Source organism: Pecten maximus, chromosome 10, assembly GCF_902652985.1.
Source record: "Pecten maximus chromosome 10, xPecMax1.1, whole genome shotgun sequence".
Taxonomy (NCBI): Eukaryota; Metazoa; Mollusca; class Bivalvia; order Pectinida; family Pectinidae; genus Pecten; species Pecten maximus.
In genome coordinates this window covers 28,876,475-28,948,563 of record NC_047024.1, presented here as the reverse complement: position 1 = coordinate 28,948,563, position 72,089 = coordinate 28,876,475, and the positions used below count along the sequence as shown (strand labels likewise).

Here is a 72,089-nt window from a genome sequence, read left to right as displayed (position 1 = left end):
CCCCCCCCCCCCATAATTTTTGACTTCCTAATATACTGCAAATATTGATAATCAAAGAAATGTCTACAAAAGCAATAAACATTAAATTTTGATCCCTATTTGCAGTGTCTCAAATTATAATATAATAAGTACCTAACCAAACATGTTGCTCTGTGTTGTAATAAGTTTAATTTTAGGAATGATTAAATCAAAGAAACAGTGAAGCCATTAATGATATATTTCTTTCCAGGAGAATACAATATCAATGAAAAACCTACCAAACACCTGTGTAACAGCTTATTGTTTATGTAACAGCTCAAGTAGTTGTTGTTGGAACCGGTTGTTTACATTGCAGAAGCCACTGGTGACTGAAGTCACTTATACATATATGTAGCACTTGATTGAACTTAATGTAATATTGCTAAAAAATATATATCATTTAGTGAAATTTTTTGTTTAGATCAATATAAAAAAAAAAAAAAAAAAAATTATGAAGGGTGTTTTGTCCACTTTTTGATTAGTGTGAAGGGGCTAATGTCCGGGGGGGGGGGGGGGGGGGGGGGCTTTTGTCCGTACCTCATAATAAACAATAGTGAGCTATAATTATGTCAGTGTTTGGACTGCTGATGAGAAAGGAACTTACAGCCATCTGAAGTGTTCAAACTCCACACAGCAACTGCAGCCATGACAGCATCGTCGCCACGCAAATTGTAATACCGACGCAATTTGTAATAAAGATTTCAAAGTTATTTTTTTCCGGAAAAATTGTCATCAGATGGAAAGATAATCTGTACGTTGTACATGTTTAACCTAATTCTATTTAAGAAATACTTATTCATTGCTTAAAATGACATTTGAAAAGTTATTACAAATTGCGTCGTTGACACAGCATGCCATATCGCCGATATATATACTTATGTCTTCAGCAACAACGCCATCTTGGCGGGATTTTCGACATCTTTATCAAACAAATAATCAAATGAGTAAATCGCTGGATGATGATTGATAAAAGCAACCCAACCCAAACTGTTTTGTATTCCGACTTTTAAAATTAGGATTGTAAAAAATGTCGTTTCCCAAAAATATACCATACACAAAATTATCGATAAGAAGATGTAATTTTACAATTACACTCAGCAATGTAAATGCAAAGTTACCTACATCAGATTCCTCATCATTGTTGGACATATCTCAGTATGTACTATAGAGCGATTTTGAAGCCATATTTTCAAGCAAGAGATGTTTGGAAACAGTGTGGTTTGTATGTTGGGGACATATTTATCAAGTTCTAATAGAATTGAATATAAAGAAACTTTAGGTTGTTAAATATATGTACATGCATATACAGACCGTTCTAGTCTGATGTTTCTCACAGAACGATGGATTATTATATCCATAAAAATTATTGACATATATGTATACAGACCGTTCAAGTCTGATGTTCCTCACAGAACGATGGATTATTATATTCATAAAAGTTATTGACAGGTATCTATATACAGACCGTTCAAGTCTGATGTTCCTCACAGAACGATGGACCATTTTAACCGTAATCGTTATTGACAGGAACATTTTTATATTATTATTCAAGTGCACTTTGTAGACAATAATCGCTACCTTCACACCCACGTGTATGTACTTATAAGCGCTGACAAATAATATCGGTATAAATGATATGTACTTGATGGTGGTTGTCAGTATAAATGAAGTGTAGCTGTTAATAGTTGTCAGTATAACTGAAGTGTACCTGTTGGTGGTTGTCAGAATAAAATAAGTATACATGTTGGTGGTTTTTCAGTGTAAATGATATGTTTCTGGTGGTTGTTGTCAGTGTAAATAAAGTGTAGCTGTTAATAGCTGTCAGTATAAATGAAGTGTACCTGTTGGTAGTTGTCAGTATAAATGAAGTGTACCTGTTGGTTGTTGTCAGTATAAATAAAGTGTTCCTGTTGGTGGTTGTCAGTGTAAATGAAGTGTACCTGTTGGTTGTTGTCAGTATAAATAAAGTGTTCCTGTTGGTGGTTGTCAGTGTAAATAAAGTGTACCTGTTGGTTGTTGTCAGTGTAAATAAAGTGTACCCGTCGTAAATGAAGTATGCCTGTTTGTGGTTGTTGGTGTGAACGAAGTGGGCGTGTTGGTGGTTGACAGTATACAGTAAATGAAGTGCTGTCAACCCCCTTACCGATATCCCTTTGGCTGAAAGGCAACAGAATCTTCCGAGGAAAATCATTCACACGAAACAGGTTCAGGTTCTGACAGGCTTTCATAGCAACATTTTAAGCTAATTATTATTAATTTTGTGCTTATGAATTTCAAACAAGCAACGCCATCACTATTTTGTTACATTTGAATGATTTATTATGCATGAAAATTACATATTTCAACAAACCTAAAGCGTAAATACTTTTTTATTGGTTTTGAAAATACCTGTGGAATTATTCCTTCTTTTGAGAATACATGATGTACGTACAATACAAATTGGTACCTTGTAGCTTCTATTGGTAAAAACCAGCCTCGTCATAGATAGATACATGTTATTCTTTGTCTATATATCTATATGCATTATATCTTTAAACAATACCTTAACAGGAAAATAAAAATAATGTAACACATTTTGCATTTTTGACTTTTTATTAGTAATAAATTAGTAATCTTTCCTTTATATTTCATCACGATGTTATGTCGTTCTGGTGGCAAAGACTAGCACAAGATAGCCGCCCGGTGGCCATTTATTTTTCTGGGTCAGACTCAAAATCAAAATGGCACAACTGGTGACGACGAGAAACCCACAGTACGTCGCAAGAAATAGCGATAAAAGAGGTTATTTAGGGACGGACGGACAAACCACGTCAACAAAAAATATATTTGTTTGATAACCGCTAATTTTTCATCTGGGGTCGCGATATGTCCCTAACAAAGTAAGGGGATGACTGGGGTCGTGATATGTCCCTAACAAAGTAGGGGGATGACTGGGGTCGTGATATGTCCCTAACAAAGTAGGGGGATGACTGGGGTCGTGATATGTCTCTAACAAAGTAGGGGGATGACTGGGGTCATGATATGTCCCTAACAAAGTAGGGGATGACTGGGGTCGTGATATGTCCCTAACAAAGTAGGGGGATGACTGGGGTCGTGATATGTCCCTAACAAAGTAGGGGGATGACTGGGGTAGTGATATGTCCCTAACAAAGTAGGGGGATGACTGGGGTCGTGATATGTCCCTAACAAAGTAGGGGGATGACTGGGGTCGTGATATGTCTCTAACACAGTAGGGGGATGACTGGGGTCGTGATATGTCCCTAACAAAGTAGGGGGATGACTGGGGTCGTGATATGTCCCTAACAAAGAAGGAGGATGACTGGGGTCGTGATATGTCCCTAACACAGTAGGAGGATGACTGGGGTCGTGATATGTCCCTAACAAAGTAGGAGGATGACTGGGGTCGTGATATGTCCCTAACAAAGTAGGGGGATGACTGGGGTCGTGATATGTCCCTAACAAAGTAGGGGGATGACTGGGGTAGTGATATGTCCCTAACACAGAAGGAGGATGACTGGGGTCGTGATATGTCCCTAACAAAGTATGAGGATGACTGGGGTCGTGATATGTCCCTAACACAGAAGGAGGATGACTGGGGTCGTGATATGTCTCTAACACAGTAGGAGGATGACTGGGGTCGTGATATGTCCCTAACACAGAAGGAGGATGACTGGGGTCGTGATATGTCCCTAACAAAGTATGAGGATGACTGGGGTCGTGATATGTCCCTAACACAGAAGGAGGATGACTGGGGTCGTGATATGTCTCTAACACAGTAGGGGGATGACTGGGGTCGTGATATGTCCCTAACACAGTAGGAGGATGACTGGGGTCGTGATATGTCCCTAACACAGTAGGAGGATGACTGGGGTCGTGATATGTCTCTAACAAAGTAGGAGGATGACTGGGGTAGTGATATGTCCCTAACAAAGTAGGAGGATGACTGGGGTCGTGATATGTCCCTAACAAAGTAGGGGGATGACTGGGGTCATGATATGTCCCTAACAAAGTAGGGGGATGACTGGGGTCGTGATATGTCCCTAACAAAGTAGGGGGATGACTGGGGTCGTGATATGTCCCTAACAAAGTAGGGGGATGACTGGGGTAGTGATATGTCCCTAACAAAGTAGGGGGATGACTGGGGTCGTGATATGTCCCTAACAAAGTAGGGGGATGACTGGGGTCGTGATATGTCCCTAACAAAGAAGGAGGATGACTGGGGTCGTGATATGTCCCTAACACAGTAGGAGGATGACTGGGGTCGTGATATGTCTCTAACAAAGTAGGGGGATGACTGGGGTCATGATATGTCCCTAACAAAGTAGGGGGATGACTGGGGTCGTGATATGTCCCTAACAAAGTAGGGGGATGACTGGGGTCGTGATATGTCTCTAACAAAGTAGGGGGATGACTGGGGTAGTGATATGTCCCTAACAAAGTAGGGGGATGACTGGGGTCGTGATATGTCCCTAACAAAGTAGGGGGATGACTGGGGTCGTGATATGTCTCTAACACAGTAGGGGGATGACTGGGGTCGTGATATGTCCCTAACAAAGTAGGGGGATGACTGGGGTCGTGATATGTCCCTAACAAAGAAGGAGGATGACTGGGGTCGTGATATGTCCCTAACACAGTAGGAGGATGACTGGGGTCGTGATATGTCCCTAACAAAGAAGGAGGATGACTGGGGTCGTGATATGTCCCTAACAAAGTAGGGGGATGACTGGGGTCGTGATATGTCCCTAACAAAGTAGGGGGATGACTGGGGTAGTGATATGTCCCTAACACAGAAGGAGGATGACTGGGGTCGTGATATGTCCCTAACAAAGTATGAGGATGACTGGGGTCGTGATATGTCCCTAACACAGAAGGAGGATGACTGGGGTCGTGATATGTCTCTAACACAGTAGGAGGATGACTGGGGTCGTGATATGTCCCTAACACAGAAGGAGGATGACTGGGGTCGTGATATGTCTCTAACACAGTAGGGGGATGACTGGGGTCGTGATATGTCCCTAACACAGTAGGAGGATGACTGGGGTCGTGATATGTCCCTAACACAGTAGGAGGATGACTGGGGTCGTGATATGTCTCTAACAAAGTATGAGGACGAGTAGGGTCGTGATAAGTCTCTAACAAAGTAGGGGGATGACTGGGGTCGTGATATGTCCCTAACAAAGTAGGGGGATGACTGGGGTAGTGATATGTCCCTAACACAGTAGGAGGATGACTGGGGTCGTGATATGTCCCTAACAAAGTAGGGGGATGACTGGGGTCATGATATGTCCCTAACAAAGTAGGGGGATGACTGGGGTCGTGATATGTCCCTAACAAAGTAGGGGGATGACTGGGGTCGTGATATGTCTCTAACAAAGTAGGGGGATGACTGGGGTAGTGATATGTCCCTAACAAAGTAGGGGGATGACTGGGGTCGTGATATGTCCCTAACAAAGTAGGGGGATGACTGGGGTCGTGATATGTCTCTAACACAGTAGGGGGATGACTGGGGTCGTGATATGTCCCTAACAAAGTAGGGGGATGACTGGGGTCGTGATATGTCCCTAACAAAGAAGGAGGATGACTGGGGTCGTGATATGTCCCTAACACAGAAGGAGGATGACTGGGGTCGTGATATGTCCCTAACACAGTAGGGGGATGACTGGGGTCGTGATATGTCCCTAACACAGTAGGAGGATGACTGGGGTCGTGATATGTCCCTAACACAGTAGGAGGATGACTGGGGTCGTGATATGTCTCTAACAAAGTATGAGGACGAGTAGGGTCGTGATAAGTCTCTAACAAAGTAGGGGGATGACTGGGGTCGTGATATGTCCCTAACAAAGTAGGGGGATGACTGGGGTAGTGATATGTCCCTAACACAGTAGGAGGATGACTGGGGTCGTGATATGTCCCTAACAAAGTAGGGGGATGACTGGGGTCATGATATGTCCCTAACAAAGTAGGGGGATGACTGGGGTCGTGATATGTCCCTAACAAAGTAGGGGGATGACTGGGGTCGTGATATGTCTCTAACAAAGTAGGAGGATGACTGGGGTAGTGATATGTCCCTAACAAAGTAGGGGGATGACTGGGGTCGTGATATGTCCCTAACAAAGTAGGGGGATGACTGGGGTCGTGATATGTCTCTAACACAGTAGGGGGATGACTGGGGTCGTGATATGTCCCTAACAAAGTAGGGGGATGACTGGGGTCGTGATATGTCCCTAACAAAGAAGGAGGATGACTGGGGTCGTGATATGTCCCTAACACAGTAGGAGGATGACTGGGGTCGTGATATGTCCCTAACAAAGAAGGAGGATGACTGGGGTCGTGATATGTCCCTAACAAAGTAGGGGGATGACTGGGGTCGTGATATGTCCCTAACAAAGTAGGGGGATGACTGGGGTAGTGATATGTCCCTAACACAGAAGGAGGATGACTGGGGTCGTGATATGTCCCTAACAAAGTATGAGGATGACTGGGGTCGTGATATGTCCCTAACACAGAAGGAGGATGACTGGGGTCGTGATATGTCCCTAACACAGTAGGAGGATGACTGGGGTCGTGATATGTCCCTAACACAGAAGGAGGATGACTGGGGTCGTGATATGTCCCTAACAAAGTATGAGGATGACTGGGGTCGTGATATGTCCCTAACACAGTAGGAGGATGACTGGGGTCGTGATATGTCTCTAACACAGTAGGAGGATGACTGGGGTCGTGATATGTCCCTAACACAGTAGGAGGATGACTGGGGTCGTGATATGTCCCTAACACAGTAGGAGGATGACTGGGGTCGTGATATGTCTCTAACAAAGTATGAGGACGAGTAGGGGTCGTGATAGTCTCTAACAAAGTAGGAGGATGACTGGGGTCGTGATATGTCCCTAACAAAGTAGGGGATGACTGGGGTCGTGATATGTCCCTAACACAGTAGGAGGATGACTGGGGTCGTGATATGTCCCTAACACAGTAGGAGGATGACTGGGGTCGTGATATGTCCCTAACAAAGAAGGAGGATGACTGGGGTCGTGATATGTCCCTAACACAGTAGGAGGATGACTGGGGTCGTGATATGTCCCTAACAAGGAAGGAGGATGACTGGGGGTCCGTGATATGTCCCTAACAAAGTATGAGGATGACTGGGGTCGTGATATGTCCCTAAACACAGTAGGAGGATGACTGGGGTCGTGATATGTCCCTAACACAGTAGGAGGATGACTGGGGTCGTGATATGTCCCTAACAAAGAAGGAGGATGACTGGGGTCGTGATATGTCTCTAACAAAGTATGAGGACGAGTAGGGTCGTGATATGTCTCTAACAAAGTATGAGGATGACTGGGGTCGTGATATGTCCCTAACACAGTAGGAGGATGACTGGGGTCGTGATATGTCCCTAACACAGAAGGAGGATGACTGGGGTCGTGATATGTCCCTAACAAAGAAGGAGGATGACTGGGGTCGTGATATGTCTCTAACAAAGTATGAGGACGAGTAGGGTCGTGATATGTCCTCTACAAAGTATGAGGATGACTGGGGTCGTGATATGTCCCTAACACAGTAGGAGGATGACTGGGGTCGTGATATGTCCCTAACACAGAAGGAGGATGACTGGGGTCGTGATATGTCCCTAACAAAGTAGGGGGATGACTGGGGTCGTGATATGTCCCTAACAAAGTATGAGGACGCGTAGGGTCGTGATATGACCCTAACAAAGTATGAGGACGAGTAGGGTCGTGATATGACCCTAACAAAGTATGAGGACGAGTAGGGTCGTGATATGTCCCTAACACAGTAGGAGGATGACTGGGGTCGTGATATGTCTCTAACAAAGTATGAGGATGACTGGGGTCGTGATATGTCCCTAACACAGTAGGAGGATGACTGGGGTCGTGATATGTCCCTAACACAGTAGGAGTATGACTGGGGTCGTGATATGTCCCTAACAAAGTAGGAGGATGACTGGGGTCGTGATATGTCTCTAACACAGTAGGGGGATGACTGGGGTCGTGATATGTCTCTAACACAGTAGGGGGATGACTGGGGTCATGATATGTCCCTAACAAAGTAGGGGGATGACTGGGGTCGTGATATGTCCCTAACAAAGAAGGAGGATGACTGGGGTCGTGGTATGTCCCTAACAAAGTAGGGGGATGACTGGGGTCGTGATATGTCCCTAACAAAGTAGGGGGATGACTGGGGTCATGATATGTCCCTAACAAAGTAGGGGGATGACTGGGGTCGTGATATGTCCCTAACAAAGTAGGGGGATGACTGGGGTCGTGATATGTCTCTAACAAAGTAGGGGGATGACTGGGGTCGTGATATGTCCCTAACAAAGAAGGAGGATGACTGGGGTCGTGATATGTCCCTAACAAAGTAGGGGGATGACTGGGGTCGTGATATGTCTCTAACAAAGTAGGGGGATGACTGGGGTCGTGATATGTCCCTAACAAAGAAGGAGGATGACTGGGGTCGTGATATGTCCCTAACAAAGTAGGAGGATGACTGGGGTCGTGATATATCCCTAACAAAGAAGGAGGATGACTGGGGTCGTGATATGTCCCTAACAAAGTATGAGGATGACTGGGGTCGTGATATGTCCCTAACAAAGTAGGGGGATGACTGGGGTCGTGATATGTCCCTAACAAAGAAGGAGGATGACTGGGGTCGTGATATGTCTCTAACAAAGTATGAGGACGAGTAGGGTCGTGATATGTCTCTAACAAAGTATGAGGATGACTGGGGTCGTGATATGACCCTAACAAAGAAGTCAACGTAGTGACACACAACGCTGATACCAACTGGTTACATATATGTTACCTTCGTATCTAATCATGATTCAAAATATCTTAACATCACGCAAAGTAGACGTAATTTATCACACAAATATTTGCCTAGGCATTAAAACTCTTCATGACTATAGCCTTATTAACCACTAGGGGATTTCAGACATAATACAACATATTGGTACGTGAGGAATAACAAGTGTGTTTGACACGATCCTGAATAATGTAGTATCGCAGCACTGAATAGTCGATCTAGTTCCATCTATAATGACATTCACCAGGGAAATGAGTTGGTATAAATTTTCCACATTCTAGTTTCTCTATTTGTTTGATATTTTCACAATAAAGCGGCCTGATAATATAACTACGAATATGGTCCATATAGATAACACATTGATTATGACGCTGCAGTTGAGAAGCTATATATCATATTAATTAAAATATCACAACATCGTAATTGTAACTTAAACTCGACACAAAAACGATCACAATAGAGGGCACACGGAAACAGAAGCATGATTATCAACGAAATATCAAACAAATAGAGAAACTAGAATGTGGAAAGTAATCGGGCCAAATCACTGGACTGTGCATTCCTGACATACTTGCATTCAAGAAGACATAAAAACAATTTCAGAACACCCCCTAAAACCCCCACCAAATATATATATATTTTTTTCTTTTAAAGTTAACGTTTTAAGTATTTTCAAAAATGAAACATCAATGTAAACACAACTTTAAATGCACTTTGCCCATAGAATTGACCTAACTGGCGAAGTCTATTGCTGTTTGCCCCTAGCTATTCAAATGCAGGGGAATGACAAAGACAACACAACACGAACGTCGCGTGGTTGAAACAAATAATGACAGAAAAATAAACATAGATGTTCACAAGCATTGTTCTGCTCAAAGGAAATAAATTGTTGCATAAAGAGTGCACCTAAAAGTATACCTGATTAATCACGAAACAACAAACTATTGTGATATTGAGATGCTAATTAAATGAGGCTGTAGTGAGAATGTATAGGTGATTTAAAGACTAATTCATCATTAGCAGAGAAAGGATAGTTCAGTTGTGTGAATCAAAGATGTATATTTACATTTGCTCCGCATTTCCCCATTGACACAATGCTAAGAGGCAGTTGCCACCATACGCCTATAACACCCAGTGCCTCAGGCTATAACACCCAGTTGGTCATGTGACATTAAAAAAGGCGGGATTTTATTTTTTTTTTTTTTCAGTTTTTTTCAAAGTTGACGTAAATTGTGAGACAATGTAAATATAAGTATTGAACAGTGGTTTTAATGTTGTTATAGTCGATATGGCAGCAAGATGTATGGTGTGCAAATGTAGCATTGGAACCCTAACAACATTAAAACCACTGTTCATTGCTTAAATATCACACAGAAATAATTTCATACAAAACGAAATCTCAGCGGGGTAGAATCAATAAGTCACAGAGCAATAATTTCATACAAAACGAAATCTCAACTGGGTACAATCAATAACAGATATAAACATCGGCCATTTTAGCGCACGAAGTTAAGTTCATCACGTTTTGACTGCAGAGAGGTTCTAATGTAGAATTGATAAATTAATGCAAAATGAAGACATTATGTACATAGTATAACTGATGTCAAGGCTTGGTTTTGTAAGTAGACGAATCAAGGGGTATTGAAATGCTGACATTAGCAACATAAATCTATAGAATATAAATCTTAAATAATTTTTGGTAGCGGCAAACAAACGGATAATATTAGAACTTTTAAAACCCGACAGTAGGACACAAAAGGAATGTAAATTATATATAGAACGCAACATTGACAAAGTTTCTTCAGGAAAGTTTACAAAGGCCAACAACTACCAGTATGTGTAAACCCCATTTCAGTACACGACACTCTACTCCGCTAAACCGTTTACAAAACCATATCAACTTTAGAAGATTAAAAAGCTTCCGTAATTCATTTCAATTTATAGTACTCTACACAATGTACAGTATTCAATTCTACACAACTAAGCTATTAAAATACATTTCCCGTGTTATAAACGCAGACTAGTTCAAAAGTGGCTGTGTGATGTCTTTCCATTTTTAACCACGCTTGGGAAGACACTAACCTTTCTTGCGGGTATAAACAACCAAGTCTTTATCCAATTTTGCAACCATTCTATTTTCCTACCACTGTCTGCACTACAAATCGGCATTACAGTCGTTCTGTGACATTGCATATAAAAAATAAAAATAAAAAATAAATGAACAATAGACACGTTATATATGGGTAGGGTGTAATTTTAGTTCTTATTTTAAGAATGCGACTTATTTATAACCCGGATTGGACATAGATTTGAAGGCGCTTCCTTTCTCGGCGCTAACAATACAAAATATACAATATAGACCACACAAAATGGATGGGAAATATATCATACTTAGATGTATAATCACCTAAGATTACAGTAATATATATTTCGATTTGAAAAACACTTTGTATGACGTCAGCATTTCCTTTTTTGTGAACCAAAAAGATCAATCGTGTGTTTTAAAACTATGTTATATCTTCTAACAAGATATCTGGAAAAATGGAAATTGGTCCAAAATCAAGTAACATCTTTTGGTTATCAGACTGTATCCTAGTCACGTTAACTAACACAAAATTATTGAAATTAATGGTGTGAAGCTTGAACATAGATCTGTACCTCTATCTGCTAATTATGTTTTTATAGGTGTATTCATTAAAGTGAGTTAAAAACAGTTATCTTACTGAGCTTAAAGGTTTTCTTTAAATAACATCAGCCAAATTCGTCGTAAATTAACAAAACCGGAGTTGAATATAAGAAAATTCACGTTTTTCTCATTTTTTCCACTTTAACGCTATTATTCAGATCCACAAAGTCTGGATTCACATATATCAAATATGACATGTTACAATAGTTTCCGTTTACATTCCAAAGGGCTCAGACTAAATTTTCAGTTAAATGCCAAACGCACAATGTGAATTATTTAACTTGGCTATCGATTCCAAATACATGGTTTCCATTTGAATATATCAGAAAAAATAGCATCTGCCGAGAGTGTTAGGGTTGCAATATGTGATAAAACGAAGGTTTTCATGATAGTCCGTCATTGCTGAAGAAGTGCACTCCAGAATGAGGACTTCGGGACTATTAGGTTGTTGGGTGATCGAGAGGCGCAGTGGTATCGCAGAATTACACAAGATATTGATCATCAAGTTATTTGAGCATTACCAAAATATCATTTCCAAACGAATCCTTGAAATAAATTGTAAACAAAAGAAAAACGATTACAGGTCCCCGTGGAAAACCTACAGACACACTTTTTTTTAAAAGAGCAAGAGACATTTCCATAAGACAATAGAGGCGAGAGAGAAAGCCATGGTAGTATATCTAGCAACAATCAAGTGTGTCTTGTAAATGTACACGACATATTAACAATACAGTACATACAGTACACTGTACATATATTGTGAAAGTTTAACAAATGATCTGGACGCAATGCAGATCGATAATTGTAAACACAAGTCTCTCTTCAAAAAATGTAGACATATTTGAAAGTGCATCTTAAAACGTTAAATAGGTTGGTATCTAGAGAGATGGCTTATCTAGCCATTATTCTGTTGCCCAATACCCATTGAATTCATTTATTAAAATCTTTGTGAAATGAAATGAAATTCTCGTTTCTCTGTATCTATGCTAAGAGCAACATTGATGGATAGAAAGACCAATAGAGGAAATGCTAGTGTTGTAGCTGTTTTGGGTATCCGATGATTTGACCTTTGATTTATCTAGAATACATCACATTTTATGATACCTTTGCTGCATTCTAAAAACTGAAAATCAATTGTGTATGCACATGTTCAATTTTTGAACAGACTTAAAAACAAAGCAACAATATACCCATTAAAATTGATTTATTTCAAGATAAATGTGAGCAAGAAAATGTGAAGAAAATGTCCAACATGGACACAGGTTTCTACACTACTGAGTAAAAATACAACCAGTATGTGTTCTGTTCTCCAACAGCTATCTACCCTCCGTTCAACCTCTACCCCTCCACTCTTTCCCTCAAACTGAGGAATATATATTAGATGCTATTTCTATATTAAGTTGACGATTGATGAACAATTTATATGCTGCAACATAGTATATATATATATATATATTGTATCCTAAACATTCCAGCTACCTTGATTCTCAGCACATGTAGCTGGATAATAAAATGTCTGGTTCTTATTACAAAATGACTGTCTCTATAAGTGTGGGTAGTAAGAATGGTACAAGGGTTATCAGAGTTCAACTAAATATCATTGGTAATGTACTTAATAAACTATATAATGTATATAAAGCCATTGTTTAATATACATTGTTTTGAACTAAACATCTGTCAATAATATTTATTTCTTAAAAGGATTGAAAAATATTCTTGAACTGCATACATCATCTTATTGGAACAAGTCCTTGTGTTGTAATTTGACAAAATAAAGATTTCAATATTTTGAACCCTTTTGTATCCAAAGTGCACTGCAGTGGTATCTGTCACTCTTTCTTTTATCATTCCAAACCTCACTGCAAGATAAATCAAGAACCAACAATTTTTCATCAATTACTACATGTAAATCAGATTTAGTTTCTAACATCATTATGAAGACTATGTTTTCTATTATAAGTTTTTCATTACATAGTTTGTTAATAATTACTTTTAAGGAAATACTCTTATTACTGACTTCAATTTAGAATAACACTTAAAACGAGGACATAATGGCATACAAATGTATATCATGCTGATCAAATAGCCCAACTATTATAATCTCATGCTGATTGACAACATACATGGACTCCATATAATGTTACAATTTTTTATGATATTTTACTACGAATATTATAATTGACAACATACATGGACTCCATAATGTAACAATTTTTTATATTTTATTACGAAATATTATAATCATCTTATTACTGTTTAATAAAACTATCATAGTAGTACATGAAGCATACCAACACAATGTAGTAAATCCACATTTTCTATCGGCACAACTGTGGGGACATTTTGGTTGGGAGAGGGGGAGGAGGGGTTAGGTAGTGAGCATGTCATCATTTTAAACCTACAAACTGAGTAGTATTTTCATCAGATGTTTAAAATATCTTGGGACAGTATACTTAATATTAACTACGTACATTAATAATCTTTAAAAAATTCAGCGTTCCATTTTATTATGATATCTATATCATATTGCACAATGATTTTCACAATGTTTAGTTTATTCTTGTTTTTTTTTAATTATATTTATATATAGTTATTTATATATATTCAATTCACGAAAAAATAGCAACTATAGGAATCAAGCGGGACAAAAAAGAAATTATCTTAATAAACAAATGAGATATGTTCTGAATTGAACATCATTAGACATGACTTGTCTTATATTAGAGCTTTACAAACAATTCTCAAGAACCATGTAAAAAAACCTTTATCATTCATTTCATTTCAAAATCATTATTTTATTGACATGTAAATTAACAGCAAAAGTGCTTGTATTTAATGTTCCATTATCCAGATGATTAAATGGAGATAGCTGATAGTGGCCCTGTTCAAAACCAGGAAATATTTTACCAATACCAGCAGATAGTATACGGAGATGGCTGTTATTGTCCCAGTTCAATACAGAATAAAACTGACACTGGCATAGTTTTGTCAATACCAATGATATTACACGGTGATTGTATATTGTATATAGTTGTTTTCCCCCCAGTTCAAAACGATGAAATATCAGACGTTGAATGTGGTTGCAGAGAAGGCATGAAGATTTCCCATTTGGCTGAGGCCACTTTGAATATGATTGATGTGGATGTCTACATTATTCTTGAAGGCACTGTAGAAAAAAAACATAATATTGAATTGTGATTAGGTAAGTTGAACACACAGATAAAATTGTTATTAGAAAAATATATTATTATACATCTTCACAGTAACCTAAAAGGTGTTTCAATTCACTTCAAAAACAATTTTGATGATGATAATTACAAAGTGAACATAAATAATTTCAAATCAAAGTGTACATTTCTGACTTCACAGATACAGGCATTTACATTTGCTGGACATGATATCTAACACTAGGGTGCATTTGGGATTTTCACTACCTTGTATAACAGAAAACTTTTTCTAATGGTTTAATTATACACTATATTACAGTATTAAAGAATAACCAGAATGTTAACATGTGCTTTAAAGACATTACTTGTAAATAGCTCAAAAATATATATTAAACTAAATTATCTCATTTTAAACTTACTTTAAACTGTTGCCATCAAGTCTGCTCTTCACATCTTGAAGTGTGTCTTGTAAAGACTTGAATTCAAATGAGTTCAACTCTGTTTCTGAAAATGTCTGCATAAAACAAAATAGTTTTAACATAACTAATAGTACAAAACTAAGATGGCTTCAATACAGAATCAATCATAGAATTTTAACTACAAATACAATTCTACATAAAATGGGTATAAAACAAGATAATTTATGTACATTCTGTAGAAATTTTCCAGAAACCATTGAACACTTTTTTTGGGATTGTGATAAGGTTAGAGTTCTTTTACGTGAATTTAAACAATTACTTGCTGCTAACAACATTTTTGTCGATTTTATTAAACAGGAATTTATACTTGGAAAATTTAGTTTCAGTGATGCAGATTTGGTATTAGATAACCTTATTTTACTATTGATTAAACAATATTTGTTTAAAATGAAATGTTTAGAAAAAGATATCAATTTAATAAGTTTAAAGAACCATATACTGTTTGAACTGAAAGCTCATAAGCTGATGATAGTTAAGCATAAGGCATACCGAAACAACGTTGAGTTACAAAATAATCTTGAAAACTGGCTTAACATATGATTTTAATGATTTTAATATATCTATGATGTGGTTTTATTTAATGTAACAGTTTTGTGCTGACAATTTAAAGTTCAGGTATATACTTTTACGTGTACATCGTATACACTATTTACCATCTGTGTAATCAAACAATTAGTCTGAGGCTGCAAAAGAAAATCCCCCCCCCCCCCCCCCCCCCCCCCCCCAGTATGTTTGTAATGTGTAAGTTTGATTTGGTGTCTTTATGTGTGTGAGTGAGTGAGTAAAGACATATAGAATGGCTACATGTATGAATATATATAACATTATATCTAAATGAATATGATGTATGCTTGTAAGTTTGAATGGACATGTATTGTATTTGTAATGTGTTGTTGATAAAATTAAAATTGAATAAAAAATTTGTTAAAAAAAAAAAAAAAAAATAGTTTTAACATATCTCATTAACAAATGGTCAATGCCAGTACAAATCGACCAGTTTTGCCTGTTTTGAATATTCTAATACATGTACTTCAAATTTCGTGTGCAATTTTTTTTCTGAAATCCTGTAGATTAATCTATTCTATAAACATTCACTGCTAGTAATGATATAAATTACAATATTTTTTTCTTAATTCTGTAGTGTGAAGTTTTAATCACATGTATAACAAATAATTATAATTACCAAACTATCTGATAAAAGGAATTTGTGGCTATATATTGTGTGAAAATAATGTAATGTATCACAAAATACGCGATTTCTAAATATAAACTCATAACAAACAAAAAATACAAGCCACTTAATTCCATTAATAATCAGTCAGACATTGAAAAATAATACTCAAATCAAGCAAACCAGTAATATCATCAGACAGCAAGTTCAAAACTGTATAACATATTGATATTTTAAGGTCAGCAGAATATAATCCCAGATATATATAATCTATTAAGTTAGCATATAAATTCAACTGCAGAATTTAATCTAAAGAAATTTCTTTTTTAAACAATTGCTGTAATTTGTTTTTAATTTAAGAATGCTGATGAATGACACTACATACCCGCACTTGTAACATAAGGGAAGTAAGACCAGCTATTAAGTCCATAACTTTGGGGTTCTTCTTTCGATTGTGGAACATCGTCTGAAATGCAAAAATTGTGTCATCATCGTCTTTTCAGACTCCCTCTATAGAACCAAAAATGATCATTTACACTGTCCCCAATTTTATCAAATTTTTACTTAATGAAAATCCTTTGATAACTTTAATAAAATTTTCTAAATGAAAACATAATCAGATTGACGGAAAAAATTGTAGTTAATGAACTTTCTTTAAATTATTTTATGTATTCCTAGAGCAAGTTTTAAGTTAAAGAAATTTCCTTAATGTTGATGAAACAAGGGCCAAATGTATGATTAAGACGTAAACCCATAACATATACCTAAGGATTTATTGACATAGTCACTCTGCTTTCATCAGTCATCTGATCTGACAATGGCCAACTGACCAAGGCAAAATTATTCTAGGCATCACCTGATGAAAATGTATATTTTGTCATTACCTATAATACACCAAATTTGACTCTGACCAGCACATGTACAACTACCAGTCAAATACAAACAACATTAATTGCTTAGTTTCAGAGAAGTCGATTATATCAATTTAGCCAAATTGACCCCTTTTGACCCTGCCCCCACGGCGCCCGGGGGTCAGCCCCACCATTTGTACAATTTTGAATCCCTACCCCATAATAATGCTACCAGGATATGACGGATGACAGACAATGGACAAAGGATGCTGAACGCCACAGTATGGCATCCTTTGGACCATGCTGAGCTATTAAACATGCATTGTTATCTAACCTACCCCACTGATTCTGGAAACCATTTCCTCTGCCTCGTCATCACACTTGGTCCTGATCTCCGAAGGCTGGTCCAGTGGAGTAAGGCCCTGTTCTGGAGCAATCTGCAAATTAAAGTGTAACAATATATATTAGTGGTACTGCTTTACAAAATCAGTATATCATAGCTTCACAATAGTCATATACATATAAGCAAACATAACAATATTGCATGCAAAAATTTTCTTTTATAATATATAATCAGTCACTGTGGCTACAGACATTTTTCAGTCAAACCATGTCTGATACACAATGTAATTGACCTAATAAGCTTCATATAGATGCCTGCTCACATAATGGTGTATAAAGTTAAAGTCAAGTCTGTCTTAAGAGATTTCTCAACAGAACATTAGAAATTTATATCCCTAGAGAGTGATCTTTGTAAATAGGTGCAATTTTATAGAATTTCATTTGGTACAAGTCATGGATCCCAGATCTGTCAACTGATTAATATGATTTTGTTAGTCCTGGTAAAAAAGTAGAACACAAATGAATACTTTGTATAACCTTTAAAGATACAGGAAATAACATTCATATGATTTGCATAATGTTTCCTGAATCACTTATCCCTTACCTTTCTATATACAGGAAAGATCATTCCGAATTTTTTTTTTACAATATTTTCTGAATCAGTCTGTCTCTAACCTTTCTATATTCAGGAAATATCATCCCTATATATTTTTTGTACAATATTTCCTGAATCTTAAGCTTAAACCTGATGTTCAATCCAATTATTTCACAATATAATATGTTGAAATGAAAAGAAGCAGGTATAAACTAGACAGTGTGAAGTTCATAGTTCAATCTAGTCATATATTTATAGTACACTTCCAAGAAATTCTTTTGGGCTATTTACTGTTGGATTGCATTATGTATTGTCACTTCCATGATGTAACACACCTCTACTTAGGGTTAGAGTTAATTAAGATTTTTACATTGATAGTAGTATACATGTACTTGTTACTTACATTATATAATCAGATATATCATAAATCATGACCCCTTTTTGGTTGAGCATGCTAGGAAATACTTTTCAAATCATGCTACAAATTTCCCTTTGAAAGATATTTTAAGATTTAGCCAGTCTAATAAAACTAGTTTGTTGTCTCATTTATATATAATATGATAATACACATGTAATATCTAAATATTTACATGTTATACATTTTTTCAGAATTTTATTATTATATTCTTATTTATAGATCATATGACTGACCATGATCATTTTAATATCCTACTTCACAAAGACAACACTTGTCCACCGTGTACACCGACTTTATTAGTTAATGCAGAAAATTTCAAAGGCCACTCACTGATTAAGAATATGAAAATATGTTCATCAAAAACTGTTGTTATAATCTAGACAAAAACAATCTATGGACTATCAGTATTTCAAAAAATTCAGTATATAAACAAGGCTGCTGTATAAATAGGGTCAACATTTAAACATATCAGGTGAACTAGACATTTAAACATACCAGGTGAACTAGACATTTAAACATACCAGGTGAACTAGACATTTAAACATACCAGGTGCACTAGACATTTAAACATACCAGGTGAAATAGACATTTAAACATACCAGGTGAAATAGACATTAATTCAGAGATCTGTAATATGCCCTAGTGCCCATGGCTTACCTCCTGACAGTACTGCTGGACTCCTATCAGACACTCATTCAGTTCTTTGTTGAGATCCTCCAGCTGTAGCACTGCATTAGCATACTTTCTCTGGAACTCAACGGAAATGGGTTCCAGGAAGGACTTCTGTCAACACAATAGTTTGAGTTACTACACAAGGAATTTATAAAACTAGTCATGCAGTAATCCCCAAATGATGAATTAATTATTACACTTTTGAGTAATTTTAATAGATTTTTTTTTAAATGTGCATAACCTAGAAATATTGTTTCATGTGAATTAAAGTATTAAATATCAAAGTAAAATGAATCCTTTAAAGTGAGGAATTTTTTTTTTATTTTTATTTTTTTTAAATTTTATCACACAGATTTTTTCTTGAATCATGAACCCTTAAATCAAAGCTTTTTAACGAAATATATGTGAACTAAAACTTTTTTATGACAGTAAAGCGATGATCTCTTTATATAAGGAGGAGGCCTAGTAGATGTTGATGTATTAAACTGTCAGACAAGGAACAAAGACTCCTTAAGTTCCATTAACGACTTAAAATAAATTAAAATTATAATGTTCTTACCATCTTTTCAGCGTCTGTGTTCATAGTTTTTAACTGTTTGACCCAGTCTTTCTTGATCATGAGAATCTTGGATAATTTTGTCTGTAATAGAGTTTAATATAACTTGAATAATCCACATAGTCTAAAACTTTACATACAAGACTCTCGTACAATGTACAGTGACTACATGACACAAAGTACCTTGAGCTCAGACACCCCCCAGATATAGGTTATTCTGTTTATACATTGTACAGTATAATTATTCTACACCTATTAAAACATGCCATGGAGAAGAGTGATTAAGTTATATAATACCTAATCACTGACAGGTGTAATTATTGTATTACCATTGAATTAAAGATTACAAAAATTACTATTACACTGTACAGATCAATAAATAAGGACAATATGTCAGTCTCAAGGCAATTAAAATGACATGTGCTCTAAGGTGACCTTGTTACTCTACACACTGTCTGTAACAGTCCATAAGCTACTTTCTACCCCACAAATATCACACATTCTCAAACAGTCCATAAAATTACCCACACCCCTCAAATGTGATGTATTTTGGAACAGTCTATAAAATTACCTTTCATCCCTCAGGTATGATGTATTCTCGAACCATAAAGCTACCTCCCCTGCACCCCTCAGATGTGATGTATTTTGGAACAGTCTATAAAATTATAATTACCTTCCATCACTCACCTCTCTCTGATGCTTACAATCATGCTTCCATCCATTGTAATACAATAGGTATATTGTTGTGAATAGCTCTACTGAACTGAAGTTGTGTTGTTTAAAACATAACAAAAGTCTTTTTATAAAAAAAAAATTTAACATGTCAAAGTCCTTAAATATAATGTTATAAATGTTAAAAATCTTATATCAGATACGATCATTCTGGACAGTACTAAACTATCTATTGTCTCTCCAATAGGATGCATTCTAGAACTGTCTATAAACTATTTTGTACGCCTACAATATGATCCTACCAAGAGAGACTCTGGTCATGCTTAGTTTGACAAACAATGAACAACTCCTTTACAGTATTAAACTACAGACCTGATTTAATCATATGTTCTATAAGTTTGAACTATCTCATGGCTGAGAGAACAAGATGATCAATCCTATTGAGCTACCTTTATCATTATACCAGGAGACATATATTTAATTTATAAGTCAAATATGTTTATGCAAAGTTTATAGAGAAAAATCTTAAATTGTCAATGTGAATCTGGACTAAATTGATTTCATATGGGACTGTAAAATATTACAATTATGATGTCACTCAAACACCAATATTTAGTCAGTATGAGAAAAGATCAAATTTTTGCAACTCTCTCTCACAATTTGAATTTGGCAGTCTTATGTCCCATAGGATAAATTCTAGTACAGACTGAAAGCTACCTCCACCCCTACCCTAAAACTATATTTCAACCCCTCCCTATAAGATGCATTCTGGAACAGTCCAGAAAGCGATTTCCATCCTTCCTATCATTTAGCAATGTTGGAACAGCCTTGAAACATTTCATTTCAATCTAATATGATCAAATAGCATATATGCATTCCACTTGGAGGAGTACTTACAACTTGAACCAGGAATTTGATGGGAAAGCCGCCATATGTTCCCCCCTCCAAGCTCATTAGCCGACCTTTGAACGGTGACCCACTCAACAATGGATCATTGTCCTGTGAAAATGAAAACGTTCAGTTAAGCATACATGTACAAACCATGATACAACAGTAATTGATATTTGGTATTATCAACAAAATTTAATGTCTGTTAAAGAGGCTTACCCGCAGACGGACCGGTAAACGGCACATCTCCGATCACTAAATAAACTTCAGTACACGTTTCTATGTGACAAAATTAGAGGCTTTCCGACTTTATTTCTTGAAAACAATTACAGAATATGTATTTAAAAGACGTTTTAAAACTCAACATGAGAGGGAAATGTATGGAATATAACGACAAATCTTCTTTGTAAATCGCCGCTGCCTTTGAAGTTATCACTGTGCGGCACTGTGCACGTGCTTGTTTCTTTGATGTGTCAATCAAATTAGACTGATTGCGGGTTGCGATTAAATAAATAATATTTAAAAATGAGGTTTTAATATCACTTTTCAGCGTTTTATAAGGAAAATAAAATGAAAAACTTAACAATTCCAACAATCTGTCATGCGTAAAAAATCTTTTTCTATTAGCCAATTTTTCTGATAGATCTCTCTGCGGGCAAGCCTCTTTAATGGGAAAGTTGAAAAAAATGTGAATACAAATATCAACTAGGTCTATATCAGTTTATCTTCCGAGATAAATTTACAAGGTAAATTTACATCTGTGATTTCAACTGTTCTCAGACAATTATATATGACAGTAGCATTTAAATTATTTTGCCTGTTACTTACGAGGTGAGGATTAGGTGATCCAAGACTAGGAACAAATCGGGGCGGTGAGAAAATGGCTTGTCTGGGCCGATGTTTCTGTTGGAAAGCTGTGAGAGGGATTGTTTCAATTTCATCATTGCTCTGTGGGATGGAAAAAAATTAAATAATCTAATAAACATTAACTTCTTTATAAGAAATGACCTATGAACTATAAATCATCTAAATGATCTAAATAAGCCCGGTCAAATAAGGATCAACTTAGAGCTGTTCAAAATCTACAGATCTATCAATTCAACAAATATTTTCATCTCACCATAGCATCTTTGCATTAATAAATCTTTTCATTTGAAAATCTGTATATCATCTAATTCTATACAATTTCATATGATGTAAAATGGCACAAACATATTTTGTGAATACTAGTTTTTTCAATATTAATTATATAACCGATGATTTTGTCTGATCATGAAAACCCATTCGATGAAATACTGTATTCAACCTAATGAGTGCACCTACCCCTATAAGTGCACACCTGACTTTTGCAGGAAATAAAAAGGTATGTAAATGAAAAAAAAAAACTTTCCACAAAAATTGCACACAAATCTTTGTCTCTGTACATGGTTAATTTAGAGCAACCCTTTTGTGTTTTTGTGAGCACACAGTGCAATTACTAGGTCAAATATGGTAATTCCAAATGCATCTTACAAGCACTTCGTAGTCAGGTATTGAGTGAATACCGAGACCAGGTCTGTCAAAGGTTACACGGTAACTGTTGTTTACAGTATCTAAGGCATCAACTGTACCAGTAAACAAACCATCCTGGGGCCTTCTTAGTCGTGCTGAAAATAGGAAAATAGGAGAATAAGTTATTCAACAGAATCAGAAGGTTACCGTACAAACTCGTGTAATTTGCGCACCAGTGTAATTTGCGCAGGTACTTTTTGGGGCTGAAAAAAACTTCTATCTGTATATTTTGCATATTTTGTGCATGAAAATTTTTGACCAAAAACGATGTCCAGGAGGTCCCGAAAACGATGTATGAAAATGACACTAACACAGATTAGTACAAAACTTTGCTTAAAATCATTGTAATAAATACTTGATGATTATAATAATATGATTATTTTGTATTTTGTATTTGTAATGAGGAAATAGCTAAATTGCGTCTTGTTTATTTTCTTCAAATTGACCGTAAGAGGAAAAGCTAACTTACGTACGGTAATATGGTTTGGTTTATTTAGTTTAACGTCCTATTAACAGCTAAGGTCATTTAAGGACGGCCTCCCGTGCGTGCGACATGCATGTGTGTGGTGAGTGCGTATCTGTGTTTTGGGATGCTGCGGTATGGTCGTGTTAACTCTCCTTGTGGTAGGCCAACCTTTGCCGATAGTGCTATCTCACTGAAGCATACTGCCGAAGACACCCAGCAGCACACCCCACCCGGTCACATTATACTGACAACGGGCCAACCAGTCGTCCCACTCCAAATATGCTGAGCGCTAAGCAGGAGTAGCAACTACCATTTTTAAAGACTCTGGTATGTCTCGGCAAGGGGACAGAACCCAAAGCCTTCCTCACAGGAACGAACGCTCAACTAAAGGCCAAAAGTGAGGCATTGTCAAGGGAGACATTAGGAAGAAGAAAGTTGTTCAGAAAGAATAGAAAAGATAAGATCCCAAATTTAGTCGCCTCTTACGATCATGCAATGGGGGCAGCAGGTACAATTCTAACGCCCTACTTACGTACTGTAACCACCATGCACACGGCATTATGAACATTTATCACCTCAAACTTACACACACTTTCAAAGAAAAGTAAATTTAAGTAATCACTTTTGCATGTATATCGCCACAAGTGTCTAATTAATCTTATTATTTAGCCCAATAAAGCTTCACGCGGTAATTGACGACAGAAATATTGTCCGCTTGGATGTGGGTGTTACGTATGTATACGCTTCCCTCAGAACCGCTTGTGTAGCTGTTGGTAACTGACCTTTTGGGTGGTATACTAATTAAATCATCATTGATTTTGGGTACTGGTCGTGTTGATATTATTTCAGTGCTCCCACAATTTACGAGACTCTCCCAAATAAAACGTGTACACCGGTCGGGTCCCGGTTACCAAAGTGACCGCATGTGATCATCCTACAGTTTGCTCAGTGTTAAGTGTAAATATGCAAGGTACAGCCAGTTTTATTGTCAAATAATGGTAAATAAATACATATATAGGACTTTATACTCAATCAAAACAAAAGAATTCAGTTTATAATTGGCCTAGCTCCGTGGAGTCCGGGATTGAAAGTTCGGTAAGCCCATCATATCATGACGGACTTTTAAACAATACAAGAGGCCCATGGGCCTTAACGGTCATCTGACAAACACTTACACTTACAGCAGGGACACACACCCCAATCCAGCATTATTACCATAAATTATTTATCGCAGCCAGTTATGTTTTAGATCAAATTTGGTTTTTATCCATTTAGCTTGTCCAGGAAGAGCAGCATCATAAAGCAAAATTTTAGCCAAGTTCCCATTTTTGGGGCATGCCCCTCTGTCCCAATGGGTCAGACAAGACTCATTTATATCAATTAGGATTGCCTTTCCCCAATGATGTTTCATACTAAATATGGTTGTAATCAATTCAGGCATTAAGGAGGAATTGCATTTTTAAGAAATGTTTAACCTAAGCACTCCTTTTGCCCCATCTTTTTTTCCCCAGGGGTCAAACCTGTCTCATTAAAAAATATGATTGCCGTCACCTTATGTTTCACATCAAATTTGGTTGTAATCCACCAAAAGGTTAGGGAGGATTAGGATTTAACAGCAAATATTCACCAAAGTTCCCCTTTTGGGGCCCTGCCCCTCAGGCCCCAGGGGTCACACTAGCCTCGTTTATATAAAATATGACCACCCTTCCCAAAGGATGTTTCACACCATATTTCGTATTAATCCACCCAAGGGTTAGAGAGAAGTAGGATTTATAGCAAAAATTCACCAAAGTTCCCCTTTTGGGGCCCCGCCCCTCTGGCCCTAGGGGTCAAACCAGCCTCATTTATATAAAATATGATTGTCCTCCTCCAATGATGTTTCACACCAAATTTGGTAATAATTCACTATGGGTGTTAGGAGGAGTAGGATTTTATAGCAAAATTTCATCCAAGTTCCCCTTTTGGGGCCCTGCCCCTCTGGCCCCAGGGGCCACACCAGCCTCATTTATATAAAATATGACCACCCTCCACCAATGATGTTTCACACAATATCTGGTTGAAATCCACCAAAGGGTTAAGGACGAGTAGGATTTTATAGCAAAATTTCATCAAAGTTCCCTTTTTTGGGCCCGTCACTCTGGCCCCAGGGCTCACACCAGCCTCATTTATATAAAATATGACCACCCTCCCCCAATGATGTTTCACAACATATCTGGTTGAAATCTACTAAAGGGTTAAGGAGGAGCAGGATTTTATAGCAAAATTTCATCAAAGTTCCCCATTTGGGGCCCCACCCCTCAGGCCCCAGGGGTCACACTAGCCTCATTTATATAAAATATGACCGCCCTCCCCAAATGATGTTTCACAACATATCTGGTTGAAATCCACTATAGGGTTAAGGAGGAGTAGGATTTTATAGCAAAATTTCATCAAAGTTCCCCATTTGGGGCCCCGCCCCTCAGGCCCTAGTGGTCACACCAGCCTCATTTATATAAAATATGACCGCCCTCCCCAAATGATGTTTCACAACATATCTGGTTGAAATCCACTAAAGGGTTAAGGAGGAGTAGGATTTTATAGCAAAATTTCATCAAAGTTCCCCTTTTGGGGCCCCGTCCCTCAGGCCCCAAGGGTCACACCAACTTCATTTATATAAAATATGACCGCCCTCCCCTAATGATGTTTCACACCAAATTTAGTTGTAATCCACCCAAGGGTAAAGGAGGAGTAGGATTTTATAGCAATATTCACCTAAGTTCCCTTTTTGGGGCCCCGCCCTTCTGGCCCCAGGGGTCAGACCAGCCTCATTTATATAAAATATGATTGCCCTCCCCCAATGATGCTTCAAACCAAATTTGGAAGTAATCCACCCAAGCGTTAAGGAGGAGTAGCGTTTTGAAAGAAAAAGTTTACGGACGGCGCACGGCGCACGGCGGACGACGACGGACGAAGCACGATGACTATAGGTCATCCTGACCCTTTGGGTCAGATGACCTAACAATTAAAAGGCTTATTGTTGTATCAATCTGTTTATGATAACACTGCATGTATATATTCCTCCTTTCTATAAGGAATTTGTGAAAATAAATATTAACTTTGAAGAGCTGAGTATGGCACTGTTGCACCATTCTTTAACTTACGTTTTTCAAGAACTGATTTCTATTTAATTGTCATGAATCCCTTATTAACTCAAATATCAACACATATAGTAGGTAGCTATACACCACTTCATTATCTGACATATTTAACAAGAATAAATTGCTGTGTGTATGTTTATTATCTTCAAGTTCCTAACAGAAAATCCCATCATTTTCCAAGATGGCGGACATTGAGAATTGACTATCTTTTTTCTGTAAACAAAACTTGAAAACGTCTCTACCTGTATAATTTGCGCACCCCCAACTTTATACTTTATTTCAGTACAAAAAACTGTGCAAATTACACGAGTTTTTACGGTAAACAACCCTGATTTCAGACACTATACTGATTTCAATATCAGCAATAGACAATACACCCAGCCCACCTGATACTATCACGGTTACCTTACAAATAGACAATACACCTAGCCCACCTGATACTATCACGGTTACCTTACAAATAGACAATACACCTAGCCCACCTGATACTATCACGGTTACCTTACAAATAGACAAATACACCGAGCCAACCTGATACTATCACGGTTACCTTACAAATAGACAATACACCCATCCCACCTGATACTATCACGGTTACCTTACAAATAGACAATACACCTAGCCAACCTGATACTATCACGGTTACCTTACAAATAGACAATACATCTAGCCAACCTGATACTATCACGGTTACCTTACAAATAGACAATACACCCAGCCCACCTGATACTATCACGGTTACCTTACAAATAGACAATACACCTAGCCCACCTGATACTATCACGGTTACCTTACAAATAGACAATACACCTAGCCCACCTGATACTATCACGGTTACCTTACAAATAGACAAATACACCTAGCCAACCTGATACTATCACGGTTACCTTACAAATAGACAATACACCCATCCCACCTGATACTATCACGGTTACCTTACAAATAGACAATACACCTAGCCAACCTGATACTATCACGGTTACCTTACAAATAGACAATACATCTAGCCAACCTGATACTATCACGGTTACCTTACAAATAGACAATACACCCAGCCCACCTGATACTATCACGGTTACCTTACAAATAGACAATACACCTAGCCCACCTGATACTATCACGGTTACCTTACAAATAGACAATACACCTAGCCCACCTGTTACTATCACGGTTACCTTACAAATAGACAAATACACCTAGCCCACCTGATACTAACATGGTTACCTTACAAATAGACAATACACCCAGCCCACCTGATACTATCACGGTTACCTTACAAATAGACAAATACACCTAGCCCACCTGATACTAACATGGTTACCTTACAAATAGACAATACACCCAGCCCACCTGATACTATCACGGTTACCTTACAAATAGACAAATACACCTAGCCCACCTGTTACTATCACGGTTACCTTACAAATAGACAATACACCCATCCCACCTGATACTATCACGGTTACCTTACAAATAGACAATACACCACACCCACCTGTTACTTTGGTGTCTATAATTATAGACAATACACCACACCCACCTGTTACTTTGGTTTCTATAATTATAGACAATACACCACACCCACCTGTTACTTTGGTTTCTATAATTATAGACAATACACCACACCCACCTGTTACTTTGGTTTCTATAATTATAGACAATACACCACAATCACCTGTTACTTTGGTTTCTATAATTATAGACAATACACCACACCCACCTGTTACTTTGGTGTCTATAATTATAGACAATACACCACACCCACCTGTTACTTTGGTTCCTATAACTAGATGTGTTGGTATCTCATCAGGAAGATCCTTAAAGCTGTTTAACTCTGATAATTTACGTTGTTGAAGAAGTCTGATTTTGTTTCTCCTCTGCTCTAGTGCCGCCCTCTCTTCTGCAAAGAATGCGGGAGAACATCTGGCAGAACAAAAAATGGAATACAAATCAGTCCAAGCCAACTGTATCAAAATTACAAATTCAACAGGGGTTATTCATGTGGAGCACCAAAATATACAAATACTCATGGAGTAAGAAACATCTCGTCTTTATCTCTAACCATAATTCTATTTTGATTTTCATTTATTTGTATATACATGTATCTCTGTGTTTATCTTTTAGAACTGCATTTATTATCACGATTTAACATCTAGATAAAACAAACTGATTTGTGTAAGTCACCTTCTTGGTTTGCCCATCAATCTACGAATCTTGTTCCACTCCACACGTCGAATTTTCTTTGTTTTCAGCTGTGGGAATGTTTCTTTGACACAAATGCAAAAGTCATTCTCACCCAGAAACAAAGGTCTGAAAATACAAACAAACACATTTCCAATGTGTCACTCACTCCTGTCCAAGAACTCAGTGTCATGACAAAATGGTGCAAATATAAATCAAATCTGTTGAGTGGTGACTTTTGACCCTTTAACCATGACAGGCCATTAACCCCCAGAATGTGATCAGGTATAAAACTTCATGTTATGATACTTCCCTGATATTTCCCCTATAAAAAAGTGGGAACATAACAACTGTCTTTATTACATTTTAGTTTATCTTAGCAAGATATTAAAGAACATTCCTGCAATATACAATATACCAATGGGGATAAATATTTATTCAATCCCTGTATATGTCAATTTTCAATTAACTGGTATCATTCAATCTCAGCTTTGAGAGTCAATGCTGAATCCATGAGAGTCAATCTTTAATCCACCCGAGTCAATTTTCAATCCAGACGAGAGTCCATTTCATTCAATAAGGGGAGACAATACTCAATAAATATTCAAACAATAACTAACAAGTGCAATCAATGATTGCGAAAGCTCACCGCCAGTGCAATCAATGATTGCGAAAGCTCACCGGCGGCAGCAATCACACTATACATTCATTTTCTATGTATGTATAAGCATGTCACTTGGAAATTGTACATCACATTATATCGCTCCTAGACCTCTAATGGATGGATAAACCAAACAAGAAGGGTGTGGACTTACAAGCTTTCCAAAACTTACCCCAAAAATCTTTAAAGAGGGTTTTTGTGCCCAAAAAATTAAGTCCACTTATTAAAATGCCAAGTGAGTTTTGGTGCCAAAAAAGTTTAGTCCACAAAAGTGTAAAATGCGAAAAAAAAAATCACAATTTTTATCTGCATGATTTTGCCATAAAATCACTCCTAGACCTCTAATGAATGTATAAACCAAATAGGAAGGGTGTGAGGTGCATACTTTTGGACTTAAAAGCTTTCCAAAAACTTATCCCAAAAACTTTAAAATGGGGGTTGGACACCGACGGTACAGCATTAGCTCACAGTTACTCGTAACCAGTGAGCTAATAAAAAAAAATTATTAGGTACATTAGTATAGTTAACTTTATTTGATAAATACACTGAGGGTTTGCAAATTGTTCACCATCAGCATAAGCCCTATTATGTTCCACCATGTACTCTAGCTGCTATAAATAATTCAGTGACAACTTACATATCCAGATTAGAGTAGAACCACTCGTAGCACACCCATTTGTGAGCCTTTGGAAGCTTGAGGAGATTTCTAAGGCGAACTCCAATAGCTTGGGCAGACTGCTTATCAGAAATACTCAGGAGAGCCTTTGTCTGAATATTAAAACAAGAAAAAATTTCAACATCAAAACACATAAGAAATAACAATTATATACAATAGAAATTGTTAGCTACAAATTTTGCTGGCTGTTGACAAATATCAAACATGACCAAAGGCCAGGTTATGTTTTTAAAAAGTAGGAACTTGTTTTAAAATGATAACTTAAGATTCTGCAGAACTCAAATATATACTGCAAAAGAATAAAAATGGTCTTTGATATATTCACATTCAGATTAGACTTTTAATAGGTCAAGTTATATTCATTTTTACAAATTTTGAAAGCCTTCATTCTAGCATGCAACTGGCAAATGAATTTCTTATTGTTCCTTTCTCCTAATGAAGGTATTGTGTTTTTTCATGTCTAAAATGGACCATTAATTACTTAATTATATACATTCTTCTCGGACATTTGAATCAAAACATGCAGGGATTTTTCCCACTAGTTTGGGATGGGGTCTTTTTGTCTCAATTTGGGAAGAAAATTGGTAAATTGGGAACAATTTTTTCAGGAGTAAACTGTAAATTTTGGGAATTTGGCTTCAATTTGAAATAATTTCAATTGGGAATGGGGCCAATTAACGGTCCCAAAAACCCCTCAGAAAAAGTCCTGACATGTTATGATTTACAACTTCCTCTAATACACAAACAAAAAATGTACTGTTTTGGGACCTACATAATGGCTTCTGCTTTGTAATATCAATAAAGACACTCACAAAATTAAGTCCAGTGTATGTTTAATGATTAACATGAATATGAAAATAATATCATATCAGCCATGTTTTCTTTTGAGTAAATGTTCTGCACCAGACTGTCAATATCTTGTATCAGCACTGTACATGTGCAATGAACCTGGTTAAGGCCTATAGCGATTTTTACACTTGAAAGTTTGGTTAATGTCAACTAGGATTGTTCGAACTATTGCATTATTATGTATTATTAAAGCATATTCAACAATATCTATCTTATTTTGTTCAATCTGACCAATGACTTTCCATATTAATTTATTTATAAAGTTTTAGTCTGTTGAAGAGGATATTCAATGATTGTAAGCCTGTACAAGAAAACTTCCATTACTGGTATTTAAAATGAAATAATGTAATGTTACTTTAAGGGGAGACGAAAAGTCAAAATATGTTCATAGCTAGATAAGTAGTTCTTATAAGGTACTCACATTTCTGGTTCTCAACGAGGAGGCAGCTCTGCTTGTCCGGCGCGGGGACTTGGATGGCGAGTAGGAGGTATCCTCATCATCATTATAAAATTTCTGGTTCTTTTTTCTTATTCTTGGTGGCTAGAAAAAAGGAAACATCACTACATGACCTCTGTAACTAAAATCATAGTGGCTATTTCACCTTTTCCTTTATCATTTATGATCTAGCCATAGTCGACAAGCTATTTGTAGAATGTTACCGCATAACACAACAGATTTGTTAATGTCAAGAGAAACTTCATCACTGACCTTAACATCATGTCAGAGTGTCACGTGAGTTTATAACTATACTCATTTTTTTTTGGTGGGCATGGCATCTTAAAATCACCATTCGGGACCAATATTTGACCTGTAAGGCACCTGAATGGCGACTAGAAAATTTGTTTTGAAAAAATATTAGACAGTATAATTAGTAAAATCCAGAAAATGTGTCTTACTACCATCACATAAACACTTCTCTGTTCACAATCTTAAACATGCTTTGTATAATGGCTGCAGTTTTTACTACCGAGTACAGATATGTTGTGATTTCATCAAACTGTGATAGAAAATCTATCTTACAAACTGCATGAATGTGTATAGATTTGCAATTTGGAAATTGATTATTATTATTTCAAAGGTTGCAGTCAACTTTTGAATGACATTTACAATACAAAAGGTTAAGACAGACGTTATTGTATTCTGATTTGAAAAGTTCACAGGAAACTGTTTTGAAGAAATTAAGACAACTGGGCTGGGAAACCCAACTTTTTCAATTGGCACCTAGCTTTAAAGGCCTGTTACCCCAATAGGCTACCTTGCAAAAATATCCACTTTGAGCCCTGCAATATCGTTTTAATTTAAACAACATTGCAGCTAACAATAAATTAAGTTCTCATAGTTATTCTTGTTCGTTCTTCAATAATAAGCACTTTTAAAAATAGTAGCCAATTATGCAACTTTGTCCCAGCTCTGCTAATTAACAAGTGATGGCTGTACTCACATTTCTGCTACGAGGCGGTGATCTGTATGTTGTTCCTACAACACGATTCATTAATTTTACTTTTATTACCATTAAAAAATGCAAAGTATATCAATCAAAATTATATCTTATTATGGTTAAATAAATTGAAATTTAATATCAAATATTAGCTATCAAATATACTGTTGAATGAGTCCAGTACAGCTGTTTAGATTTTATTACCAAATTAATTAAACTAACTGAACCATTAACTGTTGAAATTACAGAAAATACATTTAAAACCCAGAACTGCATTTGCAGACTGAAACCCAAACAAATGTGTCAATTCACTTTGGGCTTAAAACAATGATTTTAAATATACATATTTGAATTTGGTTTGCCATGGGAAAGAAAAGTTGAATATGTTCCAATGCAGATCTGAGCCTATGAGAATATCAGTCAAAGTTGTAGAGATTCAACATGATTTGAATAAAAGAATTCTACTCAACATGAGTTGAGTTCCATCATCAGTTCCAAAATTTTACAAATGCAAACAATGAAATGGTTTTTAAATTAGGATCCATGCTTAAGGGTATATGTTTAATAATTACCTTCTTTTAGGCTGACTAATGCCTCAGCTGATGAGCCTACTGAAACAAAACAAAACACTGATGTAGTATCACTACTGAGTAGCCTTCGTTATTTATGGTATAACTAGAATGCTAAGCATACACGCATTTTAAATTAACAAATGACCTTCCACTTCCAGCAAGTATTTGTATTAGTTTGTTGCTTATTCCACGCGAAATTTAAATAAATAGCGAATAAAAATGAACACGTGAAAATAACAAAGAGAGTATGTACATTTACTACTTAGACACTAAAAGCGTTAAAATGGGAAAACAATGAAATATGTTTTGGCCCAAACCCAAATGAAAACAAACATCCCCCCCGACCATCCTCCCACGTCCATCATATATTTTCATGTCTTCTAGCCATTCAATTACATTCGCCGACAAGGAATAGATTCATGATTATATATAACATTAAAACAAAAAAGTAACATCGTAGCAAAACGCTACAGAGGAATAATTTAAGCATGCAAATGATACAAATATTGAGTAGCGTAGGTACTTTCAAGTGTGTCGTCCGCCATGTTCGTCGCGCCTCTATTTCAAACACCGGAACGTCATGAACTAAGAGAGACAACTCGCTTTTACTTTGCAAGATTGACGCATGTTCGTTACGAGGTACATGCATGTAGGCCTACTGTACAAGGAAGGAAGGACCATGGGTTATATTTTTTAATCTTCAGGTACATATTGATCAACTGAAAAGAATATTTTATTTTTAAATCAGTTGGTGGTGATTCATGTATGTTATCAAAAAATCAGAAAGTTATGGTCCCTGCAAAATTCAGTACTTTGCGAATTATTTACAGTAATTAGATATATATAAAATTACATGCATACTGTATAGCCCTAACCACGAATCGATTGGTGTTTCCATACATACCTCCATCGATTTATTTATATTGTCTTTTGATTCTACTTGTAGATATGTAAAATATATTTTTCTCAAACTTGATTTTTTAAATCTAGAATTTAGAAAGCGTTTATAAATGAGCTGAACATGAACAATTTGTCTGGTTTAATAGATCTGATGTATCACAATTTCATTTTTTCCTGGCTTTCCTAAGTTACGAGCTTTGCATTGATACCTAATTTGTAAATTAACTCGTAGAATTAGTGATAAAACAAAAGTATTTTTCTCGGATTCAATAGGTATACCTGCCTATCCGTACTCGGGGTGTCAAGTCGGGAATGTTACTATAGAGGAAATAGTTTCACAATAAGAACTGTACAAATGTGGAACCGCTTATCAGAAGACATGGTATCTGCTCCAAATATTGACATATTTGAAAATAGACTGGATAAGTTCTGGAGTAATCATGATATTGTATATAGCTATAGAGCAATTAACCGTAACATAACTGGAAAATGAACTTTAAATGATATGTACAATGTAGGTGCTTAAGTTAGCACGTTTATAAGTCCAAGACCGATTTATTAGTCTATAATCGGTCTTGGAATTATAAACGTTCTAAGCACCTATGTAACATGATGTACGTGTTCCTGTACCGAAACATATACTATACTATACTTTGCTATACTTTGTAGAATCTATATATATTTGGACAATCACTTTAAATTAGCAAAATGACACCCATAACGCATATAATGCATTTTCCCGATGCAATCAATCACTCGATTGAGAGTAAAGACACGTGCATCGTGTTACTACGTATTAACTCCATATACACGACCTTTGATAAATAGTTCTCTGTTTGACACACACAAACTCATGTTTTACACCGAATTTTATATTTAGCCACGGTGTATCGGACGTACACAATATTTTCTCTATAAATCTGTCAAAAAACGGACATAATCAACAGTGGCAACATTCAGAAGAATATCACTTCCCTGTAGATCTGAGACTTTTTAATGATATGGTATGGTTTAATGATATGTCATATATGTGTTATCATTATCATTTAAGCAATTTACATTTGCTCCGCATTTCCCCATCGACGATAACAACATTAAAACCACTGTTCATTGCTTAAATATTTATTATGTGCGTGTCTGTCCATGTGCATGTGTGTGTCATTATGTAAGCGTTAGTCCGAGTTTCCTCTGGCCCTGAAATCGCAGGTTACAGTCGAGTAATACACCAAAATATTTCTAATGTAGTAATGTTAAAATGTAAAAAAAAAAAGATATTTAAGTATATTTTATTTTTTAAGGGTCAATGATCAAATAGTCTAAGTTATCATGAAAAGAATTTTGTCACATTCATTTTGTACTGCTTGTATTTGTACAGAACTCGGGCTAGGTATAATGATATGCAATATGTGTTATCATTATTATTATTATTATTTTATGTGCATGTCTGTCCATGTGCATGTGTGTGTCATCATGTAAGCGTTAGTCCGAGTTTCCTCTGGCCCTGACACCATGTTTGGTACACCAGAGGAAACTCGGGCTATGTAAGCGTGTGGTCATGAGCCTGAATGTACTTTCTTTTCTGTCCATGTTGTTTGAGAGTATCTATATTGTTCCTTATTTCTTTTACTCTCCATTGTTGGCAATTAAAATGATTAGCTGTTATATGTCCTGGTATACGTAGTAGTAGTAAACGTAGCCACGTAACAGCTGATTTTAATCATTACAGATTGCATATTCCGAGGAATTTAAGGAAATGATAATAGTGTAACTACGTGTAAGACATGGGCTCGCAAACTTTCAATTTTCAACATTTTCATGATGTGTCATACGCGTGCATAACAGTAATACATGTACACAGTACGTACAATATATACGTACATGAACACGTGGAGTACGAATTTTAGTAAATGTAGGTGATTGGATTTAAAACGACACATATGTAAATTGTTAAGCACTTATATATGATTATATTTTAAGTGTTCTGAAAGTTTGTGACAGTAATAATCTGCTCCCTACGAACCTGTTTGTGTCATCATTACATTTTCTTCCAATTAATTTACTCTACCACTTCAAAAATTAGTGAGATAACCATGAAATGCTGATATCTTTTCATTCTTTATAGCTCACAATATGAAAAAGGTCATTAATATCCAACCAAATGTTATATTTATTTGAGTACTGGAGATGAATTTGTATTTGTAAGGCAATCGTATAAGTTATATATATATATTTTTATGTATGAGAAAAACGACTACCATGCATTTTATAACAAACTGATTTAGTTTCTGATTAAATAGTTTATTATACAAATACATTTCGTGTATTTTAAATTTGATGCAACAGTATTGATATGCATATGATTATATTGAAGTTCCTTTTATTTTCATGATGCTAAACGTAACTTTAACTTATACTTGTTTTAGACCAAAATAACAATATACAAGCATGTAGTTTGTTTGGCGTAACCCGCCCGACCCAGAAAAAATGTGCCTACTCAGAAAATTTTATTGTGAAAAATGAAAAAACTTTTTTATGAATGACATGACCGTTCCTTTACATGTATGTCCAGAAGTTGCTTTGCATGCAGGTTTGAAAATACGACTCGCAAACCCAAATTATACGCTAGGTGTGTGTTTCTTTTGTTTAAGATCACAAAATAAATAATGATTTCCAAACAGTTTATATTATGGTTTGTTTTTTTATTGAAGATTGAAAATCTGTTTTCAGAACTGAATAAAAAAGAGTTCAGCATTACCTACTCATGTGTTAAACCCCCTGGTCGGGTTACAGCAAACCAAGATATTTTTAAAGATGGCCTTAACAATTACCGTGTCTCATAGGTCAATACTGGCCGGACGTGTTTTTAATACAAATTTCAAATATTTTATGAATTATGTAAATATTTTATCGAAATATTTGTGGCAGGTAAATAAAATATTTGTTATCATTTATTATCATTTAGATATCACTATAATGAAGTGATGTCACTAGCTTAATCGTTGTTGTGATATTATCTCATCATTCAATTAAATTTAATGTATTCTTTGAGAGTCGGCTCGTTGACCAAAAAATAAAATTACAGCATGGTGCATGTGTCACATGCCAGCGTAGACATGTGTACGAGGCTATTGCAATGTCACAAACAAGTTTTATAATTAACTTTGTAAATTAGGGGGAGAGCGACTCATAAAGAAATGGAGGAAACAAGAAGTTCCATGTATGGGTTACCTCCCTTTTGTTGTTATGTATGCTAGGACATACACGACTGTATCAGTTACTGAATTGGTGACATTACTCTAATAATTAGACGATATGACTTAATCATTTGGTGATAATATCACTCCTTTAATATGGCGATATCACATATTCATGTTGCATCGGCGATGTGCCACCTTTATTAGATCGCTTTAGTGATGTCACTAAAATGAAAGGACAAGTAAACGACCTCATACATATGGGAAATGTAATTTTCAGACATGAAAATATTGTCTCAAGATCGGTAGGTATATATATATATACTGTATGCTGTATATAGGGGGCACATCACGTTACGTAATAAACAATTGAAACATATTACGTTTCCGTTACATACACTCTGTAACTGTAATATATATATGTCATCAAGCAAAAAGAAAACGTAATAAAAGTAGCTATAAGCATAGTAAACCTCTACATATCAATTCCCATTAATGCTTTTGGAAATGGTGAAGATAAATGAAATAAATATGTGTATTTCAATAAAACTTTCCTTTCCCCAAAAGCTGAAACAATCAACACATTAATTACGTGTCTGGTTTGTACATTTATAACTACTACGTTATCACACTAAGGGTAAGAATGTAAGGTTGTCTTAGCACTGTACGATACTACAGGAACTTGTTATCCAGTTAGCCCACATAAGTGGTCTATTTGCCACCGCACTGAAATTTAACAATACATTTAAAATGAAATAACAGCAGATTAAAACCAAATGGATGGAAGAAAAATCCTCATACTACATGACGAATTGCATTTTATTGTTCTTAATGTAAATTAATAGTGCTCGAGATGGAAACCAGATAGTTTAAATACTGTCACACATCTCATTCCTATCCTTCAGCAGGATTTATTCTGCTTGAGATTTCCAATGTCCCTTTAAAACTAGTCATATGAGAACAACCGGAACACAAACAGCCATATAATAACTAGAGGAACACCAATAGCCAGTGTCACATGATGACTAGAGGAACACCAACAGCCACAGTCACATGAGAACTAAGGGAACACCAACAGTCAGAGTCACATGATGACTAGAGGAACACCAACAGCCACAGTCACATGAGAACTAAGGGAACACCAACAGTCAGTCACATGATGACTAGAGGAACACCAACAGCCAACGTCATAGGATAACTAGAGGAACACCAACAGTCAGAGTCATATGATGACTAGAGGAACACCAACAGCCACAGTCACATGAGAACTAAGGGAACAACAACAGTCAGAGTCATAGGAAAATTAAAGAAACACCAACAGCCAGTGTCACATGAGAACCAGAGGAACACCAACAGCCAACGTCATAGGATAACTAGAGGAACACCAACAGTCAGAGTCATATGATGACTAGAGGAACACCAACAGCCACAGTCACATGAGAACTAAGGGAACAACAACAGTCAGAGTCATAGGAAAATTAAAGAAACACCAACAGCCAGTGTCACATGAGAACCAGAGGAACACCAACAGCCAACGTCATAGGATAACTAGAGGAACACCAACAGTCAGAGTCACATGATGACTAGAGGAACACCAACAGTCAGAGTCACATGAGGACTAGAGGAACACCAACATAGAGTGTCACATGAGAACTAGAGGAACACCAACAGTTAGAGTCACATGAGGACTTCAGGAACACCAACAGTCAGAGTCATAGGAAAACTAGAGAAACACCAACAGTCAGAGTCACATGAGAACCAGGGGAACACGAACAGCCAGTGTCACATGAGAACCAGAGGAACACCAACAGCCAACGTCATAGGATAACTAGAGAAACACCTACACTCAGAGTCACATGAGGACTAGAGGCACACCAACAGCCACAGTCACATGAGAACTAAGGGAACACCAACAGTCAGAGTCACATGAGGACTAGAGGAACACCAACATACAGTGTCACATGCGAACTAGAGGAACACCAACAGTCAGAGTCACACGAGGACTAGAGAAACACCCAACAGCCACAGTCACATGAGAACTAAGGAAACACCAACAGCCAGAGTCACATGCGAACTAGAGGAACACCAACAGTCAGAGTCACACGAGGACTAGAGGAACACCCAACAGCCACAGTCACATGATAACTAAGAAAAACCAACAGTCAGTCACATGAGAACTAGAGGAACACCAACAGTCAGAGTCACACGAGGACTAGAGGAACACCCAACAGCCAGAGTCACATGAGAACTAGAGGAACACCAACAGTCAGAGTCACACGAGGACTAGAGAAACACCCAACAGCCACAGTCACATGAGAACTAAGGAAACACCAACAGTCAGTCACATGAGAACTAGAGGAACACCAACAGTCAGAGTCACACGAGGACTAGAGGAACACCCAACAGCCAGAGTCACATGAGAACTAGAGGAACACCAACAGTCAGAGTCACATGAGGACTAGAGGAACACCAACATACAGTGTCACATGGGAACTAGAGGAACACCAACAGTTAGAGTCACATGAGAACTAGAGGAACACCAACAGTCAGAGTCACATGAGAACTAGAGACACACCAACAGCCAGAGTCACATGCGAACTAGAGGAACACCAACAGTCAGAGTCACACGAGGACTAGAGGAACACCAACAGTCAGAGTCACACGAGGACTAGAGGAACACCCAACAGCCAGAGTCACATGAGGACTAGAGGAACACCAACATACAGTGTCACATGGGAACTAGAGGAACACCAACAGTTAGAGTCACATGAGAACTAGAGGAACACCAACAGTCAGAGTCACATGAGAACTAGAGGCACACCAACATAGAGTGTCACATGAGGACTAGAGGAACACCAACAGTCAGAGTCACATGAGAACTAGAGGAACACCAACAGCCAGAGTCACATGAGAACCAGAGGAACACCAACAGTCAGAGTCACATGAGAACTAGAGGAACACCAACAGTCAGAGTCACATGAGAACTAGAGGAACACCAACAGTCAGAGTCACATGAGGACTAGAGGAACACCAACAGTCAGAGTCACATGAGGACTAGAGGAACACCAACAGTCAGAGTCACATGAGAACTAGAGGAACACCAACAGTCAGAGTCACATGAGGACTAGAGAAACACCAACATAGAGTGTCACATGAGAACTAGAGGAACACCAACAGTTAGAGTCACATTAAGACTAGAGGAACACCAACAGCCACAGTCACATGAGGACTAGAGGAACACCAACAGTCAGAGTCACATGAGAACTAGAGGAACACCAACAGTCAGAGTCACATGAGGACTAGAGGAACACCAACAGTCAGAGTCACATGAGAACTAGAGGAACACCAACAGTCAGAGTCACATGAGGACTAGAGGAACACCAACATAGAGTGTCACATGAGAACTAGAGGAACACCAACAGTTAGAGTCACATTAAGACTAGAGGAACACCAACAGCCACAGTCACATGAGGACTAGAGGAACACCAACAGTCAGAGTCACATTAAGACTAGAGGAACACCAACAGCCAGAGTCACTTGATGACTAGAGGAACACCAACAGTTATAGTCACATGAGAACTAGAGGCACACCAACAGTCAGAGTCACATGCGAACTAGAGGAACACCATTAGTCAGTGTCACATGAGAACTTGAGGAACACCATTAGTCAGTGTCACATGAGAACTTGAGGAACACCAACAGCCAGAGTCACATGAGGACTAGAGGAACACCAACAGCCACAGTCACATGAGAACTACGGGAACACCAACAGCCACAGTCATATGAGAAGTACGGGAACACCAACAGCCAGAGTCACATGAGAACTACGGGACACCAACAGCCAGAGTCACATGAGAACTACGGGACACCAACAGCCAGAGTCACATGAGAAGTACGGGAACACCAACAGCCAGAGTCGTTTGAGAACTAGAAGAAAAGCCAGCAGTAGGAAGCACATTCATAGATAGGGAAACAAAGAATATGGTATAATATTGCCATCGTCAGTATATCACGTCCTTTAATCAAAGTATCGTATAGAAATAAACTATTCATTGGTTATGTTTACATTCATCTTGAAGGTTTTCCAAAAGATGATCCCTGTATGTTAATTCCAAAGTTCTTTATTGCTGGGTAATATCTGCCAGTGTGCAAATCATGTAGGCATTAGTCTCAATACTCAAGATTGGACGGACGTACATTGTATTATGTACAATTAAGTGTACTTTAATCAGACGCCATTCTGCCTGAATTAAAGTCTGTTACATGAGGGCGTTAGATACGAAGTATGCTGGTGGTAAATACCATTCAATTCAAATATTTATCCCAATAGAGTGGTCTTTAATGTTTAATGATGTTAAACTGTTCTGATGTTTATTTAAAATATGTTTAATTTCCCATGGAGATGCTTTGTTCTAGAAAGACGAACCCAGATTGAAATCCGTGTATCAAGCAATTTAAGCAACAAGGACAAAACTTTTCATCGTAGATTTAGATGAGCTAATTTTATATTCCGAAATGCTTTCTACCGATGAAATGCTTACCACTTCCTGATAAAATACATTTTGCCCGTCGTTAAAATTTGCAGTTGTAATAGAAGTAAGTTATATTATTAAACTATGAAATTATTTTACTGATATTCAATGTCAAGAAAATAAGAAAAAAAGGTAGCAGTAAAACATATACATACAGTATTTGTATTTAACAGCTAACAACTTCAACTCATTGCATCCAGTATCGCAAATACTTCATCGGGATCAGAACGTAAGAACTAAAAGCGTGATCTTAACAATACAGTACCATAGCGAGCCTGAGCATTGTGTTACATGTGTATGGATGTCAGTAGTGCTGTGCAAAACATTTGTCCGGAAGAAAACAGTTGGTCTATAAGTAAACTCGTGTGTTTCTAAACATTATAGATGTTTATCGGAATAAAGACAAAGGTACAGATATGTGTAAATAATTTTGATTTTTAAATCTGCACATTTGAAGCGCTCTTTGACTTGATATGCCCTTACATGGGCATGAATTGGGGATATTGCACTTTAAGGGGCATCTAAACAGCAAATCCAGCCAAAACAGTTGATATTTTACAAGGCTATACATCCCTACTAGGGTGCGATTTAATAGAAGTAACATGACAAAATTTTGATATGTATCATGTCAAACTGTGGGCCTTGCTGTTGACATTTGATTTGTTCAGTAGTTTGTAAATTTCAACAAAACATGAGAAATTATATGTATAAGCACTGATTTTATTTAGACCTTGAAATGCAAATGGCGGTTGTGAATAATATCACACAATTATGGCATATAAGAAGGTATTTCAAACGTCAAAAATGTTCATATTAGATACTATAGAGACATGGCAGGAAGACTGTTTTTAGGAAAAAATGTTCATCAGTTGAGTTTGGGGTAAAAGATATATATTTCTGAAAAAGGCCCAAAACTCAGCAGTTTCACAATTTGTACTATAATCAGATGTCTTAAAAGTATGATATAGGAGCATTTTTAATGGCTGAAATGCCTCCCTTTGTGCCATATTTGTGTTATATCATCCACAGCCGCCATTTGCATCTCAAGGTGAAAACAAAATATGTGAGCATGACAGCTGGGCTATTTTTCAGGTTTGGTTATTTTTGTGACTTAGAATTATTCCATGCTACAACTTACCACAAAGTAACTCTATAGAAGAAATTGTTAGCATCTACATCAACTTATTTGTGATGTTAAGACACTACATGTCCAAACAAACATTTTGGTATATTACATGACTATTTTTGTGCAAATTTTAAGATATTCGTGTTTGAAATTCAACATTATTCTGCTATATAGATGACCCTTAACGGTGAGTGCACTTTACAAATGTTCCGAAATAAAGTCAATCAATCTTCAACCTATGTTACTGTAAGCACCAAATTATCACTTTTTCATATGGAAATACAAACCCAATTCCTGAATGTATCGTGATTAATATTAAAGACATCAATTTAATCAGACATAGTTTATGGCGTGTAAAAAAAGGCAGGGAAACGAAATTAAAAGTCAACAGGTTGATTAGGAACTCACAACTCACGGGTCTAATTCAACTTCTCTGTAACTATAAAAGTACATATATACATGTAAATTCACTCGCAAACAAATTTCGTCTTTTAACAAAATTAAAATTCAAAGTAAATAAAATAAATTTATAATGGTTTCCAGTTGTGGAAAATCTATCAAAGGAAAACCATGCAAACAACAAAAAAACAACATATATACAAGTGTAGCTTTAATGCAGAAATTACGGTCCATGAGTTCAATATTAACAGTAATCGTTACTGTTTGAACATTGCCGCCGAACAATGAGCAGTCTGAAAAATTAAAACTCTCAAATTTGCTTTGTAGCAATGGACGCAGCCGATTTACAATGAGCATTTCAATCTATAATCAACACTGCTAATTAACAATGAACATTTCAATTTACAATGGACACTACTAATTTACAATGAACGTTTCAATTTACAACTAACACTGCCGATTTACAATGAACATTTCAATTGACAATGAACACTGCTAATTTACAATGAACATTTCAATTGACAATTAACACTGCTAATTTACAATAAACATTCCAATTTACAATGGACACTGCTAATATAAATACATTTTATATTCTGTTTACAACGAACACATTCTTTGGAAAATGAACAAGTTTAACAATGAAATCAGTTTACCTTCCCATTTTAAAAACATTCAAAGTCCTATTTCGATTTTTCAAACTTCCTCTCGGGATTTCCACCACAGCTCTCAGGGGTAGGTTAAAACGTCGGTCTACATGTATAATGTAACTTCAGATGAAGATCCAAAATGTGTGGTTCAATGCTCCCTACCCGTGGCGATTTGTGTTTCTCGGTAAACTACGGAATGGTCTGTGCGTCCGTAGTTGTGTCCTTGAGGAAGACGACACTTCACCCTCCTGTATGTTGTCAACCGAGACAATCAGTTCGGAGGGAGGGGGGATTCAAGGATTCATAATAGGGACTCTATAAAGCTACACGTTCTTCTCTTCCTTTTTTGACTCGTCAGTGATGGGGTAGGGACACCATACAAGTGTTTCGTCCTTCCAGAAGTCGGCAGTGATGATGGGGACTCTCCACATAGTTGTTTCGTCCTTCCAAGCTCAGCAGTGATGATAGGGACTCCATTCAGCGACAGTTTCATACTTGTTTGACTCGTTGGTGATGGAAGGGACACCATACATCTGTCCTTCTAGAGCTCGTTGGTGATCCTAAGGATATCATACAGCCTTGTTGTCTTTTAAGGACTGCGCGTCGATGGTAGGGTTTCCATATAGCTACAGTTTCATCCTTCTTTGGCTTGTCGGTGATGTTAGGGACATCATGCAGTTGTTTCGTCCTTTTGGGACTCAGTGGCGAGGATAGGGACTCCATACAGCTACAGTATCGTCCTTCTTTGGCTCGTTGGTGATGATAGGGACACCATACAGCTGTCTTCCTTCTTTGTCTGGGCAGTGAGGATACGGGTACAAATTGTCGAAATTTAGAAGGGTAATCTCACAGAACTGAAACGTGAAAATATTGAAAGGGGGGTTTAATTCATAATTTAATAATTCCATCTTTTGGATATTGAATAATTAAAAAGAATCATAATATATCCGTGTATACGAAACCCATTTAATTATATTCAAGGGAAATAAGAATGGCATACAGGGCAGCGCAAACGTGGATAACCATATAGTATACCAATAATATGTTATTGTAAAAAGCAACACTTTTAAAAGTAGCATCACATTCAAATATGACATTTGTATCAGAAAACAATTAGCCGAATAATGAATATAGAACAATATATTAAAAGTTAAAGTTGATATTCCATTGTGTGATTTCTATAAAATATCTTATTTAAATCTAAAAAAAACCAAATGGACACATCATTTTCTAATTCATTAATCAATAAATGTATATATATATATATATATATATATATAATAGAAATATTTATTTTTATTCTTTTTAGCTGCTGTGTCGTGTTTTTATTCTTTTTAAATGTATATATATATATATATATAATCGATAACACTAAAATATACAGTCTCTGTGGTTATGAACATCAATTTACGCTGCTGGTCTGGCACTGCAGGCGTGAAGGTTCGTTCAGGGGCTAACCGCGTCCACCTGAGCCAAGTTTCAATGAATAGAAAATTTCTCCCGTGAATTTTTATTGCTTTCAACTTTTATATCTAATTATTTCTTTTGACATGTTTTGAGACGTGACTGAATGTATCTGTATATGATATTACGGCATTGTATGGATAATGAGGCCTGTTAGACACAACCAATGCCATATAATTAAACTTCTCACTCATAAATGTCCTCTAGCATGCTTAATCGTATCATTGTGTACGCGTCACATATCATGTAATGCATTGTCAAAATAAGAACACTATGTTTTGGCGCAGTAGGTTGGTTTTGCTTCTAAAATAACCGGCAGCCATTCGATGATAACGCCAGACTGCATCTCATGGTGCTTATTACATATATCTGGTCTATAGTTGAAGTTAATCAAGTACACAATGTACATGAAATACATTATGGGCATTATTTATATCCAAACGTTTAAGAGAATCGTTAAAACGAGTTAGTTATCTCGTTAAAACGCGATAATTATCTCGTTAAAACGAATTAGTTATCTCGTTAAAAAGCTATAATTATCTCGTTTTAACGAATTAGTTATCGCGTTAAAACGCGGTAGTTATTGAGATAACTAACGCGTTTTAACGAAATAACTAACTCGTTTTAACGAGATAACTAACGCGTTTTAACGCGGTAGTTATTGCGTTTTAACGAGATAAAATTATACTAACGCGTTTTAATGATAGAGTTATCGCGTTTTAACGAGATAAATTTTTTTATTTTACATTTCAAAATGACCCTAATAGGTTTTCGTAGTGAATACTTGCTCGTATCTTGACGTCGTTTTATAGAATTTTAGTTAGAATTGCGGTTTTGTTTTTATGTTACTATTTTTCTATCATATAACTGGCATTGCGACTATGTGATATTACCACTCTCATTTAATGTACAATAAAATACAATGGCGTGACGTCATGAATGTTTGAAATCACAATGTTGTTAGTAAAATCATCTTATCCATTTAGAAATTGATTTTAGGAATTTTGTCTCCTTGTCTCCTTGTGTTAGTGTTTCCATGTTACTATCTATTTTTTTTATCAATAAAGGAAATGCTTTTCTTATGTGTCCATGTTTACAATATGGAAATTGCGTTGCGTAGACGCGTACGTATTTATTTGCTTTTTGTATTTTTCAACTGTATTTTTTACTAATGTAGAACCAAACTAACATGAACAATGTTACACTGACTATTTGCATGATTATAATGAAAATTTATGTTCGTGACATGCTTATGTTTTTAGAAATAGTAATGTCTATTCGCAATCCATATTTCCGGCTACGGTCAGCGTTTTTGTGCAATTCGAAAGCGGTGTGTATGACAGCTAGATTTTGTTCCAGGGCTATTTCGTTTTTTTTAAACGTATATCTTTATCCTATACTGATGTTAATGGTACTTTCGATACCTATTAAGTAACAGATATATGTCGGTAAGGTAAATCCTGTGTTGGCTGATGTAATGGCTGACCTTGACAATCACGTATTAAAATTGCCCCTCTGACGAATAATCATTTTATGGTTCCAAACAGGACTATTATATACCTATCATGAAGACAATTGATGATCTTTGCCGATCGTGTAATGCCGCTCTCCGATTAATAGCTGAATATGGCATAGGTACAGTATACTAGTTTAGAAGTCCACAAGGATATCGTTTAAAAAACACACAAAAGACATCACCATCCCTGAAACTTAAAAACCCATTTAAGTATATATAAAATCCCTAATAAAAGTGTCAAATTTGTCTGAACGTTTTTATATGTTTACAGGGGAAAATAAAAATTTGTGTAAGACTAAATTTTCGGAGTATTGTAGCGGAACAATCGTAATGTTGCTTGTGCAATTTCGCTATCGTCTTTTATCTGGGATTCGGGGGAAATGTAACATGTTGTGAGCTATTTACAATGGAACCCATTCCTACTCTAGCAATGCTTTTCCGTAAGTCATCACAGGACTTCTTTTGGCGCATGTTCTGGAAACATTTGAGAACAAACAAAATGGGGGGGGGGGGGTATTGGGGAGGGTTCCCGCAAGCTAAAAACTTTGATCCTCCGATGAGCTTTGTATCTAAAAATTGATAAAGTGTAGTTGATGAAATTTTTAATAATTTGGCATTAACTAGACTGACAGAAACTAGTAACATAAACAACACATTTCAATAAGTCCACTTAGCTCGTATGGTAGAACCAACGCTTAGCAACCCGATGGTTCGGAGTGCGAATCATTAAGATGTATCTTTTCATATTTTGTTATGTTTCTTAATACCAATATATATTCTTGGTGGTATTTGAAAGATATTTTTAACCTTAAAAGCATATTTCATATGAAGTTATCATTTCAGTATAAAGATAAAATGTTGAGATAGAAGATTTTCACTTGGATATAAAAAGTAAATTAACAGATTTATTCCGTATCGTTCAAAGTAAAATATAAACACACTACCATTACGACAAGAGACACACGTTGATAGTAGTGTTGAATTCCTATTTGATATATTAAAATTTACTTTATTTTATGTTGTACGAACAACGAACAACGCCCCAATGGACCATGGTGATTTATTTTGGTACTGTGTGAATCAATGGGGTCACGATATATTTTACCTGTATTTTTAGTACCTGGCCCAGATCAGGAAAAGCGGAACAACGATCATACTTCTTTAGCCCTACTGATCACATAATGTATTTTTCTATTAATGCTAATTAGCGACGGTCTTTGTTTTATCTTAATTAGTATATTCCTCATTACCAATGCTTTTTTAAATTCAACTTTACTAGAATAGACACTGTGGGTTGAAAAACTGTCAGAGCTTACCAACATAGATGTGTTATGGAAACTGTAACTCAACCGAAACAAGGTAAGAAATGAAATATAGATTTTAGAGATTCTCGACAAATTACTAGCATTATAAGACCAGGTGTCCAAGGAGAATAAATGTATTTTGTCTTATTGATGCCATACATTAATTGGGGTTAAAATCAAGGTAAGTGCACGACCTCCATATGAGAAACGCTGTGCTAATAATTACTCCCATCAATCACATATTTGTCTCCCTTCCTTCACATATTTGTCTCTCTTCCTTCACAGATGTATCTCCCTTCCTTCACAGACTTGTCTCCCTTCCTTTACAGATTTATATCCCTTCCTTCACAGATTTGTCTCTCTTCCTTCACAAATTTATCTCCCTTCCTTCACAGATTTGTCTCCTATCCTTTACATATTTATCTCCCTTCCTTCACAGCTTTTGTCTCTCTTCTTTCACAGATTTATATCCCTTCCTTCACAGATTTGTCTCCCATCCTTTGCAGATTTATCTCCCTTCCTTCACAGATGTGTCCCCCCCCCCCCCCCCCCCCCCCCCCCCCCACCCCCTCCTTCACAGATTTATCTTCCTTCATTCACAGATTTTGTCTCTCTTCCTTCACAGATTTTTATCCCTTCCTTCACAAATTTGTCTCCCATACTTTACAAATTTATCCCCGTTTCTTCACAAATTTGTCTCCAATCCTTTGCATATTGTCCCCCATCCTTCACAGATTTGTCTCTCATTCTTCACAGACTAATATCCCTTTCATCACAGTTTTGTCTCCGTTCCTTCACAGATTTGTCTTTGATCCATTACAGATTGATCTCCCTTTCTTCACAGTTTTGTCTCCCTTCCTTCACAAATTTGTCTCTGACCCTTTACAGATTTATTTTTCTTCCTTCACAGATTTATCTCCGTTTCTTCACAGATCCTTCGCAAATATGTCCCCCATCCTTCACATATTTGTCTCCCATCCTTCACATATATGTCTCTCGTTCTTCACAGATTTGTCTCCCATTTTACTTTTTCAAAATTTCTCTGTCACATCCTAGGTTTTGATATCTTACGTTCTTGAAACATTTCAATCTCACCACGTTAACATTGTGTTGCTTTTAATGTTTCCAACATTTGAACAATTGGACTGCATAATGTAAACAGTTTGATTATTGAAAAATAATCCCTTCCATTAGGACGTGACAAAGAAATCTTCAACCAATATTCTAAACAACCAAGAATATCATCCCTCGGGTATGAGATTTCTCTGTCACACCCTTGAGGTAGGAGAAGGTGCCATTAATCACCTGTTGGAATTCTTTGCTAAAATATCCTTACGGTTCATTTCTTGTTGTGTTTTCATTTCAACCTGGACATGATGTAAGTAATTTTACTGAAAAAAAAATATCGCTGTATGTATTGTTTATATACTTTGATATAATCTAAATATAATGATTGACACTTTATTCCATCACAAAGTATTACACGCCGATGATGCCACCTTTCGTAGCATGAATATTATTATATTAATGATCTTAAAATATTTCTTTTCTGAACAATCCATAGGTATATGTTACATGTCAGACTAAAATATAGTTGGTTTATTAGATTTATCAAGAAACAACTTAAGGGAGATGCATTGCCTGTATTTGAAATATAACACAGAGACGCTCATCTTTACGAAACTTATTCTCCGTGTAAACCTATTTTGTTCGTATTTTATCCTCGATTTACCGCTGTTTAGTTATAATGATTACGGCTTTTTATACGTTGTTAATTTGTTACTTTTGTATAACTATATAACTGCTTAGTTGTGCCGTATGAACATAAACTTTAATCCTAAATATTAATAATAAAACACATCGTATATTAACATAGTTAAGTAAAATTATACAGCCAGCGAAGGAGTCGTATCTATCTCACTGTTGTCGAGGCAGCGATTCTAGACAGCATACGCTACGCGTCACTTTAGCACGTCCATAATGTAGTATCAGAGACATCACTGTAAGTGAAGTGATCTACTATAGATAAAACAACCCACTTTGCTACCATAGAGATCGTCGTCTTTAAATGACCATAGCGGCTGATTTGACGTTTAACAATACAAAACAAAAACCTGCATGCTTAGCGATTCACAATGTTACGTTTTTAAGGGTAAGAGAAAAACAATTGAATAACTAAATAGGTGTCCTACAACATTTTAATTTCTGTTTTCAGTTTTCTTTCTCATTTACCGTTTTTGGTCGTTCACAGCTTTTGTAAAACCGTTGCATGAATAGTGTGACCAGGTGAGGTGCCACATGATCCTATCCGAATAGTGTGACCAGGTGAGGTGCCACATGATCCTATCCGAATAGTGTGACCAGGTGAGGTGCCACATGATCCTATCCGAATAGTGTGACCAGGTGAGGTGCCACATGATCCTATCCGAATAGTGTGACCAGGTGAGGTGCCACATGATCCTATCCGAATAGTGTGACCAGGTGAGGTGCCACATGATCCTATCCGAATAGTGTGACCAGGTGAGGTGCCACATGATCCTATCCGAATAGTGTGACCAGGTGAGGTGCCACATGATCCTATCCGAATAGTGTGACCAGGTGAGGTGCCACATGATCCTATCCGAATAGTGTGACCAGGTGAGGTGCCACATGATCCTATCCGAATAGTGTGACCAGGTGAGGTGCCACATGATCCTATCCGAATAGTGTGACCAGGTGAGGTGCCACATGATCCTATCCGAATAGTGTGACCAGGTGAGGTGCCACATGATCCTATCCGAATAGTGTGACCAGGTGAGGTGCCACATGATCCTATCCGAATAGTGTGACCAGGTGAGGTGCCACATGATCCTATCCGAATAGTGTGACCAGGTGAGGTGCCACATGATCCTATCCGAATAGTGTGACCAGGTGAGGTGCCACATGATCCTATCCGAATAGTGTGACCAGGTGAGGTGCCACATGATCCTATCCGAATAGTGTGACCAGGTGAGGTGCCACATGATCCTATCCGAATAGTGTGACCAGGTGAGGTGCCACATGATCCTATCCGAATAGTGTGACCAGGTGAGGTGCCACATGATCCTATCCGAATAGTGTGACCAGGTGAGGTGCCACATGATCCTATCCGAATAGTGTGACCAGGTGAGGTGCCACATGATCCTATCCGAATAGTGTGACCAGGTGAGGTGCCACATGATCCTATCCGAATAGTGTGACCAGGTGAGGTGCCACATGATCCTATCCGAATAGTGTGACCAGGTGAGGTGCCACATGATCCTATCCGAATAGTGTGACCAGGTGAGGTGCCACATGATCCTATCCTAGCCAACGACATTCCAATCTAGATAAGCGAGATATTTAAAATGACTTTATTTTGGTCCTAAATATGGACATTCCCTACATATGACCTCTTCTGAAAAAACGTAAAATAGTTTACTGATCAATTATTCCTCCGACAACGCTTTGTAAATACCAATATATAAAGCGTGTGACTGTGTCGTAGGGAACGATTTATGCCTTGACAATGCTATTGATATACCAGACACGTTTTTGCATATGGCAAATGTACAATAACAGTCCTTGTCATGTTTCAGAGACATGGATACTGTTGTAGCAAATTTGGATCTAATGACCCCATGGAAACGCTTGGGAGATACTTTTTATCTTCACTCACATATTAACCCTCTTCGATTGGCGGTTTCTTCCTAGTCTTATCATGATGGTAAACACGTTGTCAAAATAATTTGACTTTTTATGCTACCCAAGTGTCCCAGTAATGCAATTTGAGAGAGTTGCTACCTTAAAACGGCACCCCGGAGGCGTTATCAGTGAACAAAGTTGTAAGATTAAGTTTTTTGAGGAGAGAAGAAGAAAGTGAGACCTCCATCGATCGGTTATTTGGCATTCGACATTATAGTTGGTGTATAGTACAAGTTTTGTCGGTAGGAAACAAGTCTGGTAGAAATGCCCTGATGTTTGGACATAAATTTAATGCAAACATATATTTGGAACTGGATTCAATAAATATATTATTATTTGTTAATTTGAGGATATTTGTGGTATTTTGTTTGCATCACGTAGTCTTGCAACTTTTGGTGATTCCAAATATTTTGAGTACAGTTTTATATCAACTTTCAATATTGTTGGAATAGCCGGGTTGTTTAAATATTTACATTTCAATTACAAAGGAAATACCTGGAATAGGATCAAATTTCATATATTTTATCTTATTTTTCACCCGTACATTGTCAAGTTCTGAAAAAATCCCCCCCCCCCCCCCCCCCCCCCCCCCCTGTCAAGTTCTGAACCCCCCCCCCCCCCCCCCCTCCCCCAAATCATATACAACAAAACTGGAGAAAATATGCCCCCATATTACTATTCTAACGGCAATTTCTTTCAGTTTTGCGGCACAATATGGCATTTGGGTTATGTGACATATGCATCATTAATTCGTTAATTGTCCTCAGCTTTCAGTAAAATGAACATGCTGATGAACTGCAAACAGTATGTAGTCTGCTCATGGTATGTAATACACCTTTAGTAAGTGAATAGTTGTCCTTTTGGTCAATATAATTCTATACCGAGCTGGAAGAATATAAACGATTTGATTATACTAGGTTGGTATGACACCGTATTAACAGAATCAAGTGTCCTTTACTTTCATATTAGATACTAGCCTCGTTTCCAAAAGGGCCGAATTGCATCAAAGTTATCATGATAACCGGAAAAGAATCTTTGAATTATTGTGACGTCACAATGATCATGACTTTCTAAAATTTGAAATATCAGGTCAAAATCTAAAAATACTTACCTCAATGTGACCATGTTAAAACAAATGAGAATTGAGGAAAATTGGACTATATCTAATTTTATTTGATAATGCCTATATTTACGCAATATTGCATTGAGATTAAATCAACACATTTTTGTGCACTAAAACAGCTTAAAAATCAGTACCATAGTTAAAGGCTTATTTTCATAAATTTAAATATGCGTGTTAACAAAATGTCAACACACGATTTATTTAAAAAAATTCAGCATGGAATTGTTTTACCCATAACTTGATTATGATATATAAAACAAATTTTTTTTCACAAGAATCCAATTGGATTTTATTTAAAATATTTGAAATAGTGATTCTTGAATGGCTATTTTTCGAAATATTTAGAAACATGCTACTTGTGTTGAATTTTTTAATGATTAGTTTGAGTATTGGTATTGCTCCATTAACCTCAACGTATGGTATATAGAGGTTCTCCAACGAGTGGAGATTGTTTATCATTTTTATCCAACTCTCGTTAGTTAATTTTCTAATTTTAAAATTAGAAAATTAACTAACGAGAGTTGGATAAAAATGATAAACAATCGTCACGAATAGGGGAACTTGCTTATCCCATAACTTCTTTACTTACAAACGTAAGCTTGTCAAGTTCAAATTCTCCTAACGTAGCAACTAAGTTCCGTGAACTACGCGACAAAATATAGGTCGTTATGAACGAAAGCTTTTCATCAATTTTTGATGCACGACTCATATCTTCTGTACTATATTTGTAAATGATATTATTTTGCAAAAAGAAATATTAGTTTGACAATCCTTGTGTCTGTGTGATTTATTAATAGGTAGGTAACTTGTTTAAATGACTCCGCTCAAAATATTCGAAGACGTCACCGTCATCGCGAAGTCGAACGTCACCGCTGAATATTAGACTAATCATTGTCAGATTCCATTATCGGTCCTTTCCTGGATATCGTAGGTACGCTATTACTGGTTATTGTGATGGTAAATGGTCATTCTGAGATTAATTCATTCAAGACACCGTGCATTTCAACAAATATTTCGGAAACCGAGCTGGAGTGCTGAGCAATGAGTATTTTACATTTGTCAGTGTGTTGACACGAAATCTCATCAGTTTACTGACATGAGACAAAGGTTCCAAGATGTTTTTTTTTTTTTTTTTTACATTTTTGTGTTTGGGATAAATATATTCGTAATAAAGGTAAGTGGAATGACCAGAAAGTGTTTATTCGTTGATTTTTTTTTCTTTTATTTTCTGTTGGTAGGCTACAATATCCGTACCAAATGTCATCCAACTAAAAGGGAAGCTCTAGGCTTAGGCCTACCGTTAGTTGCCGCGACCATTTCATTCAAATGAGACAGCGATTTAACCATATTGTATTACATTTGTTCATTGTTTTGATAATTCATTCGTAGCTATTGGGGTCCACTGGATATCTAGAATCAAGGGGGAGGTGGGGTGTCAGTTTTGGTTCGCCAGTAGGCCTATAATCGATACAATATCTCGCTTTCGTGCGTCGTCTATTTTACTATCATCAAGTTATATTTCGTACGACTCAACCCCCAGATTAATCCGACATTTCCATGAGAACACCCCTCTCACCCAGTTATGCTAATGTTGAGCACCGACAAATCCACAAAACGTGTCCATGTGGATCTTTTGAAGACAGACGACAAAACAAAGATTAAGTGAGAGTAGTAAAAATAGTCCGTGATCAAAGGCCAGAGGTTAGCCAATCAGATTTGTTGGGGGTCACAAATTACCAATCGGAGGCTTAGAAAGTGGTTACACACTGTGGTGTGTAAACAAAAACAATAACACACTGCTACGAATTTTATCATGTGCCATATCAGTTGTGAAACAAGCATAGTTATGGGATAAACTCAAGTTAATCCTTATGATTTAATCTACCGTTCACAAATCACTGAGAAAATCCGCTTATTGGTGGACTCTCTTTGAGATTATTCCGCCGCAGCAAATTAAAGGGACATAACGTCGTTACAACGTTTTCATGCTGTACAAATAAAAGTAAACAAGAATCTTATATTTTTAAGTTACTGAAATATTTACCTATTTGAAAATGTAGCTCCGACTCAAAGTTTGAGAATTTAACGCCACCAACGACTATCAATACGAACATGCACAGTCGAGTTGCATGAATAAATATTGCAACGTCAACCACAATAAATGATTTTACGAGTATATTGTGCATTTGTTTTATCTTGGTACTAAATCTGTAGCCATTTCCGTTATTTACATGGAGGCAAAACGTTGTTTTTTTTCGCGTGTAATTTTCGTAATGTTTTTGATAGTCTTTGCTCATTTACTAGCTATGCATGTTACCATACCACAAGTACTCGAGGAAAATTGAACTATTATTGGGTGTTATCATCACAATAAAAATGAAACGCCTTTTACGGTTGTCATAGCTGCCACATGATATCTAAATATTCAAGCGCGGACGCACAGAGGCAACGATTTAAATGTATGTGTGATATACGAATTTTCTGTACAAATATGATATATATTCCATTACAGTTAGACACAAATATTGCTGTAAACATCATTCATTTATAAATATGATAAATTGCTCTGCAACTCATATCTGCCGTTCGAATAAAAGAACGCCTCTTTTGAAAGCGACGTGTGACAAACAATGATGTCATTTTTTACGTATAGCCTGATGACATGAATTATGCTTTTTAAAAGTAGATTTAGAATATAATAAAATAACAATAAAATAATATTTCATACGGTCCTTACAAATCTGTACACACATGTAGCTAACTGTTTAAAGCCTGTTATGTGTTCAGCTGTATAGCGATCTAGACTGTAAACAAATAAAATAAAGATGGAATGATTAACTATATCCTTTTAACTTCAACACAGCTGTAAGTAATGGGATTTTGTTGACCTGTGATACCATCAAGAATGTAGATGTCATGCCTTGGTACACAAATGCTATCCGTTAAGGAAGCAACTCCGTGCCAAAAGACCGGAAATAATATATACACGTGTAATCCCAATACATAATTCATCACTTAATGAATCGCCGATGCAGTATATGCTTTAGCAGTGATTTACAACCATTCGCAAACAGATATTAATCTTTCATCTACAGACAGTAACATGGCTTTTGAATCACTGTCTTTGGAGTGGTTTTATTATCCTTGTCCAGGAATCGATATTATTTGGCCTGAGAACAAAACGTTGTTTGAATGCATGTAACTTTATCAATAGCTATATTTTTTGAGGTGCATGACGATATTGCTGAAAATCAAACTTATTTCTGTTAATTTATTTTAGCTAAAAAAATGAAAACAAAATCAACCTAAGTTCACACATTAATGTCATTTATAGACTATATCCCTAAATGATGCGATCTTTTGGAATCTTTGGTTTGGTATATTATTGTTTAACCTCCTATCAACAGCTAAGGTCATTTAAAGACGGCATCCCGTGCGTGCGACATGCATGCGTGTGGTAAGTGCATATTTTTGGGGGGAGGCTGCGGTTTGTTCGTGTTAAGTCTCCCTGTGATATTCCGGAACTTTTTGACGATTTATAGTGCTACCTCACTGAGGCATACTGCTGAAGATACTCAGCAGGATCCCCACCCGGTCACATTACGCTGACAACGGACAAACCAGTCGTCCCACTCCTAAAATGCTGAGCGCCAAGCAGGAGCAGCGACTACCATTTTTCAAGACTTTGGTATGCCTCGGCCAGGTGAGAGAACCCAAAGCCTTCCTCATAGGGGCAAACGCTCAACTCAAGACCAAGAGTGAGCTCTGTCAAGGGAGACATTATAAAGATGAATGTTGTTAAGAAAGAAGAGAAAAGATAATATCCAAATTTAGTCGCCTTTTACGAACATGCAACGGGGGTAGCAAGTACAATGCTTATGCCCTACCTGTAGGGCATTGTCACACGTTGACAAACCGCCTAGGTACAATACAATGACAACATGCGAACCAGATAAACGCTGAAAGTCAAGCAGAGAGTTGCAAAAACCAATTCGTTAGTCTTCAGTTTGTCTCACGAGAGGTCAGAATTCATAACCTTTTACATCACAGGGGCGAACGCTCAAATAAAACCTAGAGGAAAGGTGATGTCATTAGACATTAGAAAGAAACCAGTGGTATAGACAGAAGGGAAAACATAAGACCACGAAGTTATACACCGATAACGAATCACTAATAGGGCAGTAGGTGTGACTCTTACTACGCCCTATCGGCAGGGCTGGAGAGGCAGTAGGTGTGACTCTTACTACGCCCTATCGGCAGGGCTGGAGAGGCAGTAGGTGTGACTCTTACTACGCCCTATCGGCAGGGCTGGAGAGGCAGTAGGTGTGACTCTTACTACGCCCTATCGGCAGGGCTGGAGAGGCAGTAGGTGTGACTCTTACTACGCCCTATCGGCAGGGCTGGAGAGGCAGTAGGTGTGACTCTCACTACGCCCTATCGGCAGGGCTGGAGAGGCAGTAGGTGTGACTCTCACTACGCCCTATCGGCAGGGCTGGAGAGGCAGTAGGTGTGACTCTCACTACGCCCTATCGGCAGGGCTGGAGAGGCAGTAGGTGTGACTCTTACTACGCCCTATCGGCAGGGCTGGAGAGGTATGGAGTTTGATGTGATTTACCTTTGATCGGTTGATAAATAGAACGACCTCAATTAAATATCCACTAAGGCATATTTCTCTTGGAGATAGTTTTATCTACTGGAAAAACTTCTTGACTACACCAGTTATCTAAATGCAATCCTGTAATATGTGTTAGTGCAACCACAAACATAGGCGAAACCGAGAGATATGAAGTGACTATGGGGTATTTTTCTCTCCCAGAATGCCTCATTCAAGATGGCTGCCAATGTTGGCAGCCATCTTGAATGAGGTATTCTGGGAGAGAAAAATACCCCATAGATGCCTTCAATTCTCTCCCCTGTATCTTGGTTTTCAAATACAGAAGTGACATACCTTTCTTTAGTTGTATTTTCTTGAGATTTTATCTTTTTAGGTTCTTTTGGACATCTTCTTTCAATATATGTTGTTGATGATTCATGGCTAGCTGGGTTGGTTTTCATGACGTTATTGACTTTCGGTATGGTAGTATAGTCTGTAAATGGCTAGTCGGGTTGGTTTTCATGACGTTATTGACTTTCGGTATGCTAGTATAGTATGTAAATGGCTAGACGGGTTGGTTTTCACGACGTTAATGGCTTTCGGCATGCTAGTATAGTATGTAAATGGCTAGCCGGGTTGGTTTTCACGACGTTAATGGCTTTCGGCATGCTAGTATAGTATGTAAATGGCTAGACGGGTTGGTTTTCACGACGTTAATGGCTTTCGGCATGCTAGTATAGTATGTAAATGGCTAGCAGAGTTGGTTTTCATGACGTTATTGGCTTTTGACATGCCAGTATAGTATGTAAATGGCTAGTCGGGTTGGATTTAGTGACGTTATTGAATTTCGGCATGCTAGTATAGTATGTAAATGGCTAGCCGAGTTGGTTTTCATGACGTTATTGGCTTTTGGCATGCTAGTATAGTATGTAAATGGCTAGCAGGGTTGGTTTTCGTGACGTTATTGGCTTTCGGTATGGTAGTATAGTATGTAAATGGCTAGCCGGGTTGGTTTTCATGACGTTATTGACTTTCGGCATGCTAGTATAGTATGTAAATGGCTAGCAGGGTTGGTTTTCGTGACGTTATTGGCTTTCGGTATGGTAGTATAGTATGTTAATGGCTAGCCGGGTTGGTTTTCATGACGTTATTGACTTTCGGCATGCTAGTATAGCATGTAAATGGCTAGCCGGGTTGGATTTCACGACGTTATTGGCTTCCGGTATGCTAGTATAGTATGTAAATGGCTAGCCGGGTTGGTTTTCACGACGTTATTGACTTTCGGCATGCTAGTATAGTATGTAAATGGCTAGCCGGGTTGGTTTTCGTGACGTTATTGGCTTTCTGCATGTAAATGGTAGTATGTAAATGGCTAGTAGGGTTGGATTTCACGACGTTATTGGCTTTCGGTATGCTAGTATAGTATGTAAAATGTCATGACGTTATTTGTCATTTTTGTCATGTTTTTGTCATTTTTGTCATGTTTTTTGTCCTGATTTTGTCATGTTTTTGTCATGTTTTGTCATGTTTTGTCATGATTTTGTCATGTTTTGTCATGATTTTGTCATTTTTGTCATTATTTTGTCATTATTTATCATTATTTTGTCATTTTCGTCATTATTTTGTCATGATTTGGTCATTTTTGTCATTATTTTGTCATTTTTTTCATGATTTTGTCATGTTTTGTCACGATTTTGTCATGTTTTTGTCATTTTTGTCATTATTTTGTCATTATTTGTCATTATTTTGTCATTTTTGTCAGTGGTTTAAATGTTAAATAACACGTTCTGTATATATTACGGCACACATATTTATGTGTAAATAAGTGTAAACATTGTTCATATAGTATAGTGACAGTAGCGATGTACTGGTACAGACTGTATAAATATTACCGAGTTTGTGGAACTATTACCGAGTTTGTGTTAATATTACAGAGTTTGTGTAAATATTACCGAGTTTGTGTAAATATTACCGAGATTGTCATGACCTACTATCAAACAATCAAGCAGAAAACGAGCGGCGTCCGTATTACTGCTGTTTTCATGTTTGAACTGTTACAGTCTATTGTACTGCTTCCCAAGTTTAATTCTAGGATTGTGTTTGACCCATTTTCCTATTATTCACTTCATTGCGGAAGCTGTTATCGTTTTCAACCGCAGTCGATTCACATTGGAAGCCATTTTTGTTTCCATGTGTTTTAGTTTGTTGTGCCCATGCGTTTATCGTACATGTCACAAAATTTTTGCATATTCAGATTGTTGATCTGATAACCTTTTTTAAAATAATTGATAATTGATGTTTTTATGTACATACATCATCGAATTCGAATGGTTATTGTTCAGAAGGTTATTTTTTTAAAAGATATACCCAATAATATGATAAAAAATACAAAATAAATATTGGTTTACCGTGAGGTCCCTTTAACTTTGTTTCGTTTTTAACTGCATATCTGCATTTTGCATTGACCGCTACATTGACCAATCACATACTTCATCTTGACCAGTAATGCCACCTGTCGCGTCATATCCGGGGCCAAAACAAAATTAGACAGCTATGCCGAAAAAATATGAAAAATCAGTTATCACAGGCTATGCCAACATACAACACGATGTAATAGACTGGAACAACTCCAAAGTTTTGGAAAGGAAGGAAAATTTTAAATGAGTAAAAGTAAAGAATCCGTATAGATTAGGAAGGAATGATAACTCAATGAATCAATGAGAGGGGGCCACCAGTTGAGTCATCTTTATGACCCTATTTTAACCACAGGCGCTTGCATAGAAAATGTGATTTTTTTGTGTACTCGTAATGTACAAGACTGGCAACTCCGCCACGAGCGAAATGGCACATCACCACACTTTAATCGACTTAAAAACACATTTATTCAAACTGACACGACGCATACTATATACTACCGTCATCTAGAAACATTCATCTTGAACCTACCGTGTCACTCAATACGAATTGTTAAATCAAAAACACAATAATCCGTGAAAACATCGCCGAATTCCTCCAACAAAACACCATTTTTTAAACTGCTCACTCAGCCAGTCCAGATTCCTCATTTACATACGGGGTTGAAAGGTCATGCCGATTATATAATCGACTGTCACCAGGTGCACTTTTAGGGGTCATCTCGGCATACTTTATTTTACAGGTGCATGTACAGGACGTCGCTTGTGAGATCACGGACTAATTAGACATGCTTTAATGCCAGTGATGAGATCGTCCGTTCCTTTTCTTCAACTGCATCATTTCGGTAGTTGTTGAAACTTCGTTTTTAAATCGAAAGATTGCATGTAACAGTGCTCAATAACTTGTTCAAGATAGGACCGGGGCATTATACGTATACCATGAACTAGCAGCATCAGTTAAAATTTTTCGAAGTTGTTAAAATTTGGATGGGGTAATAGCTGATAGTTGTTTGATATTTTCTTTTCAAATTGAACTTGCCATCTATTTAGGGTTATGCCTATCTTCAATTAAAAAATGGACCACTACATGACTAGTTTAAAATATATAGACCACACATAATACCGGTAAGAATAAGAGGTTCAATTTTCTAGGCCTTGTTGAATATTGACTGTAGTTATGAAATCAGCAGTTTGCAACCGTCGGTTCATTATATTTGCTATGAGAGATTGTTTTCCTTTTTTTATCTAATAACATTTGACCTCTTATGCCCTTTTTTCCGGTCCGGGAAGGGGGGGCGTTAGCCCTAAAATTCTGTAAGCCCTTCAGCTTAATTATTATTAAACTCATTAGCGTTAAACTCTTTGACATTGTTGACACTAAGCGACAAAATGATATCAAGTTTATGAAAATAGAAATCAAGTAAGCAAATAATACGGTTTCAAAAATTTGAATAAAAGAGGGTTAAAAATAAAATGAAACTCATCCTCAATATTTCGATAATCACACAGTGATAAATCTATATGCAAGACCCGAGTCTTGTATGTGCTCATACAATTTTGATGGAACTCGAAGAATTTCTGGGAAATATTTAATCCAACATTGTGGGACTCATGAAAATAAATTGATGATTGATCACTGATCACATAACGTACAAATCGTTTGGCAAGTCTGAAGTATGAACTTCGTATTTCACGACGACATGATATTTGTAACATTTGTGGAAATAAATGAACTGGTCTGAAGTAAGCAATGTTGGTACACATGTATACGTTCCAACAACCTGATGACAGTCTTATTCGTGATTCACTTTTCTTTTTGTTCGTCCTGATTTCAGTTAACTGCTTAAAGTTAATCAATAAATAAGCATTTTGTTCTACCATTGTGACAAAAGTATGCTAATCCGTTTCCCTTTCATCTTTTTTTTTTTTTTTCTAATTTTAAAGTATGAAATGTCTAGGCCTACTACGTGAGTGTGATTGCAGAATAGACATTCTTGACTTCGTTTGTATTTCCTGTGTACTATCATATTCGGTGCACTGTACTATCACGTTATTTATGATTATAAATCATCGTTAATTCGACAAAACTCTTCAAATAATCGTAAATTAGACGAAACTCTTCAACGAGTCGAAGCGTTTTCCACACAAAATGCATGCGGAGATGACCCCTAAAAGTGCACCTGGCGACAGACGATTATATAAACGCATGACCTCTCAACTCCGTATGTAAATGAGGAATCTGGACAGGCTGAGAGAGCAGTTTGAAAAATTGGTGTTTTGTTGGAGGAATTCGGCGACGTTTTCACGGATTATTGTGTTTTGGGTGTAACAATTCGTATTGAGTGACACGGTAGGCTAAAGATGAATGTTTTCTGATGACGGTCGCATATAGTGTGCACCGTGTCAGTTTGAATAAATGTGGTTTTTAGTCGAAGTGAGATTGGGGAGTTTCCGACCTTCACTTTTACACAGTACACATACCACTGATATCATTTTTTTAAGATTATCATTTTCTATGCAAGCGCCTGTGATTTTAACATCTAATAAGGGGTGGAATGGGTAACCATCGTACCCGTCTCTCTGCCTATCTACAGTTTTAGAATGCATTTTAACGAAATGCCGCGCTACGAATTTGAGGGATGACTTACTCGGCATATTTTGAGTAGTTAGTTGATTTCACTGGTCAGAACACCGACAAAGGAAAAAGACGTTATCGAAAGCTTGCAAATAAAGCTTTCAATTTCTGTTTATGTACAAATCATATACATATACTGTATACCTGGTAATTTTCGCCCCCGTTTAATTTTTGCTATTTTCGCCCTTTGGTGATAGGGCGAATTTAAGATGACGGCGAAAATTTCAAGCTCAATTGCAAGATTTACACGTTATCGTACATAGGCTAATTGTAGTCTGATCCAAAACATACCCTCGTACTTTTCAAGTGTGTGTTATCCTATACAACTACAAGCAACACGTGTTATATATATTTACACGAAATTTATAAAATAATTTATTGTTTTATTCCAATCTATGCATGTGAATTAAAATCCAGATCTAAATCTAGGCCTAGTAAATTTGCAATATGACGTTGAGTTAAATCGAGAATATGGGCTAAGACAGCATACTAGGTTTAGTATATTTGATTTTTAAAAAAGCTATAAATACTAAGTAACTTTTAAAATCCAACCATTTTTTTAAATGATGCACACAAAATAGCATCAAATTCTTGCCATAGTGAATATTGATTTCATGAGTTCACCGTCGCTTGTGGCTTCCATCGATGAGAAATGAACAAAAGAAAACACTGGTCAGTAGACTTCTAAATTAGTCACGGCACTGGCAGTTGTTATTTCTGTGAATAGGTAAAGCTTTTTTTATGTATGCCCTGTGTAACGCTGGACGAGCCTCACCTTGGTTATTCCAGAAATCAACACAAGGAATCTAACACAATTTTCATATATACAAATTTATTTACATAGAATCACAAAAACAAAATACCAACTCATTCACTCTCCCAATCACCCTCTCTACTATACTACATTTATTCATATATTACTGAGTCTACAGTCTCTCCACACGACAGGAATGTCGTTCACTTTTCCAAGTGCTTGTGACGATTGGTGTCACGATCAGTTCACCTCGGTAATGTCAATCACCCAAATCATTCCATGTTTCACGGTGAAACAGAACAGGAAAAAAAAACAATAAACAGCATCCGCAGCATCCGGCAAACGGATTACAATAATGGTCCTCTACTGGCGAGGATATGCGCAGTGGATAGCAACCACTTCTCCTTCTGAACCATTAAATGGCCCTATACTTGTCTTCCTGGCAGTTGACCTCAACCTCTGGTCGGCCCTGACACTGCATCACGGAAGACCCGTTGTCTATTCAGGTTGACCCATATCAACATCTGGCACACCAGTACACCTGCTCACGACTACCACTCATGGCTTCCATACATAATTAGCATGAACAAAATCACGTTACTGAGTTTAATTATCAGTTTTACAACAGTTAAACTACTAATATATTAGCTGACATACATACAAAAAATGTATACAATACATTAATTTATCTATAAACAACGAAAAAAAATAAACAACGTGACCAATACCATACAAAGACATACATAAACTACAGGCGACCGTGACACCCTGTAGAGTATCTCTCATTTAAACATATCTATGACATCATCCATTGTTTGTATAGACCATGATATCTAATAATGGACTGTTATCAGTCCATTATTAGGACAAACTGTCCATTATTTCCATAAATAATGGACAGTTTTTTTGGACGGGTGGAAAAATAATGCAAACAGCAAAAATGTACACTTCATCTTTATTAATCCATTGATACTGTAATCCAACAGAATTTCGATATAGTATCAGAAACTGTATATAATCCGACAGAATTTCGATAAAGTATCACATGAGCCATTTTCAATATTTCACATTGATTTTGATACCTGCAGATTCGATATTAATTTCTGTGCTCCCTCTATTTTCACTTTCCTTTCTGGGAATTTTAACACTATAGAATCTAAGCGTAGTTTCCACTAAGAATGTCACTCATGTCAGACTGCTGTTGGTCACTGGTGCGTTTGTAAGCATGTACAGCATTTGAACTGAAGGTCTTGAGCTTTCAAGGGAATTCGGACTCTAGTATCCATTCTCTCATTATCCATTGAGCACTGAACAGGGTTTTCATCATCAGCAGACGAAATGTCCGACAAAAGACTGTTTTTCAGTTCAAAATTTGAGCGGTTAATTTCCTGCATGTCTAATACATCATTCAGGATAGTATCGGTATCAGAACCTTTACTTGATCGGTCCACGACAGTCGACTGTGTTATGAAAATTGTATCAGATTCAGACATGTTGTCTCTCCAGTGTTCACCTCAGAAATGGCTATATGAGAATTACAGTCTGAATTCTGGTGTATAAAACGACATTGCATGAAATGCTCATGCAATTACTATATATAGCTTGTTATATGTCTTACCTTTACCTGTCCAAAAATATTCATGGTTGATTAAACACACATTGCTCATAGCATTACCTGTAGCAGACCAATATTATTCAAGGTTGAATGCATGAACTGTTTATCAGGCAAGCAAAGAATAATTCCATATTTTAATAAAAGTATTGTTAGCTTTCAAATTATATCAATGGTACGTGCAACAGGGGGATATGTTTTAAGTAGGAGAAGGTCCTCAAGCTGTCTATTCTTTGAAATAATGCACTGGACTCGGCCTTCGGCCTCGTCCAGTCCATTATTTCAAAGAATAGACAGCTTTCGGACATTCTCCTTTACGTAAACCTGAGAGACTGTAAGCACTTTATTGTCATAACCTTAGGAAATATCAGGTCAAAGACCTTTGCAGGAATTTGTCAGAATCAGCTTCTGCATGTTATGGTTACGATATACATTTATACATTGTCTTTTTACTGTTTTAGTAAATCTAAGCATCAGAATCTTATTCAAAAGAATGAAAGAAACACCTTTAAGAGGATGGCAACGAAAAATGAGCAGGACGAAAGAGGAATCGAAACAAAATGAATTGCAACTTGACCTCAACAAAATGTCAGGTGACATGATATGGTTCAGTGAGCTAAACAGATAGAGTAAAAGAAAAGAAAAAGTATCTATAGGAGTGTCTTTGATAGTCATGTTCGTATACACAGTTTAATCGACTGTGTACTGTATTACACTTCTAAGAGACACGGTGCTATATTTAGAATTGTTTTGTACTTTACTGTCTATATGACGGCCCTAGTAATTTTATCCAGTAAGTTGGTTACCACTTGAGTGTATTGATAATGTTAAAGAAAAGAAGATTTTCTTCTTATCCTCTCCTTTATGTTCTATTGAAGGGTCTTGGGTTAGTTTGATTTATGATATTTGAATTCCACATAAGAGATTTCCTTTGCATACATAATCACTATACAATTTTTTTTAAAGAAATCGCATGCAGACAAATGCTTGAAAAGGCAAAAATTGATTTTTTTTCATGATTGTATTTTTGTAAGGTATGAATTCAATAAGTATAGTTGACAAAGCGAAAATGCTGCTGTGTGAGAAAGAATTTTAATCAAATATAAAACTGAAACGAGGGCAGAATTATAAGATTTTACCTGTGGTGTCATGCTATTACACTAAGCTAAATCTAGCAATGGCAATACTGGTACTAATTTTACGTTTATCCTACATGATAATGGCAAGCTCTTGCAGGTAAAGAGATGGAGTGGAGAATGATAGAGAAGAGTTTGGAATGTCCTTTGTTAGCAGGGTCAATTCTTGGGAGCACTTCGGAATCTCAAATGTGAATCCACCAATGAACTAGGGTCGAAACAATTATATATTTCATTAAACATTTTAAAATTATATCAGCTTCCATTACTCTGATTTGACATATGCAAAATAGCATTATTTTCCTCCTATGAACATACTGTATGCTAGAGGGAATTTACACCTGTTTAAATTACTTACAAACGTCGCGATATTGGTACAATTTGTCATATAGCAGTCTATATTCCGGTTGATGTAATAACTGACCCGTGGCTTCAACTTATTTACGAATCAATTATTTGGACTTTGATATCTTTCAGTCTCATTGTTTTCCGAAGCCTTTAATCTCGAGGATTGATCCTAGACCAACTCTAGAATATTCCTCAAGGGATAAAGTTCAGTATGGTACGGACATTTTTTTTTACACTTACACGTTGCCCAATGAAAGTTAAGACTACTCACAGAGTTTAAATCGTTTGGTTTTCACAAGCTCTTTATACTCAAGCCGCTACATAATGGCAGGAATAAAATCAACAAAAATAGTTCCATTAAATGGAATATTTTGTTCGGGTATTCCTCGAAATGAAACTGAAATCACTTTCGATATTTCTTTTATGGCGTTAATTAACTTCATGTTTAACTATTTGTACAGTATGACTCCGAAACTTTTCTCACAATTGCATACATTACGCAACAGGATATCTAAAGTAGTTGAGACACAATCTTCAGTTTAAACCGTAATCCTACTGGGATTCAACATTAAGTGATTAGATTTGTTAATGTTCTGCGTTCATCAGTTGAAATTAAACACATAATTCGAAATTATGGATATTGTATGCATTCCATATGGAAACATGACATCATCGTCGACTATGAGGGTTTATTCCAGACAGATATGGCACAAAGTTGTAAGGAGCACGTGGATTACTGCAGTTAACCTAACACAATGTAAACGCAAATGCAATGGACCAGATCGGTACTTGATTTAATTCATTAATTTTATTTGGCTATTTGTGGAAGCTGATTCAGGTTCAATACAGTGACAAAACTGTGAACTGTGAAGTATTATACGTAAAACTACAGTCATATCCTGAATTGTTTGATGGTGTTTTACAAATCCTCTTCCATTTAAACACAACAAATAAAAACACTAAAACCCGCAATGACGCATTCCTTCGTGTACGTCAGTGCGTAACACATAGGGGTACACGTAACTATGTTGAGTCATCGGAATGAGTAAATCGCAACAAAGTAAAATAATGTAAAAACATTTTTAATATATATTTATTGTATACTTAGTAATAAATACAGGTTTTTGCATATACATTATGACGCCAAATCGTCCGACCCGTAATCGTCACCCATACATTATTGATACAGCAATGGCCCTCTTCACGGAGCCCCTCTAGATTTTGCGTCTTATTAAACCATTCGAGTCTCTCGGGGTTTGACGTAGCTCCTGCTTTACCAGCGAAACAAGGCAAACAGCATGGCGTCCAGAAGATGACGTAATGCAGACACAAGAGCGTTAGCTCAATCAACAATTATAGCCAAGCTTCACACAACCAGCAAAAGCAAATGTCTGTAACCTTGAACAATTATCATTCTAGTTCAACTGTGGAACATGGAATGGATCATACTAATGCTGAAGCAGTAACTTTCAATCAAGAGATTCGAACCTCCCAGGAACTTGTTGAGGAAGTGCTTAACGATATAGAGAGCTTTGAGTATCAAGAGATGAATGAAGCAAAACCTATTGTCATTCCATGTTAAGGATCAAGAGGCAAATAATGTTGAATTTGCAAAATCAATTTTGAGTGGGGCAACTTTAACGGGAAATGTGCTATACAATTTCTGTTCTAACTGTAAGCAATGTGATGATCAGGAAACAAGTACTGGTACTAGGAAAAGAGCAAGGATGATCATTGACAATGATTCGGACTGATTAAAATATTATTTATGCTTACTCTTGATCTTCAATAGTATAAATAATGTTTATTTTCAATACTCTGTACATTAAAAAATTGAATTTGATTATTCTTGTGAAGTTATAATTGTTATTTTAACTATTTTTTTTGTGATTTATTCTACTAAGAATACAATAAATTGAATAAAACATACTTTTTTTCCATATCGGACCCAATATTGGCCCAAGGCAAGGGCCATTGTTGGGGTCGAGGGGCCAATATTGGGTCCGATATGGAAAAAGGTAATACTATGTATTATTCTCTATATATTTACATGTTTGCTTATCTGTTCAAGCTTATCTTTATTCGTTGATCAGGTCCTCCCTTTTTATGTTTTCTTTTGACGCTGGAATTCGTATTCATCCGGGCGGCTACAAACTGCGCATGGCCTACTGATTCTTTTGAAAAATAAAGTTCAGTAGCCTATATTTACATCTCTCCCTTCTTCAGCTTAGTAAACTCAGACTGTGTTTAAGTTAGCGAAAACGCGGTGAAAAAAATGCTCAGCGAATAATAAGCGGGGAATCGGTAACATAATCACGACCAGAACGTCAACTAGACGGCTCCATTTTTAAAGGGCTCATAAACGCAATTAGAGCGCTATTTAGAATATGTCTTTATTCCATCGCGTTCAAACCACCGTAAATGCAATAAAAACACCGTTCAAACAAAGTGTATACCACCAATTAAACAGTGACTGTAAATTAATGGAATAAACACTATGCGTATTCAAATGTATTCTCATATTAAACACAATTGTATAAGGCTATTGCCGAAGTATTACGAGGGCTGATTGATATGTTGTGAGCCTCGTATTGAAGGAGGTCCTGAAGGATGTTCTTTTTAAGTCCTTTTATTCTCTGACTATATACGGCCGTGTACCACATAACTGGTCTCATTTGGTTAGTTTATATTGAGGAGGTAGCACTCTAAAGTAAACAAGACACGAGGAATTTGCAAAATTGACTAAATCCGTGAAAATGATAAGGAAGCAACACTGGGGAAAGATGTCCCTTTATATGCTACAGTGAAAAGTTTGGTTGCGGAATTTAAGAGCGGCCGACAGAGCCTTGAGGATAACCCCGTCCTGGAAGGCCTGTCAATGTTGCAACCCCAAAAATAGTTAGTAAAATTCATGATATTGCTATGACTGACAGACGAGTCACAGAAAGATATATAGCCAGTAGAGAATGAGAATGAGAAAGATTTCAGCCAAATGGGTACCAAGACTTCTGACAGTTGATCAAAAACACAGCAGGCGTATATTATCGCGTGCAAATCTTAACCTCTTCGAGGAAGGTCCTGTCAACTTTCTTTAGATGTGTCGCTATGGATGAAACATGGGTCCATAATTTTACCCCAGAGTGCAAACAACAATCGACACAATGGAAGCATACTGGCTCTCCCTCGCCAAAGAAAGCAAAAACTGTGCCATCAGGGTGGGAAGGTTATGATTTCGGTTTTCTTTGATGCAGATTGTATTCTGCTGATCTCTAAAAGGGACAAACAATCAATGGCACATGCTATGCTTAACTACGGAGAGAGTTCAGTAAAGGAGTGTTATTCCATCAGGACTATGCTCCTGTTCACATGTCATTCATTGTCATGGCTGCCATTCACGATTGTGGCTTTAAATTGATTGAACATCCGCCTTATTCACCTGATTTCGCTCCATCAGACTTTCATCTATATCCAATACTGAAAACAGCTATTTCATGCACCCCCTTTCAGTCCGATTATGACGTCATACATGCAGCGGACGACTTTCTGAACCGCCAAGAAAAGAATTTCTATAAAAGTGCCATTGAGGTCCTTAAACACCACTGGCAAATGTGTATAGATACCGATGGGGATTATGTTAAAAAATAATACCATGTGTCCGGCAAACTTCAAATCCTTCAATATGAGGCTCACAACATATCAATCAGCCCTCGTAACCCGCTTGTTAGGGAAGATGAATCTCATTTTGTACAACATTGCATCTTTGTTTCATTATACACATTTAATGTTTTGAATTTATATCGTACATCTGATTCTACCGTTATGAGGTCAACTTACCAGCCCATTTTATCATTTTTTAGGTCCAATATTATTTTCCTCGCTTCTTTGGCTCCTAGCACCACTGACAAATTCAAAAAGAGTTTTTTAGTGCAATTTTATTTTGCTTATTCAGCATATGCATTGTACCATGCTCTCCTCGTGTGTTGTTTGTGCAATCCTTTTAACGAGAATGTCACGAATTCGCAATGATTAGCAATAATTCTAAAGCGACGAGTCTCTACAAAAAATATATTTGAACATAATAACATTCACTTGACGTTACGGCCTGTATATTTTAACGGTAGCATAAGATATAAAATTAAGCCTCATACATGAACACACAACACCGTATAATATTGCTACAATATTGAGCTTTAGACCTCGTTATCAGCAGACTGACGGGAATTTTTTCAAGGGACAATTAAATGTATTTAATGTTTCCTTTCTGAACAACATGTACTTGGCATGTCTTATGCTTCCTTTGAATTGGATAGCTTTTTTTTATTATATCAAATTATAGTGGACTCATGGATTCAAGTTTATTTTTGTTAATATGCTCATTATATTTTAAAAGATTAAAAAGAGTTTTAAAAATGTGAAGAATATTCAAACCATCGTGGCTGATCGGTTTAGTATAAAAAAAAGATATTATCATAGGACAAACAATAAACAATTATCTTATCCTCCGAAATATATATCACAAACTCGTATCAGAACTGTGATAATACATTATGAACTTAAGTCATGTCTATCCTTATAAATGGTTTAGGCTGGATATCCTGCTTGAAATGGATATCTAAATAAGAATGTGTTAATTTTGTGTTAAAGGGTATGAGTTAGCATAACAAGTGCTGAAAACAATTTGAAGAGGTCGAAATATCTTGTGTTTCTTGTGATAAGCACATGCATTGTATTATAATTTGAAGCACGTTTAGAGCTCAGGTCTGGTGTTTATACATACCTATTCCTACTTGATACTCTGCTTGGAATGGAGTTTTAGAAATGAATGTGTTAATTTTGTTTTAACGGCTATGATTTGGCATAACATATGCCAAATTTTAAATGGGTTAAATACCTTTTGTTTTTTTCTTGTGATAAGTAGATACATTGTATAATGCTTTGAAGCACAAATCTAGTATACAGACCGTCCAGACTTGATACCTGCTTGACATGGATTTTTTGTGCTAAATCTGATTCAATATTGAAAATAGCAACGAAGATATGACAATTCGGTGAATGTTGAGTACATAATGTGAACAGTATTAACTAATTTAAATTAGAAATAGTTTACCCCATGTCGCGGTTGTAATAGTGGGTGGGAGGGTGTGTGTGTGAGTGAGTGAGTGTGAGTGTGTGTGTTGGAGGGGGGGGGGGGGGGGGCGCAGAAAGAGTCAGGGGGGACAGCATGAGGTCAGTCGGCTAATAATATTCAAGCCCTCCCTGCTGTACAGCAGTCCGGTAGCAGTATATGCTTTTTTATGTTACCACAGGGATAGTTCCCCCTTCTTATACTCAGGAGGATGATATCCAACTCAGTAATGGTAACCAGGATGGGCTGGTGTTTAAGGTAAAGATGCGGTTTTGGTAAACGGTTGGCACTTAACGTCTTGTTTCTCCCCAGTAAATGCGCCTAGGGGATTCCAATCTTCTGTGTTATCAAGGGAGATGCTGGTATTGCCCAGTTTAATTGCCTACTGGTACTCTTCCTGGGTTCTGATATACTGAGGCCATGTTACTCCAGCGCTATTATCATGACTTAATTGAATCAATCTAATTATCTATACTTTTGAATTATATATACATATATTCACTTGACTTGTCATGTAAATATACCGACAATTATTTTGTTTGAAATGTTTTTAATCTATCAACATTGCTTTTGCCATCAGTTGTGCATATAAGATGTTACTCCGTGGTATTGACGGACATCGCACCAAAGGACATTGTTTCCGGACAGCATATCGTGTTTGAATGCGACAAGCTTACATAAAGAGGTTTCG

At 36.8% G+C, this 72,089-nt stretch overlaps 2 protein-coding genes across 2 annotated transcripts; both read right to left on the bottom strand.

The window, feature by feature from the left end:
• Positions 1-12,716: 12,716 nt before the first annotated feature.
• LOC117336415 (protein lin-9 homolog) lies at positions 12,717-33,450 on the bottom strand. Its single transcript, XM_033896925.1, has 16 exons — positions 33,394-33,450; positions 32,871-32,909; positions 32,302-32,336; positions 31,281-31,400; positions 29,972-30,102; positions 28,677-28,802; positions 28,258-28,415; positions 22,851-22,984; positions 22,167-22,286; positions 21,348-21,449; positions 19,782-19,862; positions 19,208-19,333; positions 17,534-17,632; positions 16,730-16,810; positions 15,114-15,208; positions 12,717-14,693 (listed from the first exon to the last, which is right to left on the bottom strand). Exons 1-16 carry the CDS (start codon positions 33,413-33,415, stop codon positions 14,591-14,593), a joined length of 1,572 nt encoding a protein of 523 aa, XP_033752816.1. The 5' UTR covers positions 33,416-33,450; the 3' UTR covers positions 12,717-14,590.
• A 16,750-nt stretch (positions 33,451-50,200) lies between these two features.
• LOC117336622 (keratin-associated protein 5-4-like) lies at positions 50,201-51,292 on the bottom strand. The gene has a single exon (XM_033897234.1). It carries the CDS (start codon positions 51,290-51,292, stop codon positions 50,201-50,203), a length of 1,092 nt encoding a protein of 363 aa, XP_033753125.1.
• Positions 51,293-72,089: the final 20,797 nt, after the last annotated feature.

Bases quoted from the DNA above. Each gene is read 5' to 3' on its own strand.
- LOC117336622 (XM_033897234.1), bottom strand. From the start codon at position 51,292: ATGTCGTTGGCTAGGATAGGATCATGTGGCACCTCACCTGGTCACACT.
- LOC117336415 (XM_033896925.1), bottom strand. From the start codon at position 33,415: ATGGCGGACGACACACTTGAAA. The intron at 32,910-33,393 runs GTACCTACGCTA...GTTTTGTTTCAG, and splicing joins GGCGGACGACACACTTGAAA to TAGGCTCATCAGCTGAGGCA. The intron at 19,863-21,347 runs GTAAGTACTCCT...ACTCTATTACAG, and splicing joins TCAAATTCCTGGTTCAAGTT to ACAAAATTATCCAAGATTCT.